Here is a 72,089-nt window from a genome sequence, read left to right on the forward strand (position 1 = left end):
CTGTGAGTTTTCGTGCTTTCTTGTATCAGTTTAATTCTGTCTTTAATTCATCAAGCTACAACTTCTGTTTTGTAATTTTACTTTAAGTTTAGGGAGATTCTTTAACAATATTTTGGGATCTGTAAGTATCATAATGGAGTTACTAAATTCAATGGAAAATAATTTGATTTGATTTATTAAAGTCAAATGTATTAACATACAGTGAAAAGTATTGTTTCTTGTGTGCTATATAGACAAAGCATACCATTCATCAAGAAGGAGATGAGAGAGTGCAGAATTTATGTTACATTCTGTGTAGAGAAAAATCAACTTAATGCAAGGTAAGTCCATTCAAAAATCTGACAGCAGCAGGGAAGAAGCTGTTCTTGTATTGGTTGGTACGTGACCTCAGACTTTTGTATCTTTTTCATAAGAACATAAGAAATAGGAGCAGGAGTAGGCCATCTAGCCCTTCGAGCCTGCCCCGCCATTCAATAAGATCATGGCTGATCTGTTGTGGCTCAGTTCCACTTTCCCGCCCTCTCCCCATAACCCTTAATCCCCTCTCTTATCAAGAACCCATCAACCCGCTTCTTAAAAATATTTAGCGAGGCAGCCTCCACCACTTCAACGGGCAGAGAATTCCAGAGATTCACCACCCTTTGAGTGAAGAAGTTCCTCCTCAACTCCGTTCTAAACCGCCTCCCCTTTATCTTGAGGCTGTGCCCCCTAGTCCTACTGTCTTTTTTGAGCGGGAAGAGTCTCTCCACCTCTATCCTATCCATCCCATTCATCATCTTATACGTCTCAATGAGATCTCCCCTCATTCTTCTAAACTCTAACGAGTACAAGCCTAGTTTATTCAGCCTCTCCTCATAGCTCAATCCCCTCAACTCCGGTATCAGCCTAGTAAACCTCCTCTGCACTCCCTCCAGGGCCAAAATATCCTTGCGCAGGTGCGGCGCCCAAAACTGCACACAGTACTCCAGCTGCGGCCTCACCAATGCCCTATACAGCTGCAGCAAGACCTCCCTACTTTTATATTCAATCCCCCTCGCTATGAAGGCCAGCATCCCATTCGCCTTCCTGACCACCTGCTGCACCTGCAAGCTGGGTTTTTGCGACTCATGCACAAGGACCCCGAGGTCCCTCTGCACCGTCGCCTGCTGCAGTTTTTTGCCACGTAAGTAATAGTCCTTCCTACCATTCTTCCTACCAAAGTGGACCACCTCACACTTGCCAACATTAAATTCCATTTGCCATTTCCTGGCCCATTCGCCCAGCCTATCTAGATCCTTCTGCAGACTCTCCACACCCTCCGCACAATTTGCCTTTCCCCCAATCTTGGTGTCATCAGCAAATTTCGACACCCTGCACTCGGTTCCCTCCTCCAGATCATCTATATAAATGGTAAATAGCTGACCCAACAGAAGAAGATGGAAGAGAGAATTTCCAGGGTGCGTGGGGTCCTTAATTATACTGGCTGCTTTGCCGAGGCAGCAGGAAGTGTAGACAGAGTCAATGGATGGCAGGCTGGTTTGCGTGACAAATTGGGCTAATTTGAGGTTTTGTTGGAAGTTTGATGACAATCACATGTTCTAGTTATTCTTTCGAGGGATGTGGGATTTGCTGGCTAGGCCAATATTTCTTTCCCTGCCTAGTTGCCCTGAGAAGATGATGGTGAGCTGCCTTCTTCAATCACGGCAGTCCATGTTGTAAAGGTATACCCACAGTGCTGATGGGAAGTGAGCTGTGGGATTTTGATCCCGTGAAGTGAAGCAGCAGCAATATATCTCCAATTCAGGATAGTGGGTGGCTTAGCTTCCTGGGTGTTGTTGGAGCTGCACTCATGCAAGCAAGGGAGATTATTCCATCACCCTCCCTGACTTGTGTAACTGGACCCATCATCTCCCCTGTACCTTCCTCACACCCTTTTTACAGCATAGTGACCAGAATTGCACACGATAAACACGGTTCCTCTTTTTAATGTAACATTATTCCTCTTTGGATGTAACATTATTGGGAATTTTATGACCATAGGTCTTTGAATAGATGACAAAACAAAACAATTTATATTCTGATTAATAATCCAAATGATCAAACGTGAAGTGTTATTAAAGTTCTACCTTTGGATTGTGGCACAATGGTTAGTACTGCTGCCTCACAGTGTCAGGGATCCGGGTTCGATTCCCAGCTTGGATCACAGTCTGTGTGGAGTTTGCACACCCCATGTCTCTGTGGGTTTTCTCTGTGTGGTCTGGTACCCTCCCACAGTCCAAAAATGTGCTGGTTAGGTTGAGTGATGTGGATGTGCTGGCGTTGGACTGGGGTAAACACAGTAAAAAGTCTGACAACACCAGGTTTTAGTCCAACCGATTTATTTGATAGTAAACTCACAAGCTTTCGAGGGGACTCCCTCTTTGTCAGGTGAATGGAGAGTTCTGGCCTCAGACAGAGCATATAAAGCACAGATAGTTTAGAGATTACTGATTAGAATGCGAATCTTTACACCTAACCTGCTGTTCAAGTCCTAAAGTGGCCGACAATGTGAGTGGAAGGAGCACTGATCACAGGTTAAAGAGATGTGTATTGTCTCCAGACAGCACAGTGAGTGAGGTTTTGCAAACCCAGGCAAGCCACGGGGGTTACGTCCTCATGAGGTCGGTCTCAACAGGGATCTTGGGTTCATGTCACACTATCTGTAGCCCCCGTGGCTTGCCTGGGTTTGCAAAACCTCACTCACTGTGCTGTCTGGAGACAATACACATCTCTTTAACCTGGGATCAGTGCTCCTTCCACACACATTGTCGGCCACTTTAGGACTTGAACAGCAGGTTAGGTGTAAAGATTCGCATTCTAATCAGTAATCTCTAAACTGTCTGTGCTTTATATGCTCTGTCTGAGGCCAGAACTCTCCATTCACCTGACAAAGAGGGAGTCCCCTCGAAAGCTTGTGAGTTTACTATCAAATAAATCGGTTGGACTAAAACCTGGTGTTGTCAAACTTTTTACTAGGTTGAGTGTCCAAGCTAAATTGATCCTAGTTTTGGGGGATTAGCAGAGTAAATATGAGGGGTTACAGGGATAGGCTGGGAATCTTGGTGCATACTTGATGGGCCAAATGGCCTCCTTCCGTACTGTAGGGATTCTATGGAAATCACAGTATTTGGTCCATAGTCTTGTATGCTATAGTGTTTCAAGTGCTCATCTAAATATTTTTTCAATGTAGTGATGATTCCCACTTCTACCATATTCCAGGCAGTGAGTTCCAGATTCTCACCACTCTGTGGGAGAAGAAGATTCCCTTCAAATATCCTCTAAAGTTCCTGCCCCTTACCTTAAATTTGATTTGATTTATTACATGTAGTGAAAAGTATTGTTTCTCATGTGCTATACAGACAAAGCATACCATTCATAGAGTACATAGGGAGAAGGATAGGAGAAAGTGCAGAATGTAGCGTTACAGTCATAGCTCGGGTGTTGAGAAAGATCAACTTAATATAAGGTAGCTCCATTCAAAAGTCTGATGGCAGCAGGGGAGGAGCTGTTCTTGAGTCGGTTGGTACGTGACCTCAGACTTTTGTATCTTTTTCCCAACGGAAGGAGATGGAAGAGAGTATGGTTGGGATACCTGGGGGTCCGTGATTATGCTGGCTGTTTTGTTAAGGTGGTGGGAAGTGTAGGCAGAGTCAGTGGATGAGAGGCTACTTTGCATGATGGATTGGTCTATATTTACAATCCTTTGTCGTTCCTTGTGGTCTTGGGCAGGGCAAGAGCCATACTGAGCTGTGATAAAACCAGAAGGAATGCTTTCTATGGTGCATCTGTAAAAATTGGTGAGAATCGTAGTGGACACACCGAATTTTGTCTGCCTCTTGAGAAAGTAGAGGGGTTGTTGGGCTTACTTAACTATAATGTTGGCTTGGAGGAACCAGAACAGGTTGTTGATGATCTGGACACCGAAAAACATGAAGCTCTTGACAATTTCCACTTCACCACCCCGACCCCCCACTCCCTTTAGGTAGACATAGGCACGTCCCCCACTATGCTTCCTGAAGTCGATGACTATATCATTTGTTTTGTTGACATTGAGGGAGAGATTATTGTCATCGCACCAGTTCACCAGATTCTCTATCTCTTTACTGTATCCTGTCTCGTCATTGTTTGAGATCCGACCCAAGACGGTGGTGTCATCAGCAAACTTGGAAATCAATTTGGAGGTCAATTTGACCGCACAGTCATAAATGTATAAGGAGTATAGCAGGGGGCTGAAGACACAGCCATGCGGAGCACCGGTGTTGTGGATAATAGTGAAGGAGGTGTTGTCATCTATCCTTACTGATTGTGGTCTGTGAGTTAGGATGTCTAGGATCCAGTCACAGAGGGAGGAGCCAAGCCCCAGGCCATAAAGTTTGGAGATGATTCTTGTAGGAGTCATGATGTTGAAGGTTGAGTTGTAGTCAATAAACACGAGTCTGACATAAGTGTCTTTGTTACCTAGGTGTTCCAGGGTTGAGTGCAGGGCCAGGGAGATCTGTTGCAGTAATGTGCAGACTGTAGTGGATCCAGGCAGTGTGCAAGGCTGGAATTGATCCTTGGCATGACTAACCTTTTAAAGCACTTCATAATGATAGATGTCAAAGCCACTGGGCAATAGTCACTAAGGCACACCACCTGGCTTTGCTTTAGTACAGGTATGATGGTCATCTTCTTGAAGCAGGTAGGGACCTCAGATAAGGAAGGGTTAAAGATGTTTGCGAATACACCCATTGCCTGGTCTGTGCAGGATCTAAGTGCTCGTTCGGGTACCCCAAAGGGCCAGTTGCTTTCCATGGGTTGACCTTCGAACCATGATCTGATGGTTGTGATGGTGACCTCGGATATTTCTTCAGTCAAGGCATCCAGGATGGAGGGCATGTTCTCGCTGACCTCTTGCTCAAAACAGACATAGAATGCATTGGGGAAAGGTGCATTGCTATTGATGATTTTAATGCCTTCATCTTGGACCCTGTTATGTCTTGCAGACTGTGCTATAGTCGGTGGGAATCCATATGGCTAGCTTGGGACTCTAATTTTGTCCGGTACTGTCTCTTGGTATTTTTGATGGTCCTCCATGGATCGTATCTGGATTTCTTGTACAGGTCAGGGTCACCTGTCTCAGATCTGGACTTTAGCAAGCAGTGGATATCCCTGTTCATCCATCGTTTCCTGTTGGGAACCACATGGATTTGCCCCATGATGTCCTCTGCCATGGTGGAGACAGACTCCTCCAGGCACCTTGCCAGTGAGTGAACTACAGCCATTGTGCTGGGTAAGATCCCATCAATGTAGAGATTTCCACCCAAGCGGGACATAAAGCAGCAAGAGTTCAATCAGAGTTTGGAGCACACTCACAGATAAGGTCAACATGGGAGCGAGCGTGAATATAGAATCACAGAATCATACAAACCTTACACTATAGAAGGAGGCCATTCGGCCCACTGTGTCTACACCGACAATAATCCCACCCCAGGCCCTATCCCCACAAACCCACACATTTACCCAGCTAATCCCTCTAACCTACACATGTAGGGAGACTAAGGGACAATTTAGCATGATCAGTCTACCTAACCTGCACATCTTTGGTTTGTGGGAGGAAATCGGAGCACCTGGAGGAAACCCACGCAGACACAGGGAGAATGTGCAAACACCACACAGGCATTGACCCAAGCCGGGAATTGAATATTGAATACCAGTCAGAATCCTGAAGGATATTTATCTGATCTTTGGAAGTCAATTATACAATCTGCCACAGTCAAACCAACTCATTCAGCGCATCAAATACATTGACACTGGAATGTGGCTACGACAAGTCTTCTTGGAAACCACAAGTGTTCCACCTAGTGGACACAATCAGAACAGCAGTAGCAGGGTTAATGTAAATAGAACCCAGCATTGTGAACATTCACTTGATCACCAAGACACCAATCGCAGAAGAAACCAAGTAATCACATTGCACTATTCCATGACCCCAACAGAGATAACCAAACAGATGATGAACTACACCTCCCAAAAAGATGTGATTCCTTTGATTAAATCCCCTAAAAGGGCAATGTGCACGTACAGGAGAGGTTAATGAGTAAAATGACATGGATAGTAAAAGCATTACCTGTTGTAAGCATCAGCACACCAATTGGTGCAATTTCCATTATGTGTGTACTGAAAGAAATAGCACAATCCTTGGGGCTGTGATGCCTAAGTCTCACTTAAAGAGTTGTTCACCCAAGATTCCATCATTAAAGAAATTGTATCCCTAATTCACAGAAGCAAGGATTTTCCTCCAAGTTGGATGACAAACACAAAATCTTTTTATTCATTTGTGGGACATGGGTATCACTGGCTGGCCAGCATTTATTGCCCATCCCTAGTTGCCCTTGAGAAGGAGATGATGAGCTGCCTTCTTGAATCGCTGCAGTCCATGTTCTGTGGGTTGACTCACAATGCCGTTAGGGAGGGAATTCCAGGATTTTGACACAGCGACGGTGAAGTAACACCGATATATTTCCAAGTCAGGGTAGTGAATGGCCTAGAGGGGAATTAGCAGGTAGTGGTGTTCCCATTTATCAGCTGCTCTGGTCCTTCTAGATCAGTTCATTTGGCAGAGGGGTCTCAAGAAATCACTGTTCTCAGGACACCATTTAGAAGTGACTGCCTCCAGAAATGTCCCTTTGGTTTATCCATTAGTTCCAGCAACATATGGACAGAATTACAGAAAATAAACCTGGGTGTGTGTGTGCATCACTGATGATATTATAGTGATGGAAAAAAGCAAAGAGGTCATGACAAAATCTGCACTCGCTGATGGCAACAGCTCATTGTGAGGGTTTAATCTTCTACAGCAAGAAAAGTGAATGTGGGTCAAATTAACATTTTCAGTTCTATATATTTAGCTACCTGAAGTTCTTCACCAGGACATATCGTCACAGTTACACAAGGAACATTCAGTCGCAGAGTGAACAAGGTATGTTGGGTATTGGATAGGGATTAGCAGTGATATTGAGAATTCCGTGAGGATGTACGAAGAATGCCAGAGACACCAGCCACATCAACACTGAAAACATTTACACCCTCACAAAGTCCCACCAGATACTTGATTTAAAATCACAACAAATTTATTCAATATCAATAGTGATGACTTTCTCTGAGTCACTGGTTACATTTCTAAGTTTTCAATCATCAGACCACTGGAGGATAAATCAATTGCATCCTTGGCAGTCAAAATGAGTTTGATCTTCAGTTTGTTTGGTACTTCTGAAGTGATTATATTTGACACTGGTCCTCAGCACACTGGCAGGTCCTTTAGGGACATGTGTACTAAGTAAGGTATAAAGCATGTGACAACCTCACCGCACTATCCTGGATCCAATGGTCTCACTGAGTGAATATTTCATACTGTAAAGTCATTAATCACAAAGTACAAGGAGACAATAAGCTCTATGCATTGCTTTGTTACCTTTAAGATCAACTGTTTTAAACACGGGCTTACTATCACCAGTAGAAATCATGTTTGGAAGCAAAGTTAGGGCAACTTTCCCAAGACCTGACCTGTCTCCATTTCTCAGAAATACAGGAGAAACTTCTCAAAAAACAGAAAATGATGATGGTGTAAGACAAAATCATCTGCGTGAAGGACAAAAGATTAATCCTACCCAGGGAACTTGTTTATAAGCAGAAGTATCGAATGGGTGAATTGAGCCGAGATTCTGTGAAGTCAATGGATCAACATGAAGAAGGAACGGAAGCGAGCTTGGGGAACTGGATAACTGTGTAACATGCAGCAGTCCAGCTGTGTATAGAACACACCCAGGGATGGGCACATAGGGCCCTATTTTACCATTTTGATTCTAAATGCTGGGCGGACTTGAAACTGGGTGTGTTTTACATCCGACTTTTAGACCCGTTCTCAGGCACGTTCTGTCTGAAAAAATATCAGCAATTCTGAATCACGCTGCACAAACCTGTGGATGAGGCTTAACACACTCAAAACACTGCAGCTCCGATCGGCACCTCCAACTGCACATGCACAGAAAAATAATGATAGAAAGTGGCTCCCCTGCCACATCCCTCCCGGGCTGGATAATGCTTCCCACCTGGCCCCCACAGACATTGCCCCACCATTACTGACCCCTTATCCCCCCACCCCCTCTGCCACCCAGACTGATCATGGCCTCTCCCCATTCCCCTCACTGATCACAGGCAGAGTGGCAGCGGACCCCCCATTACCCTCACTGATCACATGCAGAGTGGCAGTGGACCCCCTCTTCCCCTCACTGATCACAGGCAGAGTGACAGCGGACACCCCATTCCCCTCACTGATCACATGCAGAGTGGCAGCAGACCCCCCATTCCTCTCATTGATCACATGCAGAGTGGCAGTGGACACCCATTTCCTTCCCTAAAAGACATTACTGAAGCAGATGGGTTTTTATGACAATCGACAATGGTTTCATGGTCATCAGTAGATTCTTAATTCCAGATTGAATTCAAATTCCACTATCTACGTGGTGGGATTTGAACCCAAGTCCCCAGAACATTAGTTGAGTTTCTGTATTAATAGTCCAGCAATAACACCACTATGCTATCGCCTCCCCTGAATGTTTGACCAGCAGACATTGTTCAGAGGAGATTTCAGCTTATCTAAGGCAAAGTTTACTGATTAGTTGCATTAACACTTCAATGAAGTTACTGTGAAAGTAAGGTGAGTTGCCAAATGGATACCGAGTCACCACACTCCGGCACCTGTATGAGCCAATGCACCTAATCAGCACGTCTTCAGAACGTGGGAGGAAACCGGAGCTCCCAGAGGAAACCCACGCAGACAAAGGGAAGAATGTGCAAACTCCACAAAGACAGTGACCCAAGCCGTGAATCAAATCCAGATCCCTCCCACTGTGAGGCAGCAGTGCTAACTACTGTGCTACCGTGCTGCCCTCACTGCATGTGGTCAGAAGGAATTGCTCCTGTATTTTCCTGTTAACAATAGCTGTTGAAGCTATTTATAGCAAGTCTGTCTGCTGAGAAATCCTGAATTACATCTTTAAATAAACTGAACCTAGTTTCTATTCCCAGTCCTATGCATGGTTGGTACTTTGGTCCGATACAAACATAGAAGTACAATATGGTATTGTACAAACTGAGTGGTTCAGTTTGTAACGCTCTCACCTCTGAGTCACATGGTTCTGCATTTATAGAGCTACTCTGGGGCACTAAAATATAGGTTGACTCTCTAGTGCAGCATAAAAGGAGTGTTGTATTGTCGGATCTGCTGTCTTTCAGATGTTAAATCAAAGCCCTGTCTGCCTTCTCGAATGGATATAAAAACCCCCATGGCATTGTCTTAAAGAATTGCTGTGGAATTGTCCCCGATTTTCCAATCAATATTTATCTCTCAAGGAATATCGCAGAGATCGAGTGATTTGATTATTATCAGATTGGTATTTATGGAGCTTGCTGTATGCAAATTAGCTTTTGTATTCCTTATATTAGAATAATAATTATACTTCTCATTTATTTATTTGTCTGTGAAATGCTTTGTCATGTCATGAGATTGAGAAAGGCGCTGTATAAACATGTATAAAAGGAGCTGTTTTGTTCTTTAATACTGAGCTTTTCCTTAACAGAGCAGAGAGGGCCTTGGTTTACCAACTCATCTGGAAATCTAGTACCTCCTGTACTGTTCAATTGTTCAGTGTTTGATTATATGAGTCTCTTCACTGTTAATGCGTGCTGCATTTAAGAGCTAAGAGAGAAATTAGAAGGACAAAAGGGGACACGAGATTGTTTTGGCAGATAAGGCAAAGGAGAATCCAAAAAGCTTTTACAAATACATAAAGGGCAGAAGAATAACTAGGGAGAGAGTAGGGCCTCTTAAGGATCAACAAGGTCATCTATGTGCAGATCCACAAATGAATATTTGTCATCAGTATTCACTGTTCAGAAAAGCACAGATGTTAGGGAACTTGGGGAAATAAATAGTGATATCTTGAGGAGTGTACGTATAACAGGGAAGGAGATGCATCAAGGTAGATAAATCCCCGGGGCCTGATGAAGTGTATCCCAGGTACACTGTGGGAGGCTGGGGTTGAAATTGTGGGTCCCCTATCCAAAATATTTGAATCATCGATAGTCATAGGTGAGGTGCCTGAAGATTGGAGGGTGGCAAATGTTGTGCCTTTGTTTAAGAAGGGCTACAGGGAAAAGGCTGGGAACTACACGCCACTGAACCTCATATCTGTAGTGGATAAGTTGTTAGAAGGTATTTTGAAAGACAGGATTTACAGGCATTTAAAGATGCAAGAACTGATTAGGGACAGTCAGCATGGTTTTGTAGCTCTCACAAATTTGATTGAGTTTTTTGAACAAGTAACCAAGAAGGTGGATGAGGGCAGTGCAGTTGATGTTGCCTGCATAGACTTTAGCAAGGCCTTTGACAAGGTACCACATAGTAGGTTGTTGCATAAGGTTAAATCTCATGGGATCCAAGGTGAGATAGCCAAATGGATACAAAATTGACTTGATGACAGAGGTGGTTATAGAGGGTTGTTTTTTCAAACTGGAGACCTGTGACCAGCGGTGTGCCTCAGGGATCGGCACTGGGTCCACTGTTATTTGTTATTTATATTAATGATTTGGATGAGAATTTAGGAGGTATAGTTAATAAGTTTGCAGAAGTACCAAGATTGGTGGCATAGTGGACAGTGAAGAAGGTTATCTAGAATTGCAACAGGACCTTGATCAATTGGGCCAGAGGGCTGATGAATGGCAGATGGAGTTCAATTTAGATAAATGGAAGGTGATGCATTTTGGTTGACTGAACCAGGGCAGGACTTAGTCAGTTAATGATAGGGCACTGGGGAGAGTTACAGAACAAAGAGATCTAGAGATACAGGTTCATAGCTCCTTGAAAGTGGAATCATAGGTGGGTAGAATGGTGAAGAAGGCATTTGGCATGCTTGGTTTCATTTGTCAGAACATCGAATATTGGAGTTGGGAAGTCTTGTTGAAACTGTACAAGACATTGGTAAGGCCATACTTGGAATACTGTGTACAGTTTTGATCACCCTATTATAGAAAGGATATTATTAAACTAGAAAGAGGGCAGAAAAGATTTACTAGGATGCTACTGGGACTTGATTGCTTGAGTTATAAGGAGAGGCTGGATAGACTGGGATTTTTTTCTCAGTAGGAGGCTGAGGAATGATCTTATCGAGGTCTATAAAATAATGAGGGACATAGATTAGCTAAATAGTCAATATATTTCCCCAAAGGTTGTGGAGTCTAAAATTAGAAGGCATAGGTTTAAGGTGAGACGGGAGAGATACAAAAGTGTCCAGCGGGGCAATTTTTTCACAGAGAGGGTGGGGAGTGTCTGGAACAAGCAGCCAGAGGTAGTAGTATTTAGTACAATTTAGGGTACAATTTAGTCTTTTAGAAAGCATTTAGACAGTTACATGGGTGTGATGAGTATAGAGGAATATGGGCCAAATGCAAGCATTAGGGATTAGCTTAGGGGTTAAAAAAAGGGGCGGCATGAACAAGTTGGACTGAAGGACCTGTTTCCATACTGTGAATCTCTGATTCAATTTGATTTGATTTACTATTGTCATATGTACTAATATACAGTGAAAAATATTGTTTCTTGCACGCTATATAGACAAGGCATACTGTTCTTAGAGAAGGAAATGAGAAAGTGCAAAAAATTGCGTTATAGTCATAACTAGGATGTAGGGAAAGGTCAACTTAATACAAGGTGAGTCCATTCAAAAGTCTGACAGCAGCAGGGAAGAAGCTGTTCTTGAGTTGGCCAATATGTGAGCTCAGACTTTTGTATCTTGCTCCCAACGGAAGAAGGTGGAAGAGAGAATGTCCGGGGTGAGTGCGGTCCCTAGTTGTGCTGGCTGCTTTGCTGAGACAGCGGGAAGCGTAGACAGAGTCAATGGATGAGAGGCTGGATTGGGCTACATTCACGACCTTTTGTAATTCCTTGCAGACTTGAGCAGAGCAGGAGCCATACCAAGCTATGATACAACTCTCTGACTCAATTTGGTTGGTTCGGGCTGGTTGTGGACTTAGAGAAAAGTAAACAAACCAGTGGAAAGAGCTGGAAAGCAGAGTTGGAGGATGGAATAGATATTTTAAATATGAATGAATCTGTTACACATGGTGAAATTATTGTCACCACCCCATAGATAGGGGATATAAAGTATAGAACAAAGTAACAATGAGGATGGTATAGAAAGATTTAACTTTTAATGATCCCAGCACTGTTTCTTTCTTCACACCTGGTGGAGTTGGTCAATTTCATGATTAAAGAGTTGCTTGCACATCACAGGGACTGGCCGTTCAGGTGTAGCAGCTATCCACAAGGTGGCGATATTCATATATTGTCTCAGAGCAGAAGGCCAGAGAACATTCAAAAGCTCCCAGAAAACTGATCCAGTTTCCTCAAAAAATACTTGTAAGTGCAAGATTGGAAGGCTAGTGTCAAGAAGATGCCCCATCCAAATTAATTCACTTGGATATATGAAGGTCAGTTACATCTGCCAATTGGGCAAAATTAGCGAAACATCTTGGAAACCTGAAACGAAAACAGGAAACGTTGGAAATACAGAGCAGGTCATGGAATGTCTGATGTGTAAAGAGAGGACAGCCTTTCATTCTGCCTCAACCTTGGCTCAGTTGGTGTCAGCCTCATCTCTGATTGAGAGGGCTGTGGCTTCGAGAGTCACTCCAGACACCTGAGAATGTAATCTCAGCTGGCACTTCAGTTCAATACTGAGGGAGGTAGAATCTCTACAGTGCAGAAGGAGCCTACACTGGCAGAAACCCATTCAGCCCTATCCCTGTAACCCCTGCTGATCCCCTTGACACTATGGGGCAAAGTAACATATTCAAGACCATTAGCAGAACAAATCTCCCTCAGTACTGCACTGAAGTGCCAGCTGAGGTTGATTTGAGGTTGCTATCAGCTCATTAATGGTCTCATTCAATGGCAGAGCAGACTCGAGGGACTGAATGGCCTATTCCTGCTCCTTAATTGTATGCTTGTCTAGGTGATTCATACTGCTGGCATTGTGAGTGCTGTCTCTCTTCGCAATGTAACTTCGCAAATGTGGGCTTGAGTTCTCCAGTCATCCGCGCCCTGCTGCCATTGCCAGCAAGTACGGAAAATTTGATGCTTAGCCAAATCTCCATTCACCACAGCAGGAGCGGAGTATCCCAGCTGCAGGCAAGGTCAGAGAGCCTGGCTTGTGTTCATTACTTACCAGCTATATTGTGGGTGTAGCAAATAACTTAGTGCCCAAAGTACACGCTCCAGTGACCAAAGTTCCAGCCCATGATCACGTGGACATCGGTCCGTCCTGGTGCTGCTCTGATCTTTTCAAATGTACATCAAATTAGCACACAGAGTTGGGTTGTATGAATCATAGATCTGCTTTATTCCACAGAGTGAGGAACGGATAGTGCAATTGCAATAAACACATTCTCTGTGTTAATAATGACAACTCACTACCCACCATCACACACATAAATAACACACCCATTCACACAACCCACATCCATCACCTCTTCTATCTTCTATCTTTGCAATTTTGAGCCTTTGTGGTTAAACTGACACTGCAGCAAAAATAAAGTCTTTAATAGTTGTACAAAATGCATAGTGTCAGAAAAGCCCAGTCTGCCTAACGTGCTAAACTTGTCAGTTACTTTACAGATATGGAGGTCTTGTGATAGAAACATAGAAAAACTACAGCACAAACAGGCCCTTCGGCCCACAGGTTTGCCGAACATGTCCCTACCTACTCGGCATACCTATAACCCTCTATCTTACTAAGTTCCATGTACTTATCCTAAAGTCTGTTAAAAGATCCTATTGAATCCGCCTCCACCACCACTGCAGGCAGCCAATTCCATGCACCCACCACCCTCAGTGAAAAACTTATCCCTGACATCTCCTCTGTACCTACTCCCCAACACCCTAAACCTGTGTCCTCTTGTGGCAACCATTTCGGCCCTGGATAAAAGCCTCTGAGAATCCACTCGATCAATACTTCTCATCATCTTATCCACCTCTATCAGATCACCCCTCATCCTTCGTCTCTTCAAGGAGAAAAGTCCAAGCTTTCTCAACCTGTCCTCATAAGGCATGCTCCCCAAACCAGGCAACATCCTTGTAAATCTCCTCTGCACCCTTTCTATGGCTTCCACATCCTTTCTGTAATGAGGCGACCAGAACTGCGCACAGTACTCCAAGTGGGTTCTGACCAGGGACTTATACAGCTGCAGCATTATCTCCCGACTCCTAAACTCAGTTCCTCGATTGATGAAGGCCAGTACACCGTACGCCTTCTTAACCACATCCTCTACCTGCAAAGTTGCTTTGTGCGTCCTATGAAACCGGACCCCAAGATCCTTCTGATCTTCCACACTGCCAAGAGTCTTACCCTTAATATTATAATCTGTCATCCTATTTGACCTGCCAAAATGAACCACGACACACTTATCTGGGTTGAAGTCCATCTGCCACTTCTCCACCCAGCCTTGCATCCTATCAATGTCTCCACAACACCTCCAATGTTTGTGTCATCAGCAAACTTACCAACCCATCCCTCCACTTCCTCATCCAAATCATTTGTAAATGATGTGATGCAGTACGTAGTGGCTGTACCTCTGAGCCGGATTCGAGTCCCACCCAGGACTAGATACATAAGGAAAGTGTGTTCATAAGGTGGCCAAACAGATGCCAATGGCAATCAGTAAGAGTGGGAAAGATTCCTGGTCATCAGTGTGATAGGAAGAAAACTGAAACCTCTCCAAATCCCAGGGAATTCCATTACAAAACTTCCACTGATAGAAAATTGAGACTAAAAATCAGCCATGATTGTTTTGAATGGCAGAGCAGGTTTAAGGGGCCAATGCCTTAATTTCACTCTTATTCCTTATTCCTGATATAAAATGGTATAATAAGATTTGAGATGGGGGAGAAAGAGTGTTCCCTATCCTTAGATTGTTGTAAATCTAGATTATATAATTTAGTGCCTTGGTCCTGTCTCACACAGGAGAGGATTAAACAGATTCTAATTCTCAACATAGAGACCAAGATTGACATACATCCCATACATTGACAGAACATCAGGCACGGCTGCCCATGTTCCATTATTCCGATTCCGAGTAGGAGAAGTTCCACGCTAGGAATGCTGAATTGGAATAGCTGTCCAGACATCAGAGTAGAAATAACATCTTTATCAAATGGCAGAGGAGTGGGGAAATCTAGCAAGAGCATTTTCAGTTCAATTCAAGGAAAAGCCATAAACTCCAGAGCCCCCTTCTACCCCTGCAATGGGATTGTTGTCATACATCACCCAATGTGTAGTCAATCCTTACATCCCAGCAGTGTCCCAGCTGCTCTCCCTAACCCTTTAAGATGTGTAGATAGAATTACAGATTCAGGTAATTTATACGGAAAGGCAGTCATGGCTACTATCAGCCCACTGTGGAAGATGGAATTAAGAATTGCAAGGTTGCTAAGTTATTATTGATCCCCTTCTCACTATGGGGCAATACAACATATTCAAGACCATTGGTAGAACAAACCTCCCTCAGTACTGCACTGAAGTGCCAGCTGAGATTACGTTCTCAGGTGTCTGGAGTGACTCTCGAAGTCACAGCCCTCTCAATCAGAGATGAGGCTGACACCAACTGAGCCAAGGTTGAGGCAGAATGAAAGGCTGACCTCTCTTTACACATCAGACATTCCATGACCTGCTCTGTGTTTCCAACGTTTCCTGTTTTTGCTTCAGGTTTCCAGGATGTTTTGCTAATTTTGCCCGATTGGCAGATGTAACTGACCTTCATAAATACAAGTGAATTAATTTGGATGGGGCACCTCCTTGACACTAGCCTTCCAATCTTGCACTGGCAATACTGCACAGCCACTGCTGTTTGACATATCAAGGGGGGGGGAGGAAATCGCTCAACTCAGTACAAAGTGTTGAGTAATTTTAATCCCGTCTTTCAGTTTTAGATTGGTGGATTGACCTCAGTGTGTAGACTGCAGTTTGGCAAGCCTGGCTTTTGAACACAAGAGATGTGTGTTTTAAAGTTTCATGTTTGGGTGAAAATTTGGAAATATTTTGTTGGAAACTTTGGTTCGGAAACTTTAACCGAAACTAATAATGTCCCCTGGTACATAACGAAAGCACAGTCTGATCTTATACAGATTTAAATGCATCAGTGAGAGAATCAGAAGAAACAAAGTTACAGAAAGTTGTTGGAGTTGGTGGTTCTCGTTGAGTGAACATAGTTTGACCTTGAGAAGTTTAATTCATATTTAGTATTGGGAGAAATCGATTGATGTCATTTGAGGCAAAATGGGGACCGACATTCTAATATTGGACAGAATCTGAAAACATAAAGATTAATTACGATGTTTGAAAACTTTATACATTTTAATCATTTCATAATAAATTCCTTCACAAGAACTCAAAATGAAAGTAAATTAATATGCTGTGGTTAGAGACTCTTCTTGAAGTCTTAATAATTGTCATTGAAATTTGCATTGGATGGTGTAGAAAGTGAGCGGGGGATTTTAAAATATGAAATACATATTTTAGAGCAATAAGTGGCTTTGGAATAAGTCAAGAACTTAAGGATTCCAAGTTCAGATCTTATTTAATTATTGATTACAAACCAATTAGGATGTTTGAGGATTTTCTTTTGGATTGTGAGGATTTTTGTATTTTTTTAAGTATATGTGAGATCTCGGAGATGTTCTGGAGATGGAGATACATTCCTCATTACAAACAGAATCTATGTGGTTGGAAGCTCAGTTCTTGGTGAAATAGGATGTGGACAGTTTGGTCCATTCTAAAACAATGACCAAAGAAGGTGAATTGGTGACAGAAATGTATTGTGGAGGTGGGGGTAGGAAAATGGCTTCAGTCATCCCAATGTTTAACTGGGCTGAAATTTAACTCATTCAGGACAGAGTCAGAGAAATAGAGTCAAAGGCAATGGAGAAGTTAGAAGTGCCGGTGTAGAGGTAGAAATGGTTGTTCATAGCATTGACGTAGAATCTGATCCCATGTCTTCAGACGATGGAAAGGAAAGATCTAGGAAAGGCCTTGGTGAACTCCAAAGGGTAAATCTGAGAGATGGGAAGAGTAATCTTTGCATTGGATGCTTTGACTATGGCTAAACATGTGATAGGAGCCAATAGACTGCATGGGGAATAAAAAGTGCCAATTAAAGGAGAATGGTGTGGGTTGCGATATCAGATTGTGTCAGGAGATTGAGAAGAATAAGGAGGGATAATGAACCATGCTCACATTTGTCACATTTTTCCAGTTTGGAACAACTTCACAACTATTCAAAAAATTGATTTATTACCTTCCTTCCACTTCTGTTACCTCAGCATTCAAGGTTTCCAAAATAATTACCATGATTCAATTACTCAGCTTTATGCTACACACATTAGTGTAACACTGGCATAGAGCAGCTGGGCTGAATGGCCTTTTCCTCTGCTGTACAATTGATATGACTCAATTGAACTCTGCTAATTTCTTTAAAGGGTGAAAGTAGATTAGCCTGAGACTTGTGGATTAGATTTAAAGGAGTCACTGTTTGGAAAGAAAGAGTCACCCATTCAGCAGAAAGAGGAAATTAACTTTTTTCACTCAGAGGGTCGTGTGTCTTTGGAACTCTCTTCTTGAAAAGGTGGTGGAAGCAGAGACTTTAAATTGTTTTAAGGCAGAGATTCTTGATAAGTGAGGAGGTAATAGGCTATCGGAGGCAGATTGATTTGAGGTTGCTATCAGCTCATTAATGGGGCTGAATGGCCTATTCCTGCTCCTTAATCGTATGCTTGTATAGGTGATTCATGCTGCTGGCAGTATTGTCTCTCTACACAATGTAACTTCACAAATGTGGGCTTGAGTTCTCCCGTAGTTCACATTCTGCCGCCATTGCCAACGAGTATGGAAAATTTGGTGCTTAGCCAAATTTCCATTCGCCGCAGCAGGACCGGGGTATCCCAGCTGCAGGCAAGGTCAGAGAATCTGGCCTGTGTTCCTATCTTACTGGCCGTATTGTGGGTGTAGCAAATATCTTAGCGCCCAAAGTACACGCTCTGGCGACCAAAGTTCCAGCCCATGATCACGTGGACATCTGTCCATCCTTGTGCTTCTCCAATCTTTTCAACTGTGCATCAAGTTAACACAAAGAGCAGGTTCCTTATGAATCATAGATCTGCTTTATTCCACAGAGTGAGGAACGGATAGTGCAATTGCAATAAACACATTCTCTGTGTTAATAATGACAACTCACTACCCACCATCACACGCATAAATAACACACCGATTCACACGACCCACATCCATCACCTCATTCCACCGAGGTAGAAGATCTTCTATCTTTGGAATTTTGAGCCTTTGTGGTTAAGCTGCAGCAAAAGTGAAGTATTTAACAGCTGTACAAAATGTACAGTGTCGCAGCTCAGAAAAGCCCAGTCTGCTTAAAATGCTAAAATTGTCAGTTACTTTACAGAGGTCTTGTGATGCAGTACGTAGTGTCTCTGCCTCTGAACCGGGTTCGAGTCCCACCCAGGACTGGATAACCAAGGAAAATGTGTTTATAATGTGGCCAAACAGATTGAATATCAACCTGCAGATCCTTCCAATGGCAATCAGTAAGAGTGGGAAAGATTCCTGGTCAGCAGAAAGAAAACTAAAACCTCTCCAAATCCCAGGGAGTTCCATTACAAAGCTTCCAAGGGTAGAGTATTGATACTGAAGATCAGCCATGATTGTTTTGAATGTCAGAGCAGGCTTGAGGGGCCGATGCCTTAATTCCATTCTTATTTCTGACATAAAATAGTGTAATAAGATTTGAGATGGGGGAGAAAGAATATTCCCTATCCTAGGGTTGCCATAAAACTAGATTATATAACTTAGTGCCTTGGTACTATCTCACACAGGAGAGGATTAAACAGATTCTAATTCTGAACATAGAGACCAAGGTATCCCACACATTGATGGAACATCAGGCACGGCTGCCCATGTTCCATTACTCAGATTCCAAGTAGGAGAAGTTCCACACTAGGAATGCTGAATTGGAATAGCTGTCCAGACATCAGAGTAGAAATATCATCTTTATCAAATGGCAGAGGAGTGGGGAAATCTAGCAAGAGCATTTTCAGTTCAATTCAAAGAAAAGCCATAAACTCCAGAGCCCCCCTCGACCCCTGCAATGGGATAGTTGTCATACATCACCCAGTGTGTAGTTAATCCTTACATCCCAGCAGTGTCCCAGCTGCTCTCCCTAACCCTTTAACACATGGAGATGATTGCTGGAATTCAGCCAATCTCTAACAACTGCTATTATTGAGGGACAATACACCTGAGGGACAATTGGTGGAGTTCTCAGTAATTTCCCCTTTTCCATTGTTATGGAATGACTCCTGTGTGCAAACACTGGGCACCGAACAACATCAAGTTGTAATATTCTTCAGGGTGGAATATCCAGATGTTGTTCTGGTTGCAGTAACTCACAATCCCATTTTGCCATAACAATGATAGTAGACAGGGACTCCCTTCAGCCGTTCAGTTTTGTATTTAAGCCTAGTGGAATTCGCACATTCAGGTAATTTGTAGGGAAAGACAATCATGGCTATTATCAGCCCACTGTGGAAGATGGAATTAAGAATTGCAATGTTACTGAGCCATTATTGACCACCACTCACGAATCCACCAGAGAGGTGGAAATTGCATCTCTCGCAGAAAGGCCATTATTCAAAGGCTGTGATAAAAATGATCATGAACAAGCTTCAGAATCCTCTTTAAACTCTGGGGACAGAGGCAGCATTGGTGAGAATTCCAGAGGGTTACCTTACCCTTCAACACATACCTTGGTGTATGAGCACAGGTTGAAGGTTATTGACACCCCCACCCTTTCCAGCAATTTGCAACATTTCACAAGCGTGTCAAAGGTTGCAAATCTGGTCTTGTAAATTCTACCATCACCCATCTAACCGTGCATCGAATTTCCTTAAAGCATCGTACATTCTCTGGGTTCGCAACCATCAAGGAGTTATTTGGTGAATGAGACCTCAGTGGGACAATGTACGAAGAAGGATGTTTCAGAAGAGTAATCAAAAATAGAAAATACAACAACATAACTCCCTTCCTGCAGGCATCGTGACTCAGTATAAAAAAATGGTAACCATCATGTCTCACAAAGCATTCTTCACATTGGTGTAGATCAATTTCAAAGACATTGCCGTCTGTAGGGCATCCACATTTAAAATCAAGTAAGATAGTAATTGAAGAAGCATTTTCAGATTTCTTGGAGTTCAGATTGCTAATCTATTCATTTTGTCAGGCAACGTAAATGCCCTTTTAGAAAGTTCAATCTGAAACAGTGTTTAACTCCTTTCGGATGGACACACATGTGAAAGAAAGACATCTACTTCATTCTTTATAATGATCCTCAGGGGGTGTAAGTTGTGAGGCAGGTAATGGGCTATTGTCATCTCCCAGGCATCCACAAATGCCACCTTGATGCCCTCAAACATCTTTCTCATCACTAAGTCGAGTTGATAGGAATACCAGTCGCTGTTGTAGAGACTGATGTTCTGTGGCAGGGCCTGGACATTGGCGGTCTTTATTACAACCAATGTGTCTGGACTCCTATCCAGCAGACGTAGGATTGACCTGCGGATGTTCTGGAGCCTTCGGATGTACATTTCGACTGGGAAAGTGTTGAAATGACACCATATGGTGAGGGCTATCACTGTGTCCTTTCCTCCTTTAATCCCATCCAGTTTGTTTGCAACGAATGGCAGATCCTGACTCGCAATGGGGGCGATTCGGATGGGTTTGCCGTGGGCATAATATTCCACTTTGATCTTGTTGTCTATATCCAAAGCAAGATGAGGTCCAGTATTCTTAGAATTGCCGAGATCAAACTTTCTTAGACCTGAAACAGAAGATGTTACATCATTTAACTTGATGCTGAATCATAATGCTGTAGATACTAATTAACAGGCGTGGAACAGACAAATCACTTGGAAACTCAAAATTAGAGAATCGCCCATCTCTCAAGCTATCCAGGCCGGTGGATCCCAATCTTTTCAGTAACATGTTGTAACTGAGGGAGACAAACAATCCCACGGCACACCCGCTTTTCCAGGCTAAATTGATCGCTCACAAATGTCACATTGGATTATTTAGATCACGTCCACATCTCCAGAAAAAGCATCACATATATACCCAATTTCTTACTTTCATAGAATCCCTACAGTGCAAAAGGAGGCCATTCAGCCATTGAGTCTGCACTAGCCACAATCCCACCCAGACCCTATTCCTGCAACCCCACATATTTACCCTGCTAATCTCCTGACACTAGAGTCAATTTAGCATGGCTGATCCACCTAACCCGCACACCTTTCGACTGTGGGAGGAAACCCAAGCAGACACGGGGGAGAATGTGCAACTCTACACAGTCAGTGACCAGAGGCTGGAATTGAATCTGGTTCCCTGGCACTGTGAGACAGCTGTGCTAACCACTGTGTCACCACGCCGCCCTACATTTTATCAAAGCGAAGGGGGACATTGTACAATATGTTGACAATAGAGTTCCTGATGGGAATGTGAGAAAGGACGTGTATCACCAATTCTGGACCAACTGCAGCTTGGAGAATAGAGAAGAGGAAAGCTTTGAGGAGAGAACTTTTAAAAATCAATCCAGAAAGTTATAAAAATATAGGTTAGGCCAGTAGAAAAGCAGACTGATGGGCAGTAGCAATTAATACTCCTTACCTGCCTAAGCAAAGAGGTGCAATAAGAAGGCAGCACAGTGGCACAGTGGTTAGCACTGCTGCCCCACAGCACCAGGGACCCAGGTTCAATTCCGGCCACGAGTCTGACACGCATTCTCCCTATGTCTGCGTGGTTTGCCTCTGGGTGCTCCAGTTTCCCCCCACAGTCCAAGGATGTGTGGGTTAGGTTGATTGGTCATGCAAAGTTGACCCTAGTGTCAGGGGGATTGCTGGATAAATATGCTTGGTGATGGGAATGGGGCCTGGGTGCAAACTAGAATCATAGAATCCTACAGTGTAGAAGGAGGCCATTTGGCCCATCAAGTCTGCGCCACCCACAAACCCACCCAGGTGCTATCCCCATAACCCCATGTATTTACACTAGCTAGATGGACTGAATGACCTCCTTCTGCACTGTAGGGATTCTATGAAGAGAACAAAGAAAAATTCTGGCATCCTGATGTCACTGTGTGGCCAGTAAAGATAACTGGTGGGCTGTTGAATTGCTTCGGCAAGCACTTCATATTCCAGTATGTTGGGGATTCTCATCTGTGTGTGTGTGTGTGTGTGTGTGTGTGTGTGTGTGTGTGTGTGTGTGTGTGTGTGTGTGTGTGTGTGTGTGTGTGTGTGTGTGTGTGTGTGTGTGTGTGTGTGCGCGCGCTGTGATCCTGGTTCTCCACTTGTCCCTTACGTTCTAACATCAGCCACTTGGGGGCCCGAACCATCCCTGGGGCTGTCCAGTCGAACCTGGATTTGAAGCATTTCTTTGTTAGTTGTCCTCAGGCAGAAACCCCTTTCAAAGCCTTCTTCCAGCTTCACTTGAGAGCTACTACCTTGTGTAAAGCATCGTCAATAAATAAATTCACTTTACACCCCAAAGATGTGCTATTAGGCTGATTGGAGGTGATAAATTGTCCCTAAATTAGTTTTCCCTCAATGTGGAATGCCATAAGCATAGATAAAGGTCACGGGTGGAGGGGGGACAGGTAATGTTAAAATGGTGGCGCGGGCTCGTTGGGCCGAAGGGTCTGTTTCCCGGGCTGTTTTTGTTCTTTGTCCTTTGTATAAAACAATTGCCCTGTACCTTGCAGCACTCTCTAACAGGTGTTTGCAGCCCATGTGTCAATTGGATTTGGGTCTAAACTCTCTTATTATAAAGCTGGGCTTGATCTCTCAACCTTACAGAGATGGTCCACACAGTGCCATCAGCAATGAGCAGAAATCCCTGTAGCCTGAACGAGGACCACAGTGAAAGAACAAAGGACATTTCACACACAGTTTTCATGACATAGCACTTCCCATTCTCTGCAACTGACCTCAAATTCCTCTGACATTTGGGTCCCCTTGGCCACTTTTACCTTCCTCTCCTGGTGAGGTTGTGCAATTTGATAGACGGTCTTTTGGCGAAGATCAAATATTGGACTAAGCCCAAGCTGGGGTGCAATGCCTTATCTTGTCACCCAGGATCTAGCTTGTCTCTCTTGTGGGTACTATGAATGGGGTTCAGTTGGAATGTGAATGTGTTTCTTGCAGCAAGCAAGGAGGTGGATTTTGCATTTGATCGTCCACTCTGAGCATTGGCTTTGTAACTTTTGATATAAATTAGCATCAATTTAGGATAAGGAGTCACGGCAGACAGTTATCTGCAGGTTATTCAATGCCTGAGGGTAGGATAACAAAACAAATCAAGTTTGATTTGTTTTGGGTAACACTTTAAGCTTGTATTACCTGTGAAACATGGGCACGCTATGATTAATGGCTTCCTGAACCAGCCCCTCGAAGTCAGTGAAAAAGATACAAAAGTCTGAGATCGCATACAAACCAACTCAAGAGCAGCTTCTTCCCTGTAGCCACCAAACTTTTGAATGGACCTACCTCGTATTAACATGATCCTTGTTTACACCCTAAGCCATGACTGTAACACTACATTCTGCACCCTCTCTTTCCTTGGTCCTTTATGTACTCTATGAACGGTATACTTTGGCTGAAACAATACCTTTCACTGTATACGAATACATTATGTGACAATAATAAATCAAAGCAAATCAATTCAAAAGCAGGGCAAAACGAGGCAGTGGAGGTTTCATTCTCCATTAGTATCAATGAAGCTCTGAGTCCACCACACTGGGTATGATGGGAGAGAGGGGCAGAAATTTTGCAAGCACATTTCTCGCCAAAGCCTTTAATTGGTGATTACACAGCACTTCAGATTCCACAAGAGAATTTAAGAGGGGGAGTCAATGGTACATTTTGTGACTGTATTGAAAGTATCTATAGAACATTGAGAGTTTGGGACAGATTTGTCTCTACTTTGTGCAGCAAAGCAGTGCTAACAAATAGTAACTTTACTCTGAAAAAGACCACGGAAATTACTATTTCAATGGAATTAGCTGCCAAGGAAGTGAAAACTTAAAGTGTATTTATTAGTCTCACAAGTAGGCTTACATTAACACTGCAGTGAAGTTACTGTGAAAATCCCCTAGACGCCACACTCAGGCACCTGTTCGGGTACACTGAGGGAGAATTCAGCATGGCCAACGTGCCTAACCAGCAGGTCTTTCAGGCTGTGGGATGAAACCGGAGCACCTGGAGGAAACCCGCACACACACGGGGAGAATGTGCAGACTCCACATAGACAGTGACCCAAGCCAGGAATCAAACCCAGGTCCCCGGAGCTGTGAGACAGCAGTGCTAACCACTGTGCCACCCAGCGAGTGAGTTGAGACAACTAGCAAGACTTTGATTGCTGTTGAACACGTTGAAAGAGAAATCAAAACACACAAATAAATTGTAGATAAACTTTCCAGTCAACTACCAAAAAATACTCAAGAAAGCGAGAAAGCTCTTTGAATTAACAAGATTACTATCTCTTTTGAGTGATTGATATTTACGTTTGCTAACAGGAACTACCACACTCGAAACTCATCTCATGTGAAAAGGGTTCATCACCCACATGCTCAGAAACCACTTGCAAGGCAACAACAGCAGTCCCATAAACAGAGCAGCAATTAGTCCAAAGAATGTTTCCACTGTAAATCATAAAATCCTTCAGTGCAGAAGAAGGCCATGTGGCCCATCAAGTCTGCACCAATCACAATCCCATGCAGACTGTATTCTCACAACCCCATGCATTTACCCTAGATAGCCCCTCTGACACTAAGGGGCAACTTAGCATTGCCAATTCACCTAACCTGCACATCTTTGGACTGTGGGAGGAAACTGAAGCACCCGGAGAAAACCCACACAGACACAGGGAGAATGTGCAAACACCACACAGACAGTGACCCAAGCCAGGAATCGAACCTGGGTCCCTGGCACTGTGAGGCAGCAGTGCTAACCACTGTGCCATGGTGTGGTGGCACTTACCCACACCAGATTGTGTCCTGCTGCTGGTAAACGGCACAAAGCTTGTGGGCCAACTCAGTCATTTTGCTGGTGTTTGTCAGCAGATTCAATTACTACTAATAATACCATCAGAAAACTGCCACATTAGAACACCACAACAAAAGGGGAAGATGATGTTGCCAATGCAGAAGCAGATAACCCTGAATGTATTTTTGTACTCTCTTTCAGATACAGTGACCAGCAATGTGTGACAAAGAACATTAATTGCTCAGACGTAGATTCTCTCTCGGACAGGGGCATTTGCTAATGTCTTGGGAGACAAAACATCCAACAAACTTCAGGATTGCTCCACCCTCTGCAAACCAGGAAATATGAACAATTCCCCTTACAACAGTGAGAAGCCATTGAAAGTTCCTGGGGCTTTGGAAACACTGGTCTTATTCAAAGAGACTGGAATGTTAGAAAGTAACCGGTGACAACTTTTGTATTGGATGTAATGTGACCAATGGTAACAGGATGAAAGGGTCAGCTGACCCAATGAACCATGGAACCAATTACAGAATGATGTAATAGTCAGCTGACCAGCTGACTCACTATAAATAAGAACCTGTGTGGAATTGTGAGGAACTTGGAGTGGTCCAGGGTGAGGCCCCAAGCTTGGAGTAATGACGTTTCTTTATTATATCCTTCCTTTGATTTACAAGTTGGAGTAAATTTTGTTATTTTTTATGGTCTGCATTCGAAGAGTTCCTTCCGAGGAAACATGGAATGAATGCTATGTCCATATCTGGAGAAAATGACATGCAGATCAGTTTCCACACAGCAACAAATCAGCACATGATTTCAATCACATACACAATTCCAACACATATTAACAATAATCTTAAATCATAAGGTGAGCATTTCATAGAATCATAGAACCCTACAGTGCAGGAAGATGCCCTTCGGCCCATCAAGTCTGCACTGACCACAATCCCACCCAGGCCCTACCCCCATGTCCCTACATATTTTACCCAGTAATCCCACTAACCTACACATCTCAGGACACTAAGGGACAATTTTAGCATGGCCAATCAGCCTAACCCACACATCTTTGGACTGTGGGAAGAAACCGGAGCACCCGGAGGAAAACCACGCAGACACGAGGAGAATGTGCAAACTCCACACAGACAGTGACCCGAGCCGGGAATCGAACCCAGATCCCTGGAGCTGTGAAGCAGCAGTGCTAACCACTGTGCTACCGTGCTGCCCATTTCACTGGTATCAACAAACTGAAGTGTTGCATGTGAGCTGAATGTAGTCCCTACTGTACCCAGTGACATATCCACATCATTTCCTAACAGAAAACAAACAGGGAAGGAACATTAATGCCAACTTGACATTATTGAGGAGGTTGAAGATGAGCTGACTACTTGACTCTCACTCCTACAAGTCGTCAAGAAATCCAAGGATACCCAATCAGCCCATGGTTGCAAAGATCAAAGCACAGCATCCAGCATTAGATGTGATTCTGTGATTGGACAACATTAACTAAATAATCCTCAATGTGTTAAAATTTACGCTGACAACATATATTATTATCGGCTAGGCTCACAGAATGGCGCATTTGTGTGTAGTGGAAGCTACATATATTAAAACCCTCTGCAGCAAGGATAGAAATGGATACACATTGTTCTGAAGAAGTCACACAAATACAAAACGTTATCTCTGCTTCTCTCCCTCCAGATGCTGGAAGACCTGCTAAGTTTTGCCAGCATTTTCTGATTCTGTGTACACATTTTGCGCCTGTTTCAGCTAAATAAAATAAGCGATTGCCATTCATTGGTTCATTCCTCAAGGCAATGCCTTGATGTGGGATCTTCTGGATGGTTTGCCAGTTAAAAGGCTTCATTTTAACATATTTCTGCCTAATGTAACTAATTGTGCTATGCTTTAAGCTAACTTAAGCTAATTTGGTCACATCAGCTTGGAATTCTGGGCCCAGTCTAGACTTATATGCATTCTCTGAAAGTACAATGTAAGGTAAACAAGCCAGCACAAGGCCACAAAAGCCAGTTTTTACAGCACCTAGAGACTACTTGTATCCAGTTTCTAATAATATAAGTATTCAGTTATATTGCAGACACAGATCGATGTTTAGTTAGTTCAATCCAGACTATGTTTTGAGTTGTTCGATCCAGCGCTAGCTTCTGGCTGCTCTCTCTCTCTTTCTCTCAGTCTTAAGTAATCCTTATTTCACCCTCTGTAAAATGCTTATAAAAGATGCTTAAATAAAGGAGTATTTACTTCAGACCAGTCGTGCTCAAGTTGACTCTGAAGAAATAAACAGATCCTTCAATTCTGGTGCCCGAACAGTGACACAAGGATCCCATTCAGCATTAAGCTGGCTGAGTCAAATTTTCAAAGAATATTTGGCAGTTGGCTGTCAGTAAACATTGACTGGTACATTCTCATTCCAAAGTCTTTACCAATCAGAATTCACTTCCAATCAATCAGCACTCTCTTTTCATACAATGTAAGGCAGTAATTTCCCCTGACGTTGGTATTCTTGTGAATGTCCTGATGAGCGAAACACCAAAGCCTTCAACAACATGTCTTTTTTCAGCAGTACTTTCCTTCCCTGCATTCTTGAAATCTTCTGAGTTATGAGTTGTGCTTATCCCTGCACTTCAGAGTATGGCTAACAGGTGACAAACTAGATGGATCTAGATGATATTCCGACCATATACTAGGATAATCGCTAGTGAACCCCAAAAAAGGTAATGTAACAATATAGCTGGGGTCCAATAAGCAATTGCAACACTTGGAAAGTTCAGATGCAACCCTCTTCCTGGGATTGCAACATGGTTCCCTCCCTTCAGCATTTGCAATTCCATTGACTTTTTTCCGCACAGGAGCCGTGGTCCAGTGCACCAGTTGAGTTTGCTGCAACGTTTCTGGATCTACAATGGAATGCTGCAACACTCACAGCAAAGGAGTCCAGTCTTCCCATTGCCGAGCTGTAATCTGCCTAATTTTACTTCAGTAGTTATCATCTTTTGCTTGTTTACCATGAAAATAAAATTGATGTGGAATTTTTACTGGGAATAACCTTGAATCCAAAGGCATGAGTGTCAAGAAAATGGCCCATTTCCTCAGAAGGAAAAGTTGCCAAGTCCTCTCTGGTAAAGGGAAACATAGCTGATGGTGTCCTCGCAGCAGTAGTGACCTCCCTTGCATTGGCTGTGATCTGTGGATTAGTTCTTTACTGGAACTATAAACAAATGCATATGCCTTAACTTGGCCCATTCCCTCCTGTAAAACATTCCCTGCAGTAAAACATTTCCCTGCTGAATTTTTCCAGCACATTAAGGTGCATTGTGTAGAAATCCTAACCTATGTATTCACATTCAGGGAAGAGTAATTTTCCTGGGCACTACACAAAACTGGATCAGCATGTAAGTAATTCATAAGGAAGATTATATCAAAAAACATATTAGAAAAAGCTAAACTTAACCTGGTACAAAGTCTGTCAAATATTCAAACCATTGGCGTATAGTGGAATCTCCAAATATATGAACTTTTTTTCCACGGAGACAGTTTGTTATACTTGCAGGTCTGTTGAAGCTCTGAATGTTACAGCTCGTTGATACCCATTGGTCCTGGTAATAAAATCCAGATGGTGAAAGCAGAGGCTTCCCGGGGACACATTTTCCGAGGCTGGGACCTGGAAATAAAGAGAAAAGCAATTAAATAAACAAAAACCATTGCTGTCAGTCTGAAATATCTGTCAGCCAAGGTTTTTCCCAATTGGTCAATCACAATGTCTGGAAAATTCCAATAGGCCTTCGATAGTTAACAAAGACAGAAACGTAAGAGGGAAATAGTTAAGTGGCCATACTGCGAGAAATATTCTTCCATTTCTGCAGTGACTAAAGCATAAGAGAAAATAATAAGTCCTGGCAATGGTGCACAGAAGTAGCACAACGTCAATCCCTGGCCAGAGAGAAACATTCAATGATGAAAGGGGAGAAGACCTGGCCTCCTGAGCATTGAAAGGAACTGTTAACAAGAGAACGACACAAGATATATGCAGATTGCTGAAGACTTAAGCACAATATTTAGACTGACGCTACAGTGCATCACAGAGGGAATGCTGCACTGTCGGAGGTGCTAACTTTTACATGAACATTTAGCGTCTCATCTATACTTGCAGGCATATAAAATATCCCATGGTATTATTTGAAAATGGTAGATAGGAGTTCTCTCCAGTGTCCTTCACCCAAAATCAGTAAAGCAGTTATGTTGCTACTGCATTGCTGTTGGTGGGACTATTGCGATGTACAAATCAGCTGCTACTCTTTCTGACATTACATTACAGAGCAGACACATTGTAAAGGTAGTTGTAAATTGCTTGGGACATCAGAAGGTCATGGAAGTAATTTTTCATTTTAAAATGGAATGATGGAATTTGTGCGTTATTGCAAGTTAAGTGACAACTAAGGACATGGAAACAAAGATACAAACTGGCAAAAGGCAGCTTTAGCACTAACGATACAAAGCACATTCTGTACAAAGTGTGATTAAAAAGGTCTTTGAGCTGGGTCTTTTGGGCAGAATTTGTGGAATGATTGAAAAGGCTGTGATAAGGGATCATTATTAAAGGATGAGGGAAAAGGCTCAAAGAGCATTCCTCATGATTGTGACATTGATTGATGCAATAAACTGAGCCAAACAAATTGGGAAGTTACTATGTTCTATTCTGAGGTATCAGCCAACTGTTACCTGGACCAAAGACAGAGAGAATCAGAAATGAATCAACCAAAGTTTCCACTCCTAACAGATATGTATTGACCCCGAAGAACAAATATGATTGTTGACAACAGGCAAGATTCGGCAGCAGCAAAGAAGGCACCAGGCTTACTAACCACTAGCATCACATGTAAAATATGATCAATTGTGTGAACTGCTTGAGCATTTCTGTAATTTATGGAATAATATCCCAAAATAAGTCACATTATTTTGGAAATGAAAGAAGAAAAGGGCAGTGTTGTAGTCTTGAGTTTGCACAAGATACACCCTTAAGGTTAACAATATTTTCTATAAGTGAACCCAGCCACATTGATACCCTGTGGAGCATTTTTATTACAGAGAACAAAGAAAAGTACAGTTAGGGAACAGGCACTTAAATAACTCATCTCGATCTGATTAAACGAGAGTCTGAACAATAACACTAAGAACAGGCTGGGTCAAGGTACAAAGCTGTGAATAATGCAAAGAACTCCCGTTTGTGTCTCCTAATTTTCAGAATACAGGTCACTAATCACTCTCGTGAGAACTCAACTGTAAATCCATTTTGTGCCTTATTTTCAACTACCTCCCTGAAGCCGTTACAGCTAAATCCTGCATCCTGACCTCCTGCAGTAGCAACAAGTGTTTTCAACTAACCCAAACAAATTTACGTATTAACATATGCACAGAACATGAAGATATATGCTGGGACCTGTGTTTGTCTTGAGCTAAAACCCCTATTAAAAATGCAGCACACTTGAGTTCCTTTGCAACTTCAACCTTATCTCTCTGATGTTAGCATAACTGATCAAACTCCGTGTATTGGCATTTTTACAGTACATGTACAGAAAGGTTTCATTATATATCTGACTTCATAAAGAATATTACTCAAAAGGTTTAAGCATTTCAAAGCCCTGGAACTTCATTAAGAGGTAAAAGATGTTATCCTCAAATATCTCAGTATCAGAGTAACAGGGCACAAGGGCCATAAGCAGTGAATTTCAGTTCCACAGACTACTGAATCTGGCAAGGTGAAGTACCAACACCCTCAAGTGACCGTACTGACTTTTAGTCTGGTTTGCGCAGCTGCGCCTCATGTTGGAAAGGGTGTTAAGCACAAAGGTTCACAGTGGACAGATTGTGATATCAAACACAACATGAGAGATGCCACTACAATTACAATTTAAAGAACTAGTCATTCAACTTACAGGTGAGGTATTTTCCAATTGCTGTTGCTGTAGCATAGATTGTGAAGTAGAGCAGGACGTTTTGAAGGAGGTCTGGTAACTTACTGGACTTGGGGTGTTGCCCAGTTTTAAGCTGTTGATCTGTTTGAAATCTATTCCATTTAATCCCAAACAGTACAATGCAGGGTATCCTCAATGTGAATGCAGGGCTGCATCTCCACAAGGATAACGTGCTGGTCACTCCTGGATTGATACAACCATGACAGGTAGATTGCTGTGATTCAATGGAAATCTAAACAGGCCCACCCTCGTGCTGTATGATTTGAAAGATGTCAACATGTTGCTGCTGCGCCAATGAGAACAAGTAGCTCACTGTTCCGTCACTGCTAAAAATTTCCCCTTTTATAGCAAGTTCCAGCTTTGGAGTTTAATGTAGTATCTGGAGCAAAGAATCACTCCAACGTTCTTCTTACTTGTCCTCTCACAAGCTAAACCTCTATTGTCTAGTCATTATCATAGTTTTTATTTCTCTTACCTGTTTGAGGTGAAGGCTTTACTATCACATAACCAGCACCATTGGGTAATATAGGCTTCTTGATATTGACCTCACTGAAAATAGAATCATATTGTTTGTTAAACAATTGTATCCATGAAATGTAATGAATGAATCACAGTATCATTGAACTATAGAATTATACAGTGCAGAAGAGGTCCATCAGCTTCTTGAAAATGTGCTATGGCAAAAAAATTAAGCATACAGAGACAGATCTTATCCTTTGGAAGGACAGTTAATAAATCCTCCCAGAGCCCTTAGCCATGATATACCCAGGACAGTCTCCTTTCTCTATGATTACCCTAGGAGGAATTTTATTTCCCTCAGTCTGATGAACAAAAGACAAAGTGACACACGTTCCCTGATATACAACCCTTGTCTATTTCATGCTGCAATTCTCTTGGATGGGAAGCACGTGCCCGATTCAATCCTGAAATTTTGTTATGATCCCCATGGCAACTGAAAGTTTTTTTTTGAAAAGTGCAAATTTCCAGTTAATAGTTTAAAGGATGGCCTGACAAGATTTAAAGCTTACTGAAACAGCAGACTAAAAGCAGTAATGACTAGACATTGGCCAATAAATTCCTGGCTCCCCAGGGTCAGATTTTGGGGGGCTACCCCATAGGTAAAGGGGAAATCCCTGAAGAAGTTCCCAGATAAGGGTTTGCATAGCATTTGTCCAGACGCGCTAACTTTCCCTGCACAACTGCACTGCAGTGGGAACCATCCAAGAAAGCGGCTTAAATTGTTAATTTTGGATGGTTACACAAATAGTTAATGGATCAAATAAAACCACTTCTCGCTTCAGCGTAACTATTTATGACACCCTGATTGTGACACTGCCCACCCTCCAGGTTTGGCACCTTCCCCAGGGTATTCCAAACTCCGCGTCATAAACCCTATCCCCAAACCATGAGTCCCTTTACTGATATTCAGCCAGACAGGAATCCCATCCTCTCCCCCAATCCACCAACCTCACCCCGCAAACAGCAGGCCTAATTCTAAACCCCTCAAACTCTTGTCTTTTCAGCAGACCATCACTTTACAACATAAGTTGGAATATATTATCCAGTACTTTGTCAGCAAGTTATACTTTCCATTGCAGAACAGAATTTCCTGTTTTTATGTTTAACATAATTGAGAAACCCACTTTGCAGATATACTGTCCCTTGAGTAGGCAATCGGTATTCGTGGACACAATCCATTCCTGGATTTGATGGGATTGAGGGTTATAGATAGGCCTGGTAGGTAGGGATATGATCAGCGCAACATGTGGGCTCAAGGGCCTGTTTGTGCTGTAGTGTTCTATGTTCTATGTTCAATCCAAAATGATTCTTAGTTTCTAAGGGGTTATTTCTATTTTGTTTTCTTTCCATCCTGGTAACTTTCAACCTCAGAAATGTCTTTCATGCTAAGGGATTCCCTCTCTCCAGCACAAGCTAGGCAAATCTTCCAGCCTCATTTTAAATCCTCAAATTAGTAAAGCCTAAAGGAAACACACTTTCAAGGGAAGTATTGAATTTATCTCTGCTGCCAGGTCTTACCTTTTACAACACTACAAGGTGCAAAATAGATGGCAGTCAACATGTCCCAGATTGGAAATACCAGGATTGGCTAGGGACAGGGTATCTAAGGTAATGTAATCTGTGTCAGTGAGGAAAACTGAGAATGATGACAGAGAGGCAAAGTGCTCCATCAGAAGGCTATAACTCAATGCTAGAGATTTCCTTCTTTTCTAACATTTGTACCATATTAGCAAATGAATCCTTCATCTTTTTGTAGAATGTAGATTATCTCACAAGGAATAATTATCTATGTAATGAGAAAACTATCCCAAAGGTAGGGAAGTCTAAAACTAGAGGGCATAGGTTTAAGGTGAGAGGGGAGAGATACAAAAGTGTCCAGAGGAGCAATTTTTTCACACAGAGGGTGGGGAGTGTCTGGAATAAGCTGCCAGAGGTAGTAGTTGAGGTGGGTACAGTTTTGTCTTTTAAAAAGCATTTAGATAGTTACATGGATAAGATGGGGGTAGGGGGATATGGGCAAAATGCAGACAATTGGGATTCGCTTTAAAAAAAAGGTAGCATGGACAAGTTGGGCCAACGGGCCTGCTTCCATGCTGTGAACTTCTATGACTCCATGACTAACTGTTTTCAGTTCACGCATTATATAAAATTTCTTTTAAATAGTTGATAAATGCAATTCCATATCCACTGCTGCCACAAGAACCCTGTGTTTCTGCAACTAATGATGACTCAGATTTAACCCCCTTCTGCCTGCATTCAGTGTGAAAAGTGTTGACATGTATTTTGTGTAATCTGAGGAAAATGCCATGAAACAGAAATTGTCAAAAGAAAGTTGAACCATTTTATTGCAGAAGGTACTCTAAGGAAAGGCTTTAAAATGCATGCCTGTTTCAGATGGACGATCTGGTGATTACGGTGCAGTGAAAACTGTGTTCTCAATGCATGAGTTAGTGCCAGAAGTTAACAGACAGAAAATTAAGGAAGAAACAAGGTCAGACTTTTGTGGAATCTGCAGAGAAAAGGAAATTATATTTGAATGTGTCACAGATTGATGAAGATGGAACAAGACTTTGAAAACCTTTGAGAAGTGATGCTAATGGAAGAATTTAAAATATTATCCCTCAGGGAATAAAGTCCTACCTGAAAGATCACAAAGTTTCTAAGATAACTGAGGCTGTCAATGACTACAAGTTGCCTGACAAACATGTCAGGCAATAGCCTTTGTTTGTCACCTCACAGAGAAACAAGACAAATAAGGGATCAACTCAAAATGAAGAAAGTAACCAGAAGAGAGAAACAGATCTTCTGCAGATTAGTAAGAGAGATAGTCCAGTTATTGGGATTGATTCAAGCTTATCAACATATTACAGTTATCACAAAAATGGACACGTGAAAGCTGAATGTTGGAAATTAAAAAGCGAACTGTCGCGTGTGTCAGGTTGCATATGGCTCCTTCACGAAATACTGTGCGGCTGGCTAAGAATGATGGCAAACCTGTAGGTTATCCTGTATTCACAACAAGAATGGGAGAGGGTGTAGGAAATTATGGTAAAGTTTATTTATTAGTCACATTAACACTGCAATGAAGTTATTGCAAAATTCCTCTAGACACCACACTCCAGCACCTGTTTGTGTCAGTGCACCTAACTAGCACGTCTTTCAGACTGTGGGAGGAAACTGGAGCACCTGTCGGAAACCCACACAGAGAGAACGTGCAAGCTCCACACAGACAGTGACCCAAGGCAGGAATCAAACCCAGGCCCCTGGCACTGTGAGGCAGCAGTGCTAACCACTGGGCCACTGTGGTGCCTTGTAGCTTGCTGTCTGCTGAGGCAGGAAAGCTAATTGTTACCCCTGGAGAAATGCGATCAGCACAATCCCTGATACTAACAGATAACAGAATGTTCCTCCAGGAAATTACTAAATAAAATACATTTTTATATGGTGCATCGATGGAAATTGTTTAGGGGTTGTTTTGTACAGAGTTATTTTAAAATATGGTGTAATTTCAAGTCCTGCAATGAAGGGGTTATTCACCCATTGCAATTGATGTTGTAAATATTTCATTTGGAAATAAGTTGGCAGTTTCTTTTGAGGTTTCAAAACCAAAGTCAGTCAAAAAAAAAGTTGTGTGTTTTTAAACAGTCCATGCACTTCTGTAGCCACACTGCAATAATTACTGTTTCAACTGAAGATGTGTCTAAAGAGTTGGAAACTGAGAATGTAAATTTGAATAAGACTGAAATTAAGTCAATAGTAACAGGAAAAGAATTAACAATACATGGGGGACATAAGCAAAGTGTGGGAAAGACTGGAGGACAAAGGCAAAATGGAATGAAACAAACTGTGAACCTGCCATCATAAAAGTATCAAATTCTTTCAGCTGAGCATTGATATAATCTTACAGAAGTTCTTAAAACGGTTGAAGATATTGTTCGGCAGAGAAGTGAAATGCTTGTACAGAATGGAGCAGTGTGAAAGTGGCATCCTCGAGAAAAGAACGCTGAAGGATTAAACCATGAAAACACACTGAAAGATAGAAGTGTCCCTGAATTTAACAGGACGAGGTGAATTCAATTATTCTGCAGCACAATTCAGATGTGGGCTGGTGGAGGCTTTCTTGCTACCAAATAAATCTGTTGGACTTTAACCTGGTGTTATGAGACTTCTTACAGAGGTTTTCTTCACAGATTTGGAGATACAGGCAGGGAAGGGAATGGAGATCAGGGGGTCAAAACTGAACAGAGCATTGTGAGGGCTGTATTGAAAAGTGGAAATGCTGATGACAATTTAGTGTCTGACTTTGAAGAAAGTAAAGGAAGTTACTGAATGCAGAGGGTAAGAATTGCTCTGACCAAGAACCCCTCCTGGATTCCAATTTGCAGCGATCAGCATCCAGATATTAGACAGTTTGGCAGCAGTCGGCAATGTTGTTTGTGACAGGCCTAACCAGAACAAAAGAATTGTGAAGCTTTTCTGACCATTAATAATTCTAGCCCAGGGTCCAGAGTATAGACAATGCAGGATGCAACATCATGGTACAATCTTTTAACCGAGGACATGGAAACAACATGCTGGGTGAGATTTTCGGGCCAGTCTTGCCCGAAGGCTGGAAATTCCTATCCGAGGTCAATGAACCTTTGCTTGGTCTGCCCCCGTTCTCTATAGTTCCCATGGCGGACAGGAGGGAAAAATTCCACCCACACAGTACGCAAAATGAAAAAGGAGATCTTTTCTGGCGATTGTTCAGATGTGAATCTGCCTAAAATGGAAAAACCTCTCATCTGCAAGATTGCTGGGTCTTCGAGAACACGCTGTGTAAGGTTTGGAAAATTTTGATTGTTTTAATTACCTTTTTGGTTTTTACCAATCTTTTACACCAAGGGCAATTAGCATACCATGATGGCTAACGCTGTGCAAAAGATGTCAATACATGTTTGTTAAGTAGTTTGTGAGAATTTGCATGTGCAAAGTCACGTAAAGGGGAAATGTACTTAGACTGCTGGGCAATGTGGGCTGGGTACTTGCTAAAATTAATGAATGTGGGTAAAACCCCCTCGCCTGAAACTCTGTGTTAGAGTAAAGGTTATGTTAGGAGTGATCTGATGAATATTAATGGATTGATATATTTCAAAGTAAGATTCTTTCAAGGGATGCTTTTTGGAAAAGATGTGCTCATGCTGGTGGATAATTGCGCTCTGTACCGTGTACCATTACACTACATTTTGCTTAAGCTGTACACCTCACATCTGAAATTATGTTCACTACGCTAAGAAATGTAATTTTGGATGCAGTGTTTGAAGAATTTGTGAATGGTAGGAGGTGTGCTGATATTTACAATTGCAGCTGTTAACAAGAAAGACAATGAAATGGTGGGATGGAAAACAAGAGTCATTGATTGCTGTTCAATTATTGTGCTTTGTTGACTATTGCATAATTACTTAATGAATATTGCTTGATTCATTAAATACCTGTTGTCAGATCTATAGTAGGTTAAATTGAGGCCAGTTACACAAGTTGGCTTTTAAAGCTTAAATTGTGTTGTTTGGGTGATTGTTACAGCTTAAGTCAGGCTTGTTGAACATGCAGTCTGTGGGCCAGATGTGGCCAGTGAAGCTTCCCGATGTGGCCTCTGGATTCAGCTTTCAAAATGGAGTTGAAGGTCCTGGGTGACACTTCTCCTCCCCATTCTTCTCCCATATCATGAGTGTACCTACCTAAATGTGGGTGGCAAGCAGTCTGTGATTGAAGGAACAACAACATTGGTGGGAGCAAGTGTGCACTGGAATAAAAAGGTACTTGGGAAGTGGGGTGGTGGAGGAGGCGGGAAGGTGAGGGAAGAGAGAAAGAAAGATAGAAAGATAGATTGGTTTCTGGGCTGGATGTGTGGAGAAGGAAGGCATGGCCAGGTTGGGATGGGTGAGTAAGGAAGACACTACTAGGCCAGGCTGTGCCAGGAGGGACTACATGCGATGGGGCAGACAGAGGGTGGTGAGGGTGAAGAGACTCAGTGCTTGGTTGTGTGGGGGAAGGAGGAGAAAGAGAGAGAGAAAAGGTGTGGAAGAGAAAAACAGAGTGTGAGAGAGTACGTGAGAGTGAGTGAGGTAAGTGAGTGAGAGGGTGAGAGTGAGTGAGTGAGAGGATGAAGTGAGTGAGTGAGTGCAAGAGAAAGAATAAATGTGGGAGCAGGTGTTGGAGAGAGAATAATTCAGCAGGAGAATGAAAGAGAGTGAGTATTGGAAAGAGAGAGAAAGAGAATGAGCATGTGTGGGAGAGGGAGTGAATGAGTGTGGGAAAGATGTTTTTATAATTTGCTTTGCAGGACAGTTTTACTTCAGAATGTCTCTTTAAACCTGAAGGGCAACACAAGTTCTGAATTGGGGGGGAATTAAATTAACTCTTCCTAGAGGCAGACCCACGTGATCTGGTTGTCATAAGAAAAGAGACCCAAACCAAATTCTATTGAAAATCAAGCATAATTTTTTTTAACAACTTGACAGAGAGAGAGAGAGAGAGCTGTGTTTTGGAGAAAGGGATGCAGAAGGTGAATTTTCCCATCCTGTCTGTCACGGGAATTGTAGCGAGCGGGACACAGGCAATGCAAATGGCTGTTGACCTTGAGCGGGGGTTTCCAACCTCAGGGTGAGCACAGTGGGAAAATCTCACCCAGAGACTCAGAAAGAGAGGAAGAAATTACTGCTACGTGGAGTAGTAGCAACTACAGCTGTGATGAGCAGGGCGAACTGCTTTAACTACATTACCAATGGGCAAGAATGCTTGTACAAGTTGGTATTCTGTTTGAAAGGAAGGGGATATGGCAGAACTTCCAAAGAATTACGGAGAAAAGAGTCATTGAGGTGGGCCTTTCTGGTGGAGGCCTGTTCTAGAATGTTCAGATCGAACGGAATGACTGAAAAGATTTAACTTGGTCTAGTAGGGAGAAGTCAACCTGCTGGAAGTAAGAATACCTTGGGATTTATTGCTAACCATTAACCAGAGGTGCACAACAAGAGGAATTGAAAGAATAATCTCAATTAAGTTAATTTGTTCATGGAGAAGTGCCTTGTCTTTAGTTTTGGCTATTAGCTACCTGTTAAGTAGTGTTTGATTTATGCAGATCTTAGTTTGTTTGTTACAGTAAAAGTCTTAAAATGTGAAGTCTTTTCCTGCGATTCTTTCCATTGGTCACTGGGAAATTAAACGCTTATTTAAAAAGGTATCAGCCTCAGTGGGCATCATGACTCTATTCCCTCTAACCACCTGAAGCTGCAGAAACAGCCCACGCCAGTGCAGCTGTCAACTTGCAGTCTGGTTAATCTGCCAAGATTTTATACGGCATTTCATCTGGCACCTTGTGATTCCTTTCGTATAGTTAGTTCATTGCTGATGTTCACCTGTGGTATTCATGGACACAGAGTTCACATTTTCACATATGTTCAAACAAATCATTAGAAAATTTGTCTCTTTCATCATCAGAATTAGTGCCTAAGTCCAGTCCATATCCATTTCTACATGATTTAATCTACAATCGGCCTTTTGATCAAGCTGTGTATTACTGTGGAAAGATTAAATCTGGTTTCTTTGTTTATAAATAGTCAAATGAAACTTTTTCTGTCTTTGTGCCGTAACTTTAGATCCTTGGTAACTATCTTATCAAATGCACACAACAATGGAATGCATGCAGTAGGATGTGCTACATTTTGCACTAATCTTTATATGAGTCAGATGTACTCCACGTCAAGCACACCTGTTTCTTTTGGTAAGATTTTAATCTCTGACAAGAAAGGTGCACAAATTGTCTTTGCAGCCTGAAGGCAAATTGCTTTTATCCTTTTGAATCTTTTTGCCGGATGTCATTAATACATTTCTAACACTGATTCGAAACATCAGGGATTGTGAAGGGGTTGCAATAATATCCTAATGGTGTAAACTGCCAGTTCCAAAAACAACTGCTCTTTCAGGCTCCATGTCCAATTCCATTTGGTCTTTTTTCACAGAATAAACATAACTGAACATCTATCTCACATCAGTATGAATGAATTGATTTGTTCCAGCTGTTTCACCACTCCTTTTAGTGACCTCAATGTGCTTTTGACTTGATTTGGTTTGATTTATTATTGCCACATGTATTGGCATGCAGTGAAAACTACTGTTTCTTGCACGCTATACAGGCAGCATACCGCCCATAGAGAAAGAAATGAGGGAGTGCAGAATGTTCCGTCATAGCTAGCGTATAGAGAAAAATCAACTTAATGCAAGGTAGGTCCATTCAAAAGCCTGATGGCAGCAGAGAAGAAGCTGTTCTTCAGTCAGTTGGTGCGTGACCTCAGACTTTTGTATCTTTTTCCCCAACGAAGAAGGTGGAAGAGAGAATGTCCGGGGTGCATGGGGTCCTTAATTATGCTGGCTGCTTTGCTGAGGCAGCGGCAAGTGTAGACAGAGTCAATGGATGGGAGGCTGGTTTGCGTGATGGGTTGGGCTACATTCACAACCTTTTGTAGTTTCTTGTGGTTTTGGGCAGAGCTGTTATCACCAGCCTAAACAAACAGAACATTCATACTCTCTGACCGTAAACAATCCTCACTATTGAATGAATCTAGATAACACTTTAACCAATTTGTTCCACACATTGTCAGGGTGCACCTTCTAAAACATCACAGTTAAAGGAATCCCCGACTAGTACACTCATCACCAGACTGAAGCTTCTTATGACCAATACAGTTCCTTCAAACTGATGATTAGCATCATCCTTAGCCTCTGAATGTCATGTGTCATTTCAGGAACCTTATTATTCAGCTGTGGGCAGTTTGTTGCATGATATTTTGAGTCACATCTGAAGTGCCTATGAACTATTAGAGTCATAGAATCCCTACAGTGCAGAAGGAGGCCATTCAGCCCATAGAGTCTGCACTGACAACAATCCCACCCAGGACCTATCCCTGTAACCTACATTTTTACCCTGCTAATCCCCCTAATACTAAGGGGCAATTTAGTATGTTCAATCCACATAACCTGCAAGTCTTTAGACTTTGGAGGAAGCTCATGCAGACACGGAAAGAATGTGCATACATTCAGTCTTCCAGGGCCAGAATTAAACCAGGGACCTGGTGCTGTGAGGTAGCAGTGCCCCCTTTGGCATTCCTGGGATACGTTCACCTAGTCCTGCTCCAATCCCATCATCTGTTGTGGTATCCAAATCTGCTCAAATTGCCTCCATTTTATTCCTTCAGACTTGTGCTGATGCATGTCTCGAGTATCTATATGATCTAAAAATGCCACAATTATGAGTCCTCCATCCTTGGAGCAATGCAGAATGTCTCATCAAGGCGTCTGGAACTGATTGCTTCTCCAGAGATTTTCTCAAGACAGCGGACATCTGCTCCAAAAAGGATATCTTTCCGAATACCAAACGTTAGTTAAGTCGCAGACACTGTCCGTAGCGTAATCCAACAATTTCAATGTGAGCAATGAATCAGGGGTCTCCAAAATGAATTCCTTCTATCTTTCAATATTTCAATTAATCCGTGAAAGTGCCTGATATATTCTTCCATGGACTGACTGCATATCTTTTGAAATGTATTAAACACTCACCATGCCTCATTGGCACCCAATATGTTTTCTTCCTGGTAAGTTATAGTCACAAACCCTAACAGGAGAATTAAACTTTCCTGAGTATCTAGCTGATGGACATCCAGCTTACAATCACTCAGCTTCTGATTTTTCTTCATTCAGAAGTGACAAAGCCAAGATCGTACTTTGTTTTCTCTTTCGTAGGGGTGTAGCCTGTATTTACATATCCACTTCATTCTTTCACTGGTCTTAAGACCATAAGACATAGATGCAAATTGAGCCACTCGGCCCATTGACTCTGCTCCACCATTCAAGATCTTAAGACTCAGATTCTGAGAACATTGGGAGATATTCGTACCCTGACAATTTACACATTTTTTAAAGATCTCCCTCACAAAGGCTACTCCGATTGTAATCTTCTGTCAAGACTGCAACATCAGGAAATGGCCCGACTCATAGTTCCTGAACTTCAGAGGAAAATACATCCCCCAGTCTCAGATTTAACCCCTTGTGTATGCTGCATTAGAAAGCCTGGACTGATGATGTTGCTTGGACCAACCTCAGTGCTTTTGGGCTGGTTCACGTGAAGTCATGATGTGGAGGTGCCGGCGTGGGACTGGGGTAAACACAGTAAGAAGCCTCTCAACGACAGGTTGAATTCCAACAAATAAACCGGTTGGACTTTAACTTGGTGTTGTGAGACTTCTTTCAGGCGAAGTCAGTCAGGACCCTCCATCCTGATCAGCATCCCGCACAGTCGCTGGATGTGCACATACATGGCAATCTGTATGAACAGTAAAAAGTCTGACAACACCAGGTTTTAGTCCAACCTATTTATTTGATAATATACTCGCAAGCTTTCGAGGGTAACCCCTCGAAAGCTTGCGAGTATATTATCAAATAAATAGGTTGGACTAAAACCTGGTGTTGTCAGACTTTTTACTGTGTTTACGCCAGTCCAACGCCGGCATACCCACATCAATCTGTATGAAGACATACTTGGAGGCTGAGACACTGCCGGGGGACCCACATGCCAACCAACAATCAACAGCTTCAGTGGAGAAGACAATGCTGGTGGAGAACGATAATATCAATCTTCTTACCTAAAGAAGATTGAATCTTTGATATCGGGTAGATAAATTCATTCCAATTCTTGGAAACCTTTTGGACGGTGCAAGTAAGATGCCACATCATGGGTGTAGAATATTAAGTTACCGAGCAAGAATTTACAATTTTCATGAACTTTATCTCTGCCCCTGTCTTCCCTTGTCTCCCACTCACTCTGTACTGCAAAAGTCTGGAAAGTGGACCAATTTCAAAGTTTCTGGTAATGATGGCCTTCAGGCACCTCTTTGTAGTGATCTAGGATGACTCACGCTTTTCATTTCCCTCCCACGCTTCCTGCTTATTAAATTTACAGCCACCTCTCTGCCACACAACAACTTCTAATCACTAATTAAATGCTATGACGTGCCCAAAATTCTCAATGTACATGCTTTTAAATTGACTTTCCGGAAATAACAGGTTTAATTCAATGAAGTACATTCATCAATGCCACACTCTCAGCAATGAGCTGCTATCAAATGGAGCTTGAACCAGAGACAAGGATATAACACTCAGACATAAGAACATAAGAAATAGGAGCAGGAGTAGGCCATCTAGCCCTTCGAGCCTGCCCTGCCATTCAATAAGATCATGGCTGATCTGACAGTTGTTTAGTTCAACTTATCCGCAAGCTCCCCATAATCCTTAATTCCCTTATTGATCAGAAATCTATCTAGCTGTGACTTAAACACATTTAACGAGGTAGCCTCCACTGCTTCAATGGGCAGAGAATTCCAAAGATTCACTACCCTCTGAGAGAAGAAGTTCCTCCTCAACTCTGTTCTAAACTGACTCCCCCTTATTTTGAGGCTGTGCCCTCAAGTTCTTGTTTCCTTTCCAAGTGGAAAGAATCTCTCTGCCTCTACCCTGTCTAGGCCCTTCATTATCTTATATGTCTCTAAAACATCTCCCCTCAGCCTTCTAAACTCCAATGAGTACAGACCCAATTTACTCAATCTCCCCTCATAAGCTAACCCCCTTATCTCTGGTATCAACCTGGTAAACCTCCTCTGTACTCCCTCCAAGGCCAATATATCCTTTTGCAAATAAGAGATCAAAATTGCACACAGTATTCCAGTTGCGGCCTCACCAGTACCTTGTACAGTTGCAGCAAGACCTCCCTGCTTTTATATTCTATCCCCCTTGCTATAAAGGCCAACATTCCATTCACCTTCTTGATCACCTGCTGCACCTGCAGACTGAGGCTTTGCGATTCACGCACAAGGACCCCCAGGTCCCTCTGCACAGTAGCATGTTGTAATTTTTCACCAATTAAATAATAGTCCATTTTACTATTATTCCTTCCAAAGTGGATAACCTCACATTTGCCAACATTATACTCCATCTGCCAGATCCTTGCGCACTCACTCAGCCTATCCAAATCTCTCTGCAGACTTTCCACGCAATTCGCTTTCCCACTCATCTTTGTGTCATCAGCAAACTTTGTTACCCTACACTCAGCCCCCTCCTCCAGATCGTCTATGTACATGGTAAACAGTTGAGGCCCCAGCACTGATCCCTGCAGCACTCCACTAGTCACCAACTGCCAACCAGAAAAGCACCCATTTACTCCAACTCTCTGCTTCCTGTTAGATAACCAATCCTCAATCCACGCTAACACTTTACCCCCAACTCCATGTACCTTAATCTTCTGCAGCAACCTTTTTTGAGGCACCTTACCGAATGCCTTCTGGAAATCTAAAAACACCACATCCACTGGTTCCCCTCTGTCTACCGCACTCATTACATCTTCATAAAATCCAGTAAATTTGTCAAACACAACTTTCCTTCATGAATCCACGCTGCGTCTGCTTGATCGATCCATTCTTTTTCAGGTGTCCTGCAATTTCTTCTTTAATGATGGATTCCAGCATTTTCCCAACTACGGACATTATGCTAACCGGCCTGTAGTTACCCGCCTTTTGTCTACCTCCTTTTTTTAAACAGTTGTGTCACATTAGTTGTTTTCCAATCAGCTAACACCTCACCAGAGTCCAGTGAATTTTGATAAATTACAACTAACACATCTGCTATTACTTCTGCCATTTCTTTTAGTACCCTGGGATACATTCCATCTGGGCCCGGAGACTTGTCTACTTTTAGTGCCATTAGCCTACCCAAGCACTATCTCTTTAGTAACGGTAATCGTTTTAAGGACCTCACCCCCTACAGTCCCACGACCGTGAATTTTTGGTAAGCTATTTGTGTCCTCTACCGTGAAGACGGACACAAAAAACTTGTTTAAGGCCTCAGCCGTTTCCTCGTTTCCCATATTGTCACTCACGCAATGGAGCGTGAGATTAGTGAATTTGCCCTCATCTCAGGAATCTGAAGAAAGGAAAGGAGAATGTTAAGTCACGTACCTTTGGAAAAAATGCTCTTCTTCTGTCATTAAGAGTTTTTGTTCATAACCTCCCATTGCATGGTTAATTCGCGCAGAGCAGGGAAGCTCCTGAGGTTTGTAACAGAACCAGGGCTCTCCAGTGCTGGGATCAGTAAAGTTACACAGCGGTTTAGTTTGAGGTAAACAGAGATTACACACAGTGGTCTCGGTGGTAGCTCCTGATTCAAAGGTACTTACAAAATACACTCTATCTGGCCGTTCCTTGCGTAGTCTTTCAAGTGCTTGGATTCCTTCACTGGGATGAACCAGGGAAACGGACACTTGCACTTTCCCTGGCCAAGATAAATTAAAGTTTATATAATAAAATCCATTTTGATTATCTATAACTGTTCCAGCTGAACCAGCCTTCAAATCTGGGCTGTGGATCCGACCTTGGAGATAGTCACCCCCATATTGCTTTGGGCGCCCTTCAAAATCATTCATTTGCAGCATCACTTGTAGCTGATCTCCAACGTAGAAAGTCTTTGTGGAATTTAAAATTACAAAACGAACATGCTCTGGGTCGCTGCTTTTCAGAAAGGTCACAGCAGGGTCAGGTGGACTTGGCCATTGGATCATTTTCATTAGGAATGTGCCCTCTGACCTTTCTTCGGGGGTGAAGCTGTGATTCTGGTAGCCACATTGCAACAATCTGTCTGTCCAATAAGATGTTTTATTCTGCTGTGGTTGTACATTCATAGAATAATGCTTTGGAGGTGGGTACCTCTTCCAATTTGCCTTCATTTCTGAGGTTGATTCTTCCTTGTACTGTGGAAAGGAGCAACTTTACAAAACAATATAGCTTAATTTCACAGAAACTTTCTAAAACACGCCAACCTCCAGCCAAAAAAGAAGCAGTGATTTACAAAGGAGATAAAGTCTCAGAGTTGTTGAGGATCTTGCTGGATGGAAACAAGTTTGGAATTGTTCAAGGAAGGTAGAGAGGAGATTATCTAAAAGTGAGGGTGTAGACACAGTTGATATCCAGTTTGAGAAGGAGAAGATTGAAATCAGAGACATGAAATTGCCAAGTGATGAAAGAAATCAGCGAAAATCACAGGTTTTGAGTGTCGGCTGCAAAAGGAGGAAAAAGATTGAGTCAAGAGCCAAGGAAACTAATGCAGTTGAACAGAAAAAAGATGAAATATTGACTTTTCAGAATGATCCTAGATCTGGAATTCACCTTGAAGGAATAAGCCTTGTTTTTTTTTCATTTGTTCAGGGGATATTGCACATCTCTAATTGATCATGAAATAAGTGTTAGGCCAAATCAGAGTCAACCACACTGCTGTGGGACTAGAGTCACAAGTAGGCCAGATCAGGTAAGAGTGGCAGATTTCCTTCCCTCGTATGTATTAATGAACCAGATGGGTTTTAGAATCCCTACAGTGCAGAAGGAGGCCATTCGGCCCATTGAGTAGCACTGCCTCTCTGATAGATTGCCTTGTCCAGGCCATCTCCCCACCCTATCCCACACATTCCCCATGGCTAATCGATTCATTGGACTTTTAATTCCAGATTTTTATTGAATTCAAATTTCACCATCTGCCATTGTGGGATTCGAACTTGGTTCCCAGAGCACTACCCAGGCTCTGGATTACTAGTGCAGTGACAATACCACTACGCCAGTGCAAATCACAGGTCTTTCATTCAGCGTAGGCTGCATTAAGGGAAAAAGCAGCAAAAGGGATGGAGCAAAAACTGTTGAAGTGAGAGACAAAAAGCATGAATTAGCCTAAGGCTTGCTGCTTGTGTGAGGATACCTGGGTCATCTGCTGGGTCACTCTAGGTGAGGATACCTGCTACACTTATGTAAATTATCCTTGATTTGGGATAAGATCAGCAGTGGGTCAGCAGATTAAGGCTTCACATCTCCACATTTGCAGGTACCTGAAGTTAACATGGAATTCTTTTTCCCAATGTTCCTAAACGCTACGGATCAGGAACACTCCATGTTGAGTCTGTGGTTGGTGCAGAGTTCACTGATCTCAACTGGACAGCATTAAGAATGGAACAATCAACCTCAGCAAATGTGGGTTTAGAAAGGAAAATACCCAATAATCAGTCAGTGCCTCCAGCTCTGATTGCCCTCACCTTGCTGGGCGTTGGCATTTCAGCGACAGATATATTTAATTCTCATCTGAAGTATCTTTAGTTGTGTAGATTGTCAACATTTACTGCCAAGACTCAAATGGTTATTTCAGCAGGGTGCAAAAGAACTGCAGCTGCCAGTGGACTGATGTTGCTGCAGAAGGGATAATAGCATCAGGAGAGAGGAAAATAGGACAATGAGTGGTGAAAGTTGGAGAGCAAGAGAAATCTGATTTAAAAACTACAAACTCCTCCCATACTAAAAACAAAGCATGTTGCTATCTATTTGTGGCCATCAGCAGGCACAGGCATCACACTTTTAAGCTCTGCTCCTCCATCCCAGTTTGTTAAGAACATCTTGGTTCATTATGAACAATCTGTTTTATCATTCTACACACCTTCGTGCAATAAAGGTTCAGGTTCACCAGCATCAACAATGCCACCAGTAATAGCAGACTGAAGAGGAACTGGTGTACAGTCCAGGAATGGGAATCTTTTCTTCCTCGTGGATCCATACTCGGCGCTCACAGTTCACCAGAGTCATCAATCTGTCTGATCAATTCCCGTTCCTTAAATATAATGGCAAAACAAATAAAAAGGTAGACCACAGCTGGAGTGGTATATGTCCACAGTTATGGGCACTTCACCTGAATAATAGATATGCTGATGTTGGAACAAGTAGACAATGTGTTACCAGAGCTTCCTATGTCATATTTACGAGGGGAGATTGTATGATCTAAGCTCGTGGGAATGTCACTGGTAGGGCTAGCACTTATTGCTCTGAGTGCATACCTTTTTTTATTATTTTATAGGCTGTGAGCATTGCAAGCACCATCCCTAGTTACCCTCGAGAAGGTGATGGTGAGCCGTATTCTTGAACTACTGCAGTCCATAGATGGGCATTGAGGGCAAATCTTTGCACTGGTTGTACTTAACTCAAAGGAAGATTATTGTGATTTCACAGAAACCCTACAGTACAGAGAGAGGCCATTCAGCCCATCAAGTCTGCACTGACCACAATCCCACCCAGGCCCTACACCCATATCCTTACATGTTTTACCCACTAATCCCTCTAACCTACACGTCGGACACTAAGGGGCAAATTAAGCACGGCCAATCAACCTAACCCACCCATCTTTGGACTGTGGGAGGAAACCAGAGCACCCAGAGGAAACCCAGGCAGACACAAGGAGAATGTGCAAACTCCACACAGATTTGAGGTCAGTCATCCCAGCTCCAAGACATCACTGCAGGAATCCCTCAGAGTAGTGTTGTAAGCCCAACCATCTTCAGTTGCTCTGTCAATGACCTTCCTTCATAAGGTCAGAAGTGGGAATGTTTGCTGATGATTGTACTATTTGTGGTACAGCCACAGTGCTGTTAGGGAGGGCACTCCAGGATTTTGTCACCATGGTGAGTGGCCTGGAAGGAACATGCAAGTAGTGGTGTTCCCATGCATCTGCTGCCCTTGTCCTTCTTGGTAGTAGAGGCCAAGAATTGGATGGTGCTGTCGATGGTACTTGATAAGTTGCTGCAGTGCGTCTTGTAGATGTTACACACTACTGCCACTGTGTCAGAGGTGGAGGGAGTGGATGCTGAAAGTGGTGAATGGGCTACTAATTAAGTGGGCTGCTTTGTCCAGGAAGTTGTTGAGCCTCTAGGGTGCTAGTGAGCTGCAATGATCCAAACAAGTGGACAGTGTTCCATTGCACTTCTGACTTGTGCCATGTAGATGGTGGAGAGAGCTTGGAGAGTCAGGAGGTGAGTTACACACGCAGAATTCCCAACCTGCTCTTGTAGCCACAGTACTTATCTGTCTGGCTCAGTCCAATTTCTGGTCAATGGTAACCACCAAGATGTTGACAGTGGAGAATTCGGCAAAGTTAATGCTGTTGAATGTCAAAAGGAAAAGGAGATGCTCGAATTATCTTTTGTTGGAGATGGTCATTGCCTGACACTTGTGTGGCACAAATGTTACATGCCAATTATAAGCCAGGTCTTATTGAATATGGATATGACCTTCCCCAGTGTCCAAGAATCTTAAATTGCGCTGAAAATAGTGCAATCATCAGCAAACTTCCCCACTTCTGACCTTATGAAGGAAGGTCATTGATGGAGTAGCTGAATATGGTTGGGTCTAGGACACCATTCTGAGGGATTCCTGCAGTGATGTCCTGGAGCTGGGATGAATGACCTCAACCACAATCATCTTTCTTTGTGTTAAATATGATTCCAACCAGTGCAGAGATTTTCCCTCAATGCCCGACTATTTCAATGTTGCCAGCATTCCTTGATGCCATACTCATTCAAGTGCTGCTTTGATTTTCAGGGAATTCAGTCTCACTGCACCTCTTGAGTTCAGCTGTTTTGTCCATGTTTGCAGCAAGGTTGTAATAAGGTCAGGAGTTGAGTGACCCTGCCAGAACCCAAACTGAGGAGGGCATTGCTGGGTAAGTGCCACAAGATAGAATATATCATTGATCACGCTATCAGTTTACTGGTGATCAGGAATATACTATCAGGACAGCAATTAACCAGATTAGATTTGTCCTGATTTTTGTGGACAGGACATACCTGAACAATTTTCCAGGGAGATGCCAGTATTATAGCACTACTGGAACAGCTTGGCTAGGGGAGCAGCAAGTTCTGGAGCATAAGTCTTCAGTACTTCTGCTAGAATATTTTCAGGGCCATGGTGTTTGTAGTACCCAGTGCCATTTCTAGATATCATGTGGAATGAATCAAATTGGCTGAAGGCTGGCATCTGTGATACTGGGGACCTCTGGAGGAGACTGAGATGGATCATCCACTCAGAACCTCTGACTAAAGATGTTTGCAAATGCTTCATCCTTGTCTTTTTACTGACACGCTTGGCTCTCCCATCATTGAGGATGGTGATATGTGTTGAGCATGCTCCAGTTAGTTAATTAATTGTCCACCACCATTTGCAACTGCATGTGACAGGACCTCAGAGCTTGAATCTGAAACCATTGGTTATGGGATTGCTTAGCTCTATCACAGGATACTTCTACTGTTTGGCATGCAAGTAGTCCTGTGTTGTAGCTTCATCAGTTTGACACCTTGTTTTTAGGTATGCCAGGTATTGCGAACCAGGGTTGATCCCCTGGCTTGGTGGTAATGGTAGTGTGGGGAATGTGCCGAGCTATAAAGTTACAAATTGTGGTCAAATACAATTTTTCTGCTGCTGATGGGCCACATCACTTCATGGATCTCCAGGTTTTCATTGTGAGATCTGTTCAAATCTGTCCCATTTAGCATGGTCACAGTGCCACACAACTCAAGGAAGGGTATTTTCAATGTGGATCCATGACTTTGTCTCCACAAGAACTGTGAGGTGGCCACTTCTACTGATACCATCATGGACAGACACATCTGTGACAGGCAGATGAGGTCATTGTCAAGTTTTCTTGTGCTCTTTTTGCTTCCCTCACCAGCTGCAGACAAGCCCTTGCCTTCCTCAGAGACGCTAGCCTCTCCACGACCTGATGACCTCTGTCCTCACTTACACACAAAGTCCAGGCCTCCCAGCTTGTGGCTGGTGAGGATTGCCAGGTTAAGCACCCTACCACTAGTGGCAGACATCTCAGTGTTGTTATTGCTGCATTTCTCCTGTTAGTAAATGCAGAGCTCCATTGAGTACTCAGCCCTCCAATTTCACACCATGCTGCTCTCCCACCCTCCTACACCCCCACTAGCCATGTGGATGTTCACAAACCCCTTTTTCACACCTAACCCTTCTATGGACTAGGCTCCAGATCTTCTCTGCAGCCTTTCAGCACAGAGGGGTGTTCTGAGATTCCATCATTCCTTCATCCATCATTGCAGCTATGGACGGGCTACGAACTTTCTAAGTTCTCCACGCTAGACAATGCCAACTCTAAACTTGCCCTTGCCGAACACAGAAGATCATTGAACCTTTTCTGGCACTGTACACACGTGCGCCGGACCAGGTGATGCTGCTGACCACTTCTCTCTTTTCTTGGTGAGGTGAGGTAGTCTCCTCCTTTTATCCTGCAGCATCAGAATGCCCCTCCTGACTCTCACTGCCTCCACAAGGCCATGTAGGCATGCATCAGCAAAACAGGGTGAAGAAACTGCCCGCAGAAGTGCCCCCTTGCCTGCAGTGTCTTCCAGGTGCTGTTTCCACCATGGTGCAGCCCGCCCTCTGCTTCCTTCGATGTCTTCAGCAGCCTCTGGCAGCAGTCTTTAAACTTTGCACCCGACCGCCAGTGCACCTGCCACCCACCACACTCCCGCCAACCTCACTGACCCTGTCTGGACATGTTTCACTCTGGCTGCCCTCTAAGTGACCAACAGTGTAATATCATAGAAATATAGAAGCTAGAAGCAAGAGTAGGCCATTCGGCCCTTTGAGCCTGCTGTGCTATTCAGTTAAATATGGCTGATCATCAAATTCAACATCCTGATCCCCCCCTTCCTCCTATATCCCTTGATTATTTTAGCCCCAAGAGTTCTATCTAATTTCTTCTTCAAATCAGACAAAGTTTTGGCCTTGACTATAATCTGTGATAGTGAATTCCACACATTCACCACCCTCTGGGTTAAGAAATTTCTCCTCACCTCAGTCCTAAAAGGTTTACTCCTTATCCTCCAGCTATAACCCCCAGTGCTGCATTCTCCCATCATCGGGAACATTCTTTCTGAATCATGATCTTTCGTGATCGCTAATTGCTCTTGTGCAGGTCTGAAAAATGTGATTGCTTCAAGTCCCACCTGCCACGCAGGCACATCATGCGTAACATTTTGCCTATTGAATATTTTTGGACACAATTTAATATTGTCGGCTAACCTTTTCTTATGGCCACGCTTTCTTTTATATTCAGAACTCTCCACCATCTTTCTCGTTATTAAACTGATACTTTTCTGCTTCATTTGAAATGTTATTCCCCTTGATATCGTGGTAGTTTTGTACGCTCAAACCTTTCCTGCTGGTGGAAAAATACCTGGCTTGGGCCTGAACCCCCTCTTTCGCGTATGCTTTCTGTGACTGTGTTGCTGCAATAGCCTTTTCCAATCAACCGATTCTCTTAAAATCATTGAAATGAGCTCTTCCCTAGTTATTCATTTTTAGCATTGCTAGTTTCAAATCTCTGGTCTCTACATAATTACTCTAATCTTAGTTATATTAAGGTCACTGTTAATTAGATGATATTCTTCTGCAACATGGTCCATTTTTGTCCTTATTCATTCCCTTGAACTGGATCAAACACTGCTTCCTTGTTAGTTGGAGGCTTTTTTGGACAATTAAAACTTACTAATTTACAATTCTATTTTTGTTACTTAGCTTTGAAATTTGCTCATGTACCAGCTTCAAACGTTTGTAGCTTTTATTTTAAGAAAATCTCCCATCAGTTCTCCCTCTCTTCAAATCAAATGCATCCTGTCTCAGAATCATATAACCCTTTCTATTGAAAACTTAACATTTCCCTTAATGTCGAGGCCCTCTCTTTTTACTTCCTCCCTGAATACATGGTCATCAGGAATATGAGAACTAACTGTGAGCAATGTTTGAGCTGTGAGCTCGCAAATGCAACCGTATCATTTTCCCATGTGGTAAATTGCACGCTGTCTCTACCAAACTTTAATTACTCTATGCACATTGATGCCATATAATTTAACATCTCCTTCATCCCTTTTGATAATTTCTTCAATCTAGTCCCTGCAGTTTGAGGTATTTCTAATTTAACTGCAGTTTCTGCCTCTTCCTTCTTCTTCCCCACTCAAACTATTTTAACTTTTCCTGACTGCATCAGTGACCATCTCAGGGAGAACATTGGTCCCAGTTCTATTCAGGTGCAGCACACCCATCTTCTACAGGTAGCTAGCTCCTGACCCATCCCCCACTCCATTTCACACTCCCAAACTGGTCACAATGCCTAACAATCTAAAACCCTCTTTTAGATTATTATTGTTACTAACAAGAATGTTTATTGTTCAAAACTAAAATCTAACCTTGTCGTTGACTAACTCTTGACATAGAACATAGAACACTACAGCACAAACAGACCCTTCGGCCCACAAGTTGCGCCGATCACATCTATACCTACCAAGCCATAGAACGATCTGTAACTCCCAATGCCATTAGATCCCATATATTCATCCAGAAGTTTTTTAGAAGACCCCAGCAAGTTCACCCCTACCACCACCGACGGCAGCCAATTCCACTCACTCACCACCCTCTGAGTGAAAAACTTGCCCCTAACATCTTCTTATTTCTAAAACTTTTTCTTTTCTATTTTTTTTCTAGGTGTCGGGAGATAATGCTGCAACTTTATTAGATACCCTTCTTTCTCAAGTTGCAAATTGAGAAAACTTAGAACAAGGCACCATATAAAAAAGTTATCACTATAGAGGATTTTAATGAGTTTGTGTCAAATTATAATGACCGTGGCAAAATCAGACAAATCCTTGCAGCTTCTCAGTGAGAAACCGTGTGTGAGAATGGAATGGTCTCTGTCGACTAGATGAGGGACCACAGAATCTAAAAGCAATGGAATACCATAGTCAATACAAATATCCAGTTGGTTGGGTGGTGGCTCTAGATCAGATTACTGTCCACAGCGCAGAGTTCAATCTCAGTTCCGGCTGGTGTGGATTCAGGAGCTCCCTCCTTGCCCAGATGGTGATGGAAGTTGTGGTGTTGTGGACAGAGAATTGAAGAATCAGCTGCTTGTGAAACCCTGCCAGAGAGATCTCAATACTTGTTCTACCTGTGGCATTGGTTCCAACATGGGCTGTGATCTTAGGCTGTTTCATAGAATAATCATACAATCATAGAATCCCTATAATGCAGAAGGACGCCATTTGGCCCATTAAGCCTGCACCATAACCCTACATAATAACCCTGTTAATCCCCCTGACACAAAGGGACAACTTAGCATGGCCAATCAACCTAACTGCACATGTTTGGACTGCGGGAGAAAACAGGAGCACCCGGAGGAAACCCACACAGACATGGAGAGAACGTGCAAACTCCACACAGTCACCCGAGGCTGGAATCGAACCTGGGTCACTGGCGCTGTGAGACAGCAGTGCTAACCACTGTGCCACTATGCCACCCCTTCACAGAACCTCTCACATCCACTCAGAAATATCCTGGCACGAGGCAGACACTATGGGGAATTACACATGCAGTTGTAGAAACGTCTATGCCACTAACAGATCTGCTGTAACAACTGCATTTCTACCCATCTTCTCCATTCTGTCATGAAATTTTCCAGTGTGCTGGAGACTTGGATCTTATTGAATTCCTCCAAGGAACGGTAACTCTCCCCAGCATTCAATACTGCGCACCAATGAGTGAATGTTGATTCTTGCCACCGCTTCTATATTCCCCCTGCCCAATCTGGTGACCCTCGCTTCCTCACCTCCAATACCTTCTAAAGCAGGGTCTGGAGGTGACCACACCCTGAAATCCAGATATCTCGACTCAGACTCCCAGCTATACTGCAGTTCGCCAGTCACTGTCTTATCCAGGGTAGGCTGGAATTCCCACTAAAATAGATAAGGTGCAATGTCACAGGTTAACAAAGCTAGAATTGGAACCCTGTGGCTCAAAGGCAACTGATCAACTTACAGCTGACACCCTGATCTTAACAAAGTAGCTGAAAGGTACAATGACTGCTGCAACATCTAACAGAGGCAACAATCCCACCTAACGGGGATATCACTTGGCCAGTTATTTGATTGAGCAGGACAGGCTGCATTTCTGAAATTGCCAATGGATAAAACAGTGAGGAATATTTCAACATCAACTCTTTAATGTCATTTAAATGCTTCCATTACATACGCAATTACAAACTCGCCATCAGTTTAACTTTCTGATTGCACAATGACCGTCTTATAACATTGAGAACATTTTTCTTATATAACATATATAAGAAATATATACATATACATATATATAATCACTAGGAAAATAAATTCCATTCTCAACATTAACTTAACACCAGTTTCCCCTCAGATTTTACTTACGATTTGTTAACTCTTTTTGAGACAATTCATTTACTTCTCTGAAAATAATTTGCATCCCAGTCCAGAATAGTGCCGGTAATAAGTCAGTTTTCACGGTCTGATTCCTGCCACATGCAGTTTCTCTGCTTCTTCCTCCAGCATTGAGATTAACTCAAAGATGTGGGCGCACAAACATCATTCTACATTTTTAGTTTGCTATTGAGGTTCTGGTGTTAACCACCTACAAGACAATAAAGCCACCCACTTGTTAGAAAAGGAAAATAAAACTCTCCTTACTTTGAGTCGAGCATTTGCAGAGTTGCAGTCCTCTTGCTTGGAGTAGCCAGTGTGTGGGTAGCATTTTGGCTGGTGGGGAGGGAAGAGATCCCCAGCAAGGAAACCGAGAGCAGCTTTGCAAAGGAAACCCAACATGTCTAAATGAAAGAGGGAAATTGCTTCATAAACCACGCCTATATACAGATATACATATATTATCAAACTAAACAAAACTACTCGCTGTATAGGACCATCAACACAGACTGAAAGAAACTGTCCTGTGCACAAAGAGTGCATGCCAGATTTAATAAATAGCCAACAAAAATTAAAATTGCTGGAAAATCTCAGCTGGTCTGGCAGCATCCTTTTGATTTTGATTTGATTGATTATTTTCATTTGTAGTAGCATACAGTGAAAAGTATTGTTTCTTGCGTGCTATACAGACAAAACATACCGTACATAGTGAAGGTGAGGATTCAGTGCAGAATGTAGTGTTACAGTCATAGGATGTAGAGAAAGATCGACTTAATGCAAGGTAGGTCCATTCAAAAGTCTGACGGCAGCATGAAAGAAGCTGTTCTTGAGTCAGTTGGTACATGACCTCAGACTTTTATATCTTTTTCCCAACGGAAGAAGGTGGAAGGGAATCTGTCTGGTGTGTGTGGGCTCCTTAATTATAATGGCTACTTTTCTGAGGCAGCGGGATGTGTAGACAGAGACAATAGGTGGGAGGCTGGTTTGAATGATGGACTGGGTTTTGAGAGAGTTTAAAGTTTATTTATTAGTGCCGCAAGTAAGCTTACACTGCAATTAATTCATTGGCAAAATTCCCGCGTTACCACACTCTGGCACCTGTTTGGGTATACTGAGGGAGAATTTAGCATGGCCAATGCATCTAACCAACATGTCTTTCAGTCTGTGGGAGGAAACTGGAGCACCGAGAGGAAACCCAAGCAGACACAAGAAGAACGTGCAGACTCCACACAGACAGTGACCCAAGCTGGGGATCAAAGCCAGGTTGCGGGCACTGTGAGGCCATAGTGCTGACCACTGTGCTGCTGTGCAGTCTTTGAAACCTAAGTTCTATTCTCTCTCCACAGATGCTGTCAGATCTGCTGACATTTTCCAGCATTTTCTCTTTTTGCTTCAGATTCCAGCATCCGCAGTGTTTGGTCTTTATCTTAATAAATAACCAACCAGTTTAGGTCATTCTGGTTAGACTTATCGGTAAAGTTCAACAGTGGACTCGGACCACATTGCACTCTGTGCTCTCTCTCTCTCTGTAAAGGGATGAGTGAGTTCATTTGAAAGCTACAAACATATCAACACCATGATCTGGATCGTTTACCATCAGTTCCCAACCCGTTGGTTCAATTAAGTGAAGGGGCTGCCACCCCCCGTCCAGGTAGCTGTTTGACAAAGCCTTCTTCAAACCTGATGGTCACATCTACCACCACAATGCGCTGATCTTTTTCCCTCTTGAAGATAATATCTGGCTTCTAGAGGGAGCCATCCTTGGCATTTGTCTTTACACATGCACCGCACCCCCCGCCCCCACCGCAATTAGGCCCAACTTTACACTTCAAATTTGCCCCCTTCCACGGGGAGGGCAGCAGCCCAACAGGCACGGAGAACAGCAGTCTGTCTGCCTGGTGTACCCAGCTGAGGGTAGGGAACTGTGAAGAACCCCAGAGTCTGGGACCTGCTCGGGGGAACAGAAAGAACGTCAAAACATTAGAACCTGAGCTGGATCATTCTGCTGCCCTGGAGCTTAGCTTGCCGTTCAACCAGCTGACCTTCCATCTCAACACCACCTTCTTCTATTATCTTCATATCCCTTAATTCCCTGAGTACTCCCAAAACTGCTCAATTTCTGCCTTGACATATTCAAGCAGCCAACGTCACCCTGTGTCAGAGATTTCCAAAGATTCACAACCCTTTGAGTGAAATTTCTCCTCATGGCAATCCTTCAGTATCTTATTCTGAAAGTGTGAGACTGTGTTCTTGATTCTCCAGTCAGGGGAAACATTTCCTCAGCATCTACTTTCATATCCAGCTGTAACATCCCCTATCCTGGCACCTGGGCAGCACTATGAGGAATTTGTGTTTGTAGAAACATCTACCTATGTTACTAACTAACAGATCTCCCATGGCAACTGCATTTCTACTCATCTTCTCCAATGTCCAGTCAGATTTTCCAGTGTACTGGAGGGTTGGACCTCCAAGGAATGGTAAGTCTCCCCAGTCTTCAAAATTGCAAACTGGTTTAGGCAGTCTTGTACCACTCATATATTCCCCCTGCCTAACCTGGTGATGACCACTTCCTCACGCCCTACACCTTCTAAAACAGGGTCTGATGGGTGGCATGGTGGCGCAGTGGTGGTTGGCACAGTGGTTAGCATTGCTGCCTCTTAGTGCCAGGGACCTGGATTCAATTGCTGGCCTTGGGTCACTGTCTGTGTGGAGTTTGCGCATTCTCCCCATGTCTGCATGGATTTCCTCCGGATGCTCCAGTTTCCTCCCACAGTCCAAAGATGTGTGGGGTTAGGCAGATTGGCCATGCTAAATTGCCTCTTAATATGGGGGGATTTGCAGGGTAAATGCATGGGGTTGCGGGGATAGGGCCTGGTTGGAATCATTGTCGGTGCAAGCTTGATGGGCCAATTGGCCTCCTTCTGCATTGTAGGGATTCTATGACCACTTCCTTCAAGGGACATGGTTGTAGCTGGTTAGGCATTCCCCAATGCATCTTTGAAGCAGCCCCCAAGGTACATTGCCCTGGAGTGGGGTTTTATTTAATTCAAGAAATGTGGCACTGCTGGCTAGACTAGCATTTACATTCATCCCTCATAGTCCCTGAGAAGATGGTAGTGAGCTGCATTCCTGAATTGCTGCATGTGATGTAGGAACACCCACAGTGCTGTTAGGGAGGGAGTTCTGGGATTTTGACCCAGCAACTGTGAAGGAACGGTGATATATTTCCTAGTCAGGATGGTAAGTGATTTGGAGGGGAACATCCAGGTGGTGGTGCTCCCAGTATTTGTTCTCCTTGCTCCTCTAAATGGTAACATTCATTGGTTTGGAGGACGCTGTCTCAGGTGACTTGATGAGTTCCTGCAGTGCATCTTGTAGACTGCTGCTGCTATGTGTCAGTGGTGCGGGGAGATTAATGGATGGGGTGCCAATCAAGCGGATTGTTTCTTCTTGGATGATGTCAAATATCTTGAGTGTTCTTGGGACTGCGCTCATTCAGGCAAGTAGGGAGTATTCCATCATACTCCTAACTTATACCTTGCACTCATCCAAGCAAGTGGGGAGTATTCCGTCACAGTCCTGACTTGTACCTTGTAGATTGTGGATAGGCTTTGGGAAGTATGGAAGGGTGTTGCTCATTGCAGGATTCCTAGCCTCTAATTTGCTTTTGTAGCCACATTATTTGTATGGCTAGTCCAGTTCATCTTCTGGTCAATGGTAACACCAGGATGTTGATAGCCTGGGATTCAGTGATTGTATCGTCATTGAATGCCAAGGGGCAATTGTTAGATTCTCTTTAATGTGGAGATGCCAGTGTTGGATTGAGGTGGGCACAGTAAGAAGTCTCAACACCAGGTTAAAGTCCAACAGGTTTATTTGGTAGGACAAACTTTCGGAGAATTGCCCTTTCATCAGGTGAGTGACTCTCTTTTGTTGAAGTTAGTCATTGCCTGGCATTTGTAAGGCACAGATGTTATTTGCCAATCATCAGCCCAAGCATGGGTATTGTCCTGTTCTCACTGCATATATACATAGACTGCTTCAGTCTCTGAAGAGTCACAAATGATGCTGAAGATTGTGCAATCATCAGCAAAAATCCCTATTTCTGGTCTTATGATGGAGGGAAGGTCATTGATGAATATGTGTGGGGTGTAGGACTCCATCCTGAGGAACTCCTGCATTGGGACAAAGGGCTATTGTGTATGAAGTGAACAGGTATTTTGTGTCTGTCCTCACCACAGAGGACAGAAGTACTCTCAGGAAATAGCTGTGAATCAGCAAATAGAAGGGAAGGTGCACCTCAGGAAAATTATAACCACCAAGGAAGTGGTATTGGGCAAATTGCTGGCTCTGCATACTGACAGATCCTCAGGTCTGGCTGAATTTCTCCCTAAGGCCATGAAAGGAGAGGCTAATGTGATATTTCCAAAATTCCCGAGATTTGGTGAGACTGCTAATAACTAGATTGGAAGATAGCAAATGTAACTTCCTTATTCAAAAAAGGGAGGGAGACAGAAAGCAAGAAGTTATAGGCCAGTAAGCCTAGCTTCTCTCATCAGAAAAATGTTAGAAGCCGTGATTAAAGGCATAGCTCTAGGAAAATTTTAAGACAATCAGCCAGGGTTTTGTGAAAGTGAAATCATATTTAATTTAGACTCTCCCACAAGGGGAAAGAAGCTCTCAGCATCTACCCTGTCCAGCCCCCTGAGAATCCTATATGTCTTGATAAGTTTACCTCTCGTTCATCTAAATGCCAGTGAGTACAGGCCCAACACATGTAACCCCTGTTCGGAAGAAAATCTCTCCATACCAGGGATCAACCTTGTGAACTTTCTCTGGGCTTCCTCCAATGACAGTATATCTTTCCTTAGGTAAGTGTCAGTGGGCAAACATTTAGGAAACCATTGATCATTGTATGGTAAGGATTAGAATGATGAGAGAAAAAAGCAATGAACAATCCAGAATGAGAATAATTAATGGGAGGAGAGCCAACATCGATGGGGCAAGAACAGATTTGGGCCCATTTGATTGGAACCTAAGGTTGGTAGGGAAAACTGCAGCTAAACAATGGGCTAACTTCAAAAAAGAAATGGTTTGGGCAGGATGCGTTTCCCTCAGATGACATAAGTAGGGCAAACAAATCCAGAACTCCCTGGATGGAAAAGCAGATTAAAAATTAAGATTACGAAGAAAAAGTGTGCTTATGACAGGTGCCAGGTAGAAAATAGAATTGAGAACCAAGAGGAAGATTCAGAGTAAAGGTGAAAAGGTAGATTAGGGAAATTAAAAAGGATTACGAGAAAAGGGGCTGGTAGCCAATATAAAGGGGAAAGTCTTCTATAGGCATCAATGGGTGGTAAAAGGAGGACTGGGACTTTAAAACAAAGTAAATTTTATTTATTAGTCACAAGTAGGCTTACATTAACAGTGCAATGAAGTTGCTGTGAAAATCCCCTAGTCACCACACTCTGGCGCCTGTTCAGATACACCGAGGGAGAATTTAGCATGGCCAATGCACTTAACCAGCACATCTTTGGAGTGTGGGAGGAAACCGGAGCACCCGGAAGAAACCCACGCAGACATAATGGGTTTCACAGTGCCTCCATGTGCAAGATTCACACAGACAGTGACCCAAACTGGGAATCGCCAGGTCCCTAGTGCTGTGAGGCAGCAGTGCTAACCACTGTGCGACCTAAAAGGGAATTTACACATCGAGACGGGTGACGTAGCTCAGGCATTAAGTGAATTCTTTGCATCTGTCTTTGCTAAGGAGATGGCGCTATGCAGGCCATGGTGACAAGATGAGAAAACTCTATCACTAGAAGGATTCAAAATAGGTAAGAAGTTTTGGATAGACTGTGGGGACTTAAAGGGTTTCCCCCCCACCGTCCGAAAGACCTGCTGGATAGATGCATTGGCCATGTTAAATCCTCCCTCAGCGTACCCGAGATTGACATTTCTTCTAGGTTTGCTGCCCAGCAGTCTGTGGCTCAAACCTACAAATTAGGAGCAGGAGTAGGCCGTTCGGCCCCTCCACCCTGCTCCATCATTCAATAAGATCACGGTTGATCTAATTAAAAGCAAAATACTGTGGATGCTGGAATCTGAAACAAAAACAGAAAATGCTGGAAAATCTCTGCAGGTCTGGCAGCGTCTATGGAGACAGAACAGAGCCAAAATTTCCAGTCAGGATGACCCTTCTCCAGAGCAAGTTGATCTAATCGTAACCTCAACTCTGCATTCGCACCTGCCCTCTGTCTCCCTATATCAGCTTAAAAGAGATCTTGTAGTCAGGTCTGAACCTTCTTCTTTGAGTCATGCTCCATTTGGCTGGCTGGCTGTGACAGCTGCTGCCTCAACAGATGTTCTTGAAAAGCAGCAGTCATTCGTGACTCCCCAGTTTGAACTTCCACCAATGAAATATCTCGTTCATGGTCTATAACTTTGGGAGAAAAGTTCCAGTTAACTGGTATAAACATACAGGAGAACTCGTACGGTTGGTAATCACTATAGTTGACAGTGAGTGAGACTGTTTGGCGTCCCTTTTAATTTACTCGTTCACATTACACTGCTGCAGTGTCTTTTTGAAGTCTGCAGCTGTGGTTACCACACAGCCCAGCAAATTACGCAGGATTTTTAACAGTCGTTGCTCCTATGGATAGAAAGATAAGCTGATCCAGCAAACTCGTATGTAATTACCCTTCCAGACTACTGAATGACAAACATGATTTTCTTTCCATATGTATTTAAAGTCAAACTAATCACCTTACGAAAATCATGGGTCCACTTGTATTGGTCTTAGTGCGGATGGTTTGAGAGTGTTTACTTCCTTAATATGGGCCAGGTGCTGTCAAATGGGGTTAGGTGTTTCTCTCATGCCGGTGCAGATTCAATGGGCTGGACAGCCTCTTCTGCACTATATGATTCTGCAAATATTTCCTTCTTGAAGGGAGTATGTGAGATGGCTTACCGGAGACTTACAGGCAACGCTGCTAAATTCTGATCTGTAACTTGTAATGAATGTGTGGCAGCAGACCAAGCTGTGGTTGAATCTGAAGCCTGCCGCTGCTGGAGATTTTCTGGATTGTCTATAGTTAACTGCACAGGAATGCTGGTTTGGTCAGATGTGGGGAGATCCTGCAGCTGGATAGACTGCAGCTGGCTTCATTCACGCTGCTCCCGCTGAGCATCAGAGTTGGACTCCCGTGGACAGAGGCTAAGGCACATGGTCCTCTGTAAATATTTAGCCTCTTATTGTCCCCATGCCACGGGCAATTGCACTGGTTGTATGAGCATAAACTGGCACTGCTGGACACTCCATACTGGGCAGTTATCTCCCCTGATTTATGCTTGGATTCCAGCCCTCAAGCTGCAGAAAGCAGGGTTACAGCGATAGGATCTGGGTGAATTTGCAAACAGTGCAGATTGGATGGGCCTAATGGCCTCCTTCTCCACTTTATGGATCCTATGAATCTATCCTACGAACACCTAACATATTGAATTTGAAGTAGAGAACCTATTTTAGTCATTCCCAAAGTTCCACAGCTATAATCTGACAATCGATGGGTGATGTTGTTACTGTACCATCGAGGGAACTGCGACAGGGGCAGTAGATGACTGTTCCTGTTCTTTTTTGAATTGGGACTTTTTTTTAAACAAACGTGGGGATTTAACATCTCGACAGTGCTCCAGTGGCAGATTACCAAACACTTGCCAGAAGTGGAGGTGCATTTTAATCCCTATGGACAACCTTGTTCAGAAAGACATTTAAACCTTCCAGACAGGTCCTTTCAGACAGAATCAGTTAGCCTTGCATTGGAAACATAAGCAGCAGGTGCTTCCTTTTCGACCACCCCCACCATCTGGTTTTTTTTTCTTACTCACGTCTCATGATTTCCCCACTGTTACATCTTACATTGACCATCATAATTTTCTGTGTTATGTATAGCTGTGGTGGCTCTTTGTAAAGATAGTAACAATAACATGAGTACGTGCTGGTTTACTTGGGGTCATTATGGTAACTCGCTGTTTGTTCTAATTTACTGAAATGGAAGAAAAACCTAGATCAAAATGCTTCCTTAAAATAAGTGTTGTTCCTCTGTTTGATTTTGGGTGCCCTTCTGAGGAAGAGATTATTTCTGCAAGCCATTTCAATAATAGCGATACAAGGATTTCCGCACAAAATATTATAAGCATACATTGAAATAATTGAAGTATACAAACATGCAACCGGAACAAAGCATTTCTCCATGACTGTCAAGTGATCAGCCTCCCGACTGGTATTGAAGAGAAAATACACTATGCTAGTCTTATCCTCTGTACACTTGGAGTAACAACCTCCTTCTTGATAAGAGGTAAATATTGCAGATGCCGGAGATCTGAAATTAAAACAGGAAATGCTGGAAAACCTCAGGTCTAGCAGCATCTGTGGAGAGAGAAACAGAGTTCATGTTTTGAGTCCAATATGATCATCCTATGAAGCAGATCTTCCTTCACCCTATGTCTCTTTTTATCAGTTAACCTGTTGTTACAATAACTTAAAATCTTTTATATCCTGTTATAATTTTTACCTCCGTTTGGCAACACTTTGCATTTCCAGTTCAAAAACGTAGGGCCCAATTAAAGTCAATTTCAACAGCTGACAAACTAAAGGTGTGTTTGGGTACAATGGTTTTTCCACAATTTTCTTATTTTTTCATTTTACGGATGCAGGCATCGCTGGCTGGGCCCAGCATTTATTGCCAATCCCTAACTACCCTCCATTTTAGAGGACGTTTAAGAGTCAATCATATTGTTGTGGGTCTGGAGTCACATGTAGGCCCGACCAGGTAAGGATGGCAGATTTCCTTCCCTAAAGGACATAAGTGAACCAGATGGATTTTTTTTTGAAAATTGACAATGGTTTCATGGTCATCGTTAGGTTTTTAATTCTAATTTTTTAATTGAATCCAAATTTCACCATCTGCCGTGGTGGGATTCCAACCCAGGTTCCCAGAGCATTACTTTGGGTCTCTAGATTACAAATCACCATCCCCCTTAATAACCAAAATATCAACAGTTCTGAGTCTTCTCAGCAGCTTTTTATTAGTAGTAAGGGATCGTGCCTATTGTCAAGTTAGGTGTACATTTCGGTACAATAGACAATAAATTAACAGTTCCAATTAATTTAATATTAGTCACCATTTCATAAGATCACAAATATTTATGAATGAACATATCTTAGTTCAACCATCCAGAATCCAACTTCCTCTTCTCATAGAGTCATAGAAGTTTACATCATGGAAACAGGCCCTTCGGCTCAACTTGTCCATGCCACCCTTTCTTTTTTAAAATCCATAAACTAATCCCAATTGCCCACATTTGGCCCATATCCTTCTATACCCATCGTACCCATGTAACTATCTAAAATTCTGCCGCATTAAGTTGTTTTCTAAATAATTCCAGGTTTTTCACATCTACTATTGTCCAAAAGTCAATTCTATCTGTTGACCATAAAGGTGATGAAAGGATAGACATGTGAGAAGAGATTAAACAATTTGGACTTATACTCGCTGGACTTTAGAAAGATCAGAGGGGATCTGATCAAGTTATATAAAGTTTTAAAAGGGATTGATAAGGTAAATGTAGACCAAATATTTCTCCTTATGGGGCAATCCAGAACAAGAGGCCACGGATATAGAGGTGATAGACTTAAAACTGAAATGAGAGGGAACAACTTCTCACAGAGGGTGGAGAATTTGTGGAACTCATCGCTCTGTAGCACGGCGGCGTCTGAATCAATAAATGATTTCAGGAAGGAGATAGATATATTTCTAATCTAAAAAGGGATAAGGGGATATGGAGAACAGGTGGGGAGGTGGATTTGTGACCAAGAAGAGATCAGCCATGATCTGATTGAATGGCGGAGCAGGCTCGAAGGGCTGAATTTGCCTACTTCTGTTCCTAATTCCTATGTTCCTACCACACTCTGAAAAACAGAGAAACCTTTTGATGTCAGATTTAAAGTTGTCTTTTACTATAGTGCGCCAAAATAGCTTTTTCCATACTGTTGACTTCAGTAGAAAACATACAAAACCTCAGAGTTTTCTAAATTTCTTTACAGTCAATGACATGTCTGAGTTGCTGTCAGTTTTAATGTAGGAAACACAACCAATTTAGGAACAATCAAGTCTACAACTTTTTCATAGAATCTCTACAGTGCAAAAGGAGGCCATTTGGCCCTTTGAACATGCACCAACCACAATCCCACCCAGGCCCTGTTCCCATAACCCCACCTATTGACCCAGCTAATCTCCCTGGTATTAAGGGTCAATTTATCATGGTCAATCAGTGCAACTTGCACATCTTCGGCCTGCAGGAGGAAACTAGAGCATCTGGAGGAGACCCACACGGACACCAGGAGAACATGTACACCCCACATAGACAGTTGCCCAAGACCGGAATTGAACCTGGGTCCCTGGCGCTGTGAGGCAGCAGTGCTAATCATTGTGCCACTGTGCCACCTTCATTTATTTATTTAATGAAGGAGACCAGATCAATTGTTTTAGATACTGGTGAGGAGGTGACAACCAGGATACTAAAGCATTCCTTGTCTTTCTTTCACAGCTGCCAATGGGCCTTGGTTGAACATACAAAAAAAATTCAGGCCTCCAATTGGTATGCACTAAAGTGTCAACATAGATTACACATATCAAACCTTGGATTGGGGTTTGAAAATACAAACTTCTGACTCAGGCAAGAGTGATCACCTCATGAAACTGAAAAGTCCACAGGCAAATTCCTTTGCACTCTGCCTGCTCTACTGCCATTAGTGTCACGGAAACTCCGTCTGTGAATGTAAGTGAAGCTTCCACCTCACCTCCAAACATGTGAAGACGACTTTGAAGAAATACCCAGCCCAATTCTCTCTAATCTTTCCTCTTAACTGACACAAGTGTCAGCCTTATCACTCTCCTCTCCACTGTTTCCAGCACTCCACTGACTCCCTTATTTTTCAGCAGCTGGTGCAGTGTTCAGGGTGGGTTCTGATCAATGAACTGTACCGTTTGTTCATGACTTTCCTTAACATACAATCTACTCTTTTGGCTTTGCAATTCATCATTCTATTGGCTTCCAAAAGAGAAAATGTTGGAAAATCTCAGCAGGTCTGGCAGCATCTATAAGGAGTGTGATGTTTTGAGTCCAAATGACCCTTTGTCAAAGCTTTGACAAAAATTTACCACCTTTTCCTCTTAGGTTTCAGATTCCAGCAGCTGCAGTATGGGTGGTACAGTGGCACAATGGTTAGCACTGCTGCTTCACAGCACCAAGGACCTGGATTATATCCCCAGTTTGGGTCACTGTCTTGTGGAGTTTGCACTTTCTCCCCATGTCTGCATGGGTTTCCTCCGGGTGCTCTGGGTTTACTCCCACAGTCCGAAAGACGTGCATTGATCAGAACAGGCACAGTAGTGTGGCGACTAGAGGAATTTCACAGTAACTTCATTGCAGTGTTAATGTAAGCCTTACTTGTGACACTAATAAATAAACTTTACTTTTACCTTTTTTCTTTTATTCTATTGGCTTTGTTGATTGCTGCTGTATGTTGGCTGAATGTAGAGCTTTGAGCCTATGGGGATCTCTTGGTCTCTTCCAATCTCATCCTTAACTAAGTTAACACAATTGATGGATTACTTGCAACCCTGAATGTTTCATTCCTCTGTGCAAGGTGATGCACAAAGTTTATCGGCATTATTCCACCCACACATACATTTCATTATATAGTGTTCTCAGCAGCTTCCTTTTCCTCAAAGTTTGGTATTATCTGTAAGTCTAACTCATTTGCACAAGAGTTTCGGAATCCACCCCATATGATGTAAATTAGAAGCATATGTCGTTGAAATACCAAGCTCCCGAACATCCACTCAATATTGTCCTCGCCTCAGCATGCTTTAGTACTCAGTACCCTTTGGCCAATTTTTTATCCATGCTGAAGCTTGAATTCCCACAATTTTTAATTCCATTAATAAACTTTCACACAGAATTTTATCAAATGCCTTTTGGAAGTTTAAGTATAATGGAATCAAAGAATCCCTGCAGTGCAGAAGGAGGCCATTCGGCCCATCGTGTCTGCATCGACAACAATCCCACCCAGGTCCCATCCCCGCAGCCCCACAAACTCAACCCGCCAACTCCTCTAACCTATGCATCCCAGGGCAATGAGGGAGAATTTAGCATGGTCAATTATACCTCACCCGCACACCTTTGTACTGTGGGAGGAAACCGAAGCATCCATACAGACAGTGACCCAAGCCGGGAATCGAACCCAGGTCCTTGAAGCTGTGGGACGGCAGGGCTAACCACTGTGTCACCGTGCTGCCCAGAGGCTACACAAGGGTTGTCACATCCTCAAATTATATCATAGACTCATCCAGCAAAATTGTCTCCATCTGAAGCAATGGTGACTGATGTTCATTGTGTTTTGTTGAAAAATTTAGTCCTGATAAATCAATTCCGTTATTTTACACAAAACTGAAATAAGACCAAGGCTCTAGAATGGTTGCCTTTCGATCGATTTTGCACTATACCAGTTCATTTCCTCGTAGGTCTCTCATGTTCATTGCCTCCCATGTCCATTGTCTCCTGAACAAAGATTGTCAATGCCATGCAAATCTCTTCACTGGATTTTCTGAGCATTTAGGAGGTTTATTTATTTTAAATCTTTTCAGTTTGATTGGAACATCTCTTTTATATTGCAATGATAGTAATTGCTATATATAATTTTTTCATGTTTAAGTGGACTATTTTAAAATGCAGTTTTTTTTCTACAGGCAGTTGGTATGTCTGGTGGAGAGTAACTCAGATGCTGGGAGAGCAGGGTAACTACTCATTTTAATCATACAGTGTTTACTTAGGATGGAACTAATGAAGTTTTGTTTACAAAAAAGAAATGGTCCTCTGGTGTTTTTGATTAAAGAAATAGAAAGTGGATTTGGATATGTAGGGTCATGTCATAATGTGAGTTAATGGGAGGGACTATGTGTGTAGAGAGCCAGGAGCCTGGGGCCAACCACTGACCAAAAACTGAACTGGACAAGCCATATAAATACTATGGGTACAAGAGCAGGTCAGAGGCTAGGGGTCCTGTGACGAATAACTCATCTCCCAACTGTCCAAAGCCTGTCCATCATTGTACGTGACGTCACCTCCATCCAACTTGTGAACGGATTGTAATGTGGTGTCAAGGAAACAATGTACATAAATACTGTGTGTAGTGAGCAAGTGTCTGGAAGTTGGAACAAGTGGATTAACCAGGTCTGGAATCTGTTGTAGTTGTGCTGTTGCAAAAGGGAAGTAAAGGTATTGTTTGTACAGAGTGGTCAAAATATTGCTAAGATCATCATTGAATTTGAAGCTGGAACACTATGTGGGTTAGTTGTTTGGAGACTGAGACGTTGGTGGAGTTGAGTGATGTCTGGTTATCATGTAAATACTGAAGATCAAGGAACTTGAGCAATGCCGTGAGGTCGAAGCTTACTGCAGCTGCAGATAACCCAAGCGGATGGCTGATGATGAGCCCAGTGAGAGGGGCTGACTGATATTCCACAGCTGTTGACATCTGTCAACAGACAACTGGCCAATCACTGAGCCTATCCACAGGGAGCAAGCACAGAGAAAGATACAAGAAATTGTGCTCCAAGGTAATAGTCAGTCAGCTCAGGACAAAGCTGTCTGATCAACCACTTGGAGACTGGAAAGGGAGAACTGATCATTCATTCCGTTCAGACTCTCGGGCAGATCCAAGTGGCCTTGTCCATGTGGATTCATAAGTCTAAATCTTATTGAATGGAAGAGTTTGAAATAGAGTCATAAAGTCATAGAGGTTTACAGCGTGAAAACAGGCCCTTTGGCCCAACTTGTCTATGCCACCCCTTTTTTAACCCCTCAGCCAGACCCAATTGCCCATGTTTGGCCCATATCCCTCTATACCCATCATACCCATGTAACTGTCTAAATGCTTCTTAAAAGACAAAATTGTACCCATCTCTACTACTAACTCTGGCAGCTTGTTCCAGACACTTAGCACCCTCTGTGTGAAAAAATTGCCCCTCTGGGCCCTTTTGTATCACTCCCTTCTCACCTTAAACCTATGCCCTCTAGTTTTAGACTCCCCTACTTTTGGGAAGAGATATTGACTAATTAGATGATATATGCCTCTCATTATTTCATAGATCTCTATTAGATCACACCTCAGCCTCCTGTGCTCCAGAGAAAGAAGTCCCAGTCTATTCAATCTCTCCTTATAACTCAAACCATCAAGTCCAGTAGCATCCTTGTAAATCTCTTTTGCACTCTTTCTAGTTTAATAAAATCCTTTCTATGATAAGGTGACGAGAATTGTACACAGTATTCCAAGTGTGGCCTTACCAATGTCTTATACAACTTCAACAAGATGTCCCAACTCCTATATTCAATGTTCTGACTGATAAAACCAAGCATGCCGAATGCCTTCTTCACCAATCTGTCCACCCGTGACTCCACTTTCAAGGAGCTATGAACCTGTACCTAGATCCCTTTGCTCTGTAACTCTCCCCAGCGCCCTACCATTAACTGGGTAAGTTCTGCCCTGGTTCAATTGACCAAAATGCATCACCTCACATTTACCTAAATTAAACTCTATCTGCCATTTATCAACCCACTGGCCCAATTGTTCAAGATGCCATTGCAATCCTAGGTAACCTCCTTCACTGTCCATTATGCCGCCAATCTTGGTGTCATCTGCAAACTTATTAACCATGCCTACTAAATTCTCATCCAAATCATTAATATAAATGACAAATAACAGTGAATGCAGCACCAATCCCTGAGGTACACTACAGGCCTCCAGTTTGAAAAACAATCCTCTACAACCACCTTCTGTCTTTTGCCATCAAGATAGTTTTGTATCCATCTCGCTACCTCACCCTGGATCCGTTGAGATTTAACTTTATGCAACAACCTACTATGCGGTACCTTGTCAAAGACCTTGCTAAAGTCCATGTTGACAACATCAACTGCACTGCCCTCATCTACTTTCTTGGTCACCCCTTCGAAAAGCTCAATCAAAATTGTGAGACATGATTTGTGAGATTCACAAAGCCATGCTGACTGTTCCCAATCAGTCCTTGCATCTCTAAATGCCTGTAGATCCTGTCCTTCAAAATATCTTGAACAATGTATCCATTACAGATGTGAGGCTCACCGGTCTGTAGTTCCCTGGCTTTTCCCTGCAGCCCTTTTTAAACAAAGACCTAACATTTGCCACGCTCCAATCTTCAGCAATCTTACCTGTGGCTATTGATGATTCAAATATCTCTGCTAGGGAACCCACAATTTCATCCCTAGCCTCCCACAATACCCTGGGATACACTTTATCAGGTCCCGGGGATTTATCTACCTTGATGCGCTTTAAGACTTCCAGTACCTCCTTCCCTGTTATATGTACACTCCTCAAGACATCACTGTTTATTTCCCCAAGTTCCCTAACATCCATGCTTTTCTCAACAGTGAATAATGATGAGAAATATTCATTTAGGATCTCACCCATCTTTTGTGGATCTGCACATAGCTGACCTTGTTGGTCCTTAAGAAGCCCTACTCTCTCCCTAGTTATCTTTTGCCCTTTATGTATTTGTAAAAGCTCTTTGGATTCTCCTTTGCCTTATGGTTGAATGCTGAACAAATATTTGATTTGATTTATTATTGTCACGTGTTAGTATACAGTGAAAAGTATTGTTTCTTGCGCGCTATACAGACAAAGCATATCGTTCATAGAGAAGGAAAGGAGAAAGTGCAGAATGTAGTGTTAGAGTCATAACTAGGGTGTAGAGAAATGTCAACTTAGTGCGAAGTAGGTCTAATCAAAATTCTGATGGCAGCAGGGATGAAGTTATTTTTGAGTTGGTTGGTACATGACCTCAGACTTTTGTATCTTTTCTGTGACAGAAGAAGATGGCAGAGAGCATGCCCAGGGTGCGTGGGGTCCTCAATTATGCTGGCTACTTTCCTGAGGCAACGGGAAGTGTAGACAGAGTCAATGGATGGGAGGCTGATTTGTATGATGAACTGGGCTTAGTTCACAATCCCTTGTTTTTTCTTGCGGTCTTGGGCAGAGCAGGAGCCAAGCTGTGATACAACCAGAAAGAATGCTTTCCATGGTGCATCTGTAAAAGTTAGTGAGAGTCATAGCTGACGTGCCAAACTTCCTTAGTCTTCTGAGAAAGTAGAGGCATTGGTGGGTTTTCTTAACTATAGTGGTGACATGGGGGTGACCAGAACAGGTTGTTGGTGATCTAGACACCTAAAAACTTGAAGCTCTCAACCATTTCTACTTTGTCCCCATTGATGTAGACAGGAAATGTGCTGTTTGCAAACAATAATTTGATAATCTTGAGTTGTTAATACCCAGAGTAAACCTTCAAACCAGAAGGGGGGAGTTGGCCACACCTTCTACAATCAGGAGTGTGATGGATTACTCTCCACTTGCCTGGATGAGTGTAGCACCAACTAACTCAAAAACCTCAAAACCATCCAGGACAGAGCTACCTGCTTGATTGTTTTTGGAAGGGGTGCCAATCACTTCCTCCATCAACAGTTGCAGTCGTACGTACCATTTACAAGATGCAGTGCAAAAACTCGTCAAGACTCTTTTGACAGCAGCTTACACCCATCTGGAAGGATAAGGTTAGCAGACACATGGGAACACCACCCCCTGGAAGTCAAAGTCATCCTGTCTTGTAACTATATCATCATTCCTTCACTGACGCTGGGTCAAAATCCTGGAGCTCCCTCTCTAACAGCACTGTGGGTGTACCTACATCCCATGAACTGCAGTGATTGAAGAAAGCAGCTCACCACCACCTCCTCAATGACAATTAGGGTGAGCAATAAGTACTGGAAAGTACTCGTACTTACACCCATATCGCTTGAATGAATATAAAAGATCAGACATCACTGAATTTCTAAAACCCAATATGCAAGCTTCAAAAGCTAATGATGATCTGGAGGAGGGAACCGAGTGCAGGGTGTCGAAATTTGCTGATGACACCAAGATTGGGGGAAAGGCAAATTGTGCGGAGGGTGTGGAGAGTCTGCAGAAGGATCTAGATAGGCTGGGCGAATGGGCCAGGAAATGGCAAATGGAATTTAATGTTGGCAAGTGTGAGGTGGTCCACTTTGGTAGGAA

General features: G+C 42.9%; 1 protein-coding gene across 1 annotated transcript; it reads right to left on the bottom strand.

Moving 5' to 3' along the window:
- Positions 1–20,437: 20,437 nt before the first annotated feature.
- On the bottom strand, positions 20,438–55,238 carry LOC145353520 (NXPE family member 3-like). Its single transcript, XM_080204329.1, has 6 exons — positions 55,154–55,238; positions 47,260–47,430; positions 44,751–45,538; positions 31,670–31,743; positions 28,674–28,883; positions 20,438–20,991 (listed from the first exon to the last, which is right to left on the bottom strand). Exons 2-6 carry the CDS (start codon positions 47,374–47,376, stop codon positions 20,438–20,440), a joined length of 1,743 nt encoding a protein of 580 aa, XP_080060455.1. The 5' UTR covers positions 47,377–47,430; positions 55,154–55,238.
- Between the last annotated feature and the right edge of the window lie 16,851 nt (positions 55,239–72,089).

Source organism: Carcharhinus amblyrhynchos, chromosome 15 (assembly GCF_965287045.1).
Source record: "Carcharhinus amblyrhynchos chromosome 15, sCarAmb.v2.hapA, whole genome shotgun sequence".
NCBI classification, from domain to species: Eukaryota; Metazoa; Chordata; class Chondrichthyes; order Carcharhiniformes; family Carcharhinidae; genus Carcharhinus; species Carcharhinus amblyrhynchos.

Excerpts from the sequence above, each read along its gene's own strand:
- LOC145353520 (XM_080204329.1), bottom strand. The coding sequence starts at position 47,376 with ATGGATCCACGAGGAAGAAAAGATTCCCATTCCTGGACTGTACACCAG. Across the intron at positions 45,539-47,259 it reads TGAACCTTTATTGCACGAAG|TACAAGGAAGAATCAACCTC; the intron begins GTGTGTAGAATG and ends TCCTTTCCACAG. Across the intron at positions 20,992-28,673 it reads TTTGACAGACTTTGTACCAG|GTCTAAGAAAGTTTGATCTC; the intron begins GTTAAGTTTAGC and ends CTTCTGTTTCAG.